The sequence below is a fragment of the Trachemys scripta genome, chromosome 4, assembly GCF_013100865.1.
Source record: "Trachemys scripta elegans isolate TJP31775 chromosome 4, CAS_Tse_1.0, whole genome shotgun sequence".
NCBI lineage: Eukaryota > Metazoa > Chordata > Testudines > Emydidae > Trachemys > Trachemys scripta.
Window position 1 is genome coordinate 129,272,455 of NC_048301.1, and position 69,765 is coordinate 129,342,219.

General features: G+C 50.5%; 3 protein-coding genes and 1 long non-coding RNA gene across 4 annotated transcripts in view; 1 reads left to right on the forward strand and 3 right to left on the reverse strand.

The window, feature by feature from the left end:
• Positions 1-1,341: 1,341 nt before the first annotated feature.
• Positions 1,342-25,200, reverse strand: FGD2 (FYVE, RhoGEF and PH domain containing 2). The gene is made up of 16 exons (XM_034767508.1): positions 24,937-25,200; positions 19,917-20,286; positions 18,289-18,369; positions 15,924-16,072; positions 14,595-14,751; positions 14,247-14,385; positions 11,973-12,031; positions 9,997-10,143; positions 9,182-9,274; positions 7,605-7,684; positions 7,489-7,519; positions 6,848-6,940; positions 6,301-6,432; positions 5,823-5,969; positions 2,951-3,094; positions 1,342-2,770 (listed from the first exon to the last, which is right to left on the reverse strand). Exons 1-16 carry the CDS (start codon positions 24,999-25,001, stop codon positions 2,528-2,530), a joined length of 2,130 nt encoding a protein of 709 aa, XP_034623399.1. The 5' UTR covers positions 25,002-25,200; the 3' UTR covers positions 1,342-2,527.
• Positions 25,201-34,954: 9,754 nt separating this feature from the next.
• Positions 34,955-55,785, forward strand: MTCH1 (mitochondrial carrier 1). Its single transcript, XM_034767510.1, has 12 exons — positions 34,955-35,207; positions 36,404-36,488; positions 38,628-38,734; positions 39,473-39,550; positions 40,352-40,409; positions 41,825-41,876; positions 44,272-44,331; positions 49,080-49,173; positions 50,214-50,261; positions 51,057-51,124; positions 51,956-52,031; positions 53,358-55,785. Exons 1-12 carry the CDS (start codon positions 35,034-35,036, stop codon positions 53,427-53,429), a joined length of 972 nt encoding a protein of 323 aa, XP_034623401.1. The 5' UTR covers positions 34,955-35,033; the 3' UTR covers positions 53,430-55,785.
• LOC117875914 lies at positions 45,028-49,081 on the reverse strand. Its single transcript, XR_004645387.1, has 2 exons — positions 48,975-49,081; positions 45,028-45,931 (listed from the first exon to the last, which is right to left on the reverse strand). It is a non-coding gene; the product is annotated as an uncharacterized LOC117875914 (long non-coding RNA).
• Positions 55,786-59,500: 3,715 nt separating the features above from the next.
• LOC117876543 overlaps positions 59,501-69,765 on the reverse strand; it is a 15,076-nt gene continuing 4,811 nt past the window's right edge. The window contains exons 2-3 of the mRNA XM_034768802.1: positions 61,642-61,986; positions 59,501-60,316 (exon numbers count right to left, since the gene is read on the reverse strand). Coding sequence (XP_034624693.1) covers positions 60,018-60,316; positions 61,642-61,986 — 644 coding nt within the window. The 3' untranslated portion in view covers positions 59,501-60,017. The remainder of the gene's footprint in view (positions 60,317-61,641; positions 61,987-69,765) is intronic.

Here is a 69,765-nt window from a genome sequence, read left to right on the forward strand (position 1 = left end):
ACCTCGCATAGTGGGGTCCTGAGCACAACCCCTAGCTGCTACCATAATACGCAGACTAATGACCTTACCTTTGTCTTGAAAGAAAAGCAATGCTTTGCTCTCCCCGGCCCCTCTCCCACAGTCTGGCTGGCCCAGCGAGTTAGCACCATCCCTACCTGCTCAGCTTGGCATAGCTGAGCGGGTTCATATCCCAAGCTTGTCACCCAAATGGCAGCAGCTGCTTGCCCTGACTCCAGGTCCCAGGAGAGGTCTGGTGCAGTTGGCTGGCTGGGATTGAGGGAGAAACAGGACTACAATCCCAGAGGGCGTTAGGGTGACCAGACAGCAAGTGTGAAAAATCAGGATGGGGGTGGGGGGACATCTGGTCACCCTAGAGGGCATGGAAGGGCAGGAGAGAAGTGCAAGGGGTGCCGCAGGTCAGGATTGAGGGGCACTTGTAAAGCTGTGTGGGGTCCCAGGCGTGGAAAAGCATGTGGGCTGCAGATTGGGCGTGACTCAACAAAACCCTAGGAGGTCCCAGGAATGGAATAGCATGCTGCAGTTCAGGATCAAGGGGGACTGTGGGAGATATTTGGGGGTCCCAGGACTGCTGCAAGTCAGAATTAGGGTGCATTGACAGAGCAAGGTGGGGAGCCTAAGACAGAAATTGCAGGAGTAGTTAGTCAGGAATAAAGTGTGTTGGCCGAGCTGTGGGGTCCCAGAACTGGACTAGCAAAGAGTGCTGCAACTCTGGCCCAGAGGAGATGCACTGGCTGGGGTGTGTGAGGTCCCAGGCCAGGGACAGTTGCAGGTTCTGTTGGCATGCACTGGCAGAGCCCTACCTTGGTATATGCACAGCCCTTTCCCCCATGCTACGGACATGGAGAGCGGTACCAGAATCTCCATCACACCAGCCCAGGAAACTCACCAAGAAAGTAAGACAAAGTAAAGGCTTGAATGAAACTGCACTTCATCACCCTTGAGGTTTGTCACCACTATTACTCCCTTTGCGGCGGTGCTAGAAAAGTTTAAGATCTCCTCCCCCAGAGTAAGGTGAATAGAAGTCACATCTATTAGATACTCCTAGCACAGCCAAGTACAGCAGAGCAGTTAGGTTTTACTGCTCTCTGGTGGCAACTGGTGGAATGACGGATCACCCATTAGAACTGCAATTCTACCAGTTCTCTCACTGGAAGATGGGAGGACGAACTGGTTGGGAATTTTCCAGTGAAACGTTTTTCACTAGAAAACGCCAATTTGTCGAAACCAAAACTTCTCCCGGGAAAGGGGCAGTTTCCACGACTTTTTCAACTCGAAGAAAAAAAAAAAGGAAAACAGTTTCAAAGCTGTCACCGCATTTCATTTGGACATTTTCAAAACCAAAAGTTCTGGTTTGAAGCAGCTTTTCGTTTGAAATGCAAGCTAATGATAGTAAAATAAAGATAAGAAGATGAAAAATTGTCCAAAGTGGAACAAAACATTGATTGACCTGAACCGATTGCTTTTGGAGGGAGGCGGGGGCGGTTGGGTATTTTTTCCCCCCTCCACATTTTTGGTTTACAACATTTTTCAAGATTTCAACTTTTCATCCCAATTCAGGGCGGGAAAATGTTTTGATCGCTTGAAAAATTGTCACAGGACGGGAAACCTGGTTCCCACCCAGCTGGAGTGGCTGGGTTAAGCTAATCATGGGAGGAACCTCCTGCCATGGCCCCCCCCCCCATCCCCATCCCATCTCTTCCCACTTCTATTTGGTCATCCAATCCCTCCCCTCCATGACTCCAGCAGCACCTCCCTCATCTCAGCCTCCTTCCTTGTCTGTTTCCCCAGCATCCTCCAGCCCATTCCCCTCCTCCCACGAAGAGGCGGATGGCTAATTAGCCAAGAGGACTGCCCACTGGGTCCTAGGGCATTTGTCAGATCCTCTAGAAAGGCTCTGCTCACGGATCCAAATCCCACCCTCCTGTCACATCTGAATTTTGCAGATGGCTCCTTCTCCGCGGGATCCAAACTCTGCAGCTTGAGCCATCTTTGCCTGAGGCAGAGGCTTACTGGCCTCCACACCTAGCTATCCTGCCCATCTAGCTAGCACGGCTTACAATAGCCATGTAGACACGGTGGCATGGGCTAGCAACCCGTGTATAAGTCTGCCAGGGAGCCTGGCTATGTACTTGGATTGCTCGCCCATGGTGCCAAACGACATTACTTTTTACTACTTGCTCCAATCACGCCTTCCTCTGCAGTGTGGTCTGGGCAATGGGAACAGTAAGGGCTATGCTGCCCTGCCTTGATAAACCTCAAAGCAATTTACAAAGGTTAGTAAGTACCATCATCCCCACTGCAGAGATGGGGGAACTGAGGCACAAAAAAAAGTCCAGTGACTCGCCCAAGTTGACAGCAAGTGAGCAACAGAACTGGGGATAGGATCCCAGGTCTCCTGAGTCCCTGTCACTTTGCTGTGACCACTAGATCTTGCTGTGTGAGCTCTCCGACATGAAGGATTGGAGTCATCTATAGACAGCCTAGAAGAAGTTGCCGAGAGCCCCAATCACTCCAGGTCATCGAATGAGTCATCGTCGTCCTCCTCCTCCTCTTCTCCAGAGAGAGGAGCATTGCCCCTGGCTGACTGCTCCATGATCTTCATCCAGCGCTGCTTCAGCTCCTCCGTCTCCGCCACAAATGTGTAGGTCTGCTTGGACTGGACCAGCTGGAAGAGGTGACGGGGGTCACTCTGGGGCGGCTCCTTCACCTGGTAGCCCAGCAGGGGGATGGAGGTGTGAGCCTTGACATCCTGGAGGGAGGGAAGGACAGACAGGGGCTCAGGCTTGTTAGCGTCAGTATTTGCTCCCTCCCTCCAGTGGAGACAGCCAGCACCAGCTTTACGCTGCACAACTCAGACGAATTGCCAGGCTGCTGCGACTCGAGCAGGGTCTCAATACAAATGCAATAGGAGAACCAAGCCCTCGCCTACCTGGGGTGCCGCATACATGTACAGCACCAGGGGGTCGTCCTGTGGGATCACGAACCAGCCCCGCGTTCCCCCTTTCCCGTTCTTATCCAACAGCTGCAGGAAACTGCACATCAGGCTCTGCCCCGAGATTTCCGCTGATTCTTTCTGCCAAGGAACCAAGAACCCCCCTTTATAATCCTTCCACACGCTCATGGATTCAGGCTTACCCTGAGGCTTCCTAGTGAGCTAATACAAAGGCAGAGGGAAGGTTTGACCTGTGGAACTCACTGCCACATGATATCACAGAGGCAAAAAGCTTAATAGGTTTCCAAAGAGAGCTAGGCATTTGTGTCTACCCACAGTACAAAGGGTAATGTTTTAGAAGGATTATAAACCCTCCTGCTTCAGGGCACAAGCCAGCCATTGCCTCAGGTCAGGAAGAAGCATCCCTCATAGGCACTTTAGTGCAGAAGCAAAAGTGTCCACTATAAATTTTTTTCCATCTTTCTCTGAAACCTCTGGTTCTGGCCATTGTCAGAGATGGGACAGAGGGTCTGATCCAGTCTGGCAAATCCTATGTTCTCACAGTTTGTCTTTATAAAACACCTTTTATCCTCTAGGGTCCTAAAGCACCTGGCAAACCGATGTACAGAGTCCATAGGGACTGTTTCACCCATGGCTGAAATGCACCCATCTCTGGGGTGGAAAGCAGCAGCTGTTTAACATGGCATGGCAATGTGAGAGCTTTGTACAAGTTGTGAAAAATCCCATTTTCGGTTGGAACAGGGAGGGGATCGAAAGGCTGGTGGAATGTAACAGTCCCTGCTGGAATATGGCCTGGATGCTGGGTCTAACATCCCACCTGTTAAACACTGCCTGAGAGTTTTAATGACCATGATCAAGCAGCACCTTGGATTGATGTTTTTCATCCAAATTCTGGAACCTGGACATCTCAGTGCCCCCTAGTGCCACACTGGTGCACTACATTCAGTACTGACTAGGAGAGTAGAGTGCCACCTAGTGAAGCAGCAGCCCATTACTGGACACTCCCATCCAAGCACCCGGCCAGCTTGACGCGTTTTAGCTCCTGGGACGCACAGTACACAGGGGGACCGTGGACAATCATGACCCCGGGGTTCCAGGGAGGTTGCTGCACCGGAGAGTGGCTGAAATCACTGCCCTTGCTTCTCAGCCATGCTGTGTCCCCCAGGCTTCAGATCCAAATTCGGCGGGTGGGTGGGTGGGTGGGTTTGTATCTGTTACCATGTCAAAGAGGGCTCTGAATGAATCAAGAAGAGCAAGCCCAGGCTGTTTTGAGGAACATGGAGAGGGCAAGTGCCCAGATCTGACCACCTCACTGGGAACTAGTCTGGAATGGATCCTAAGGTGAAAGGCACCTTATTCTGTTGGAGCGGGTCTGAGCCTATCCCATTAGCCGTGGGACAACCGCTGCATCCACATTTGTGTGTCCATGTGCGCACACACGTCTATGTATCTGTGTTTGCCTATGCATGGATATCCACGGATGGGTGCAGTCGTGTGTCTGCAGGTGCACATGTGTGTATATTTCTGTGTTCAAATGCACGTGCGTACACGTGTCTGTGGGTACATACCTTGAAATACGTGGTCACTTCTTATGCTAAACAAGCCATTCCCTCTTGTCTCGAGCTGTGACACTCTGAGCCAGTTTCCCAAACCGGAAGCAGAGCTCTGTGTGGTTCGAAAGTGTGTATCCCTCACCAACAGAAGCTGGTCCAATAAGATATCGCCTTCCCCACCTTGTCTCCGCACACCTGGGTCCATCAATGGGTGTGAACAGTCCTGTGTGGCCATGTCAATGCAGGCGCACATGGGGATGAGGGTCTGCGTGTGAGCAGTGGTGTCTCTGTGTGTGTCAGTGTCTCTGCGTGGGTCTGTTTGCGTGGAGATTTGTGGTTGTAGAGGTGGATTTTTCTGCGCCAGCCTCAGTTCAGCACCATGGACAGAGCACTCTCCTTTCCCCTGGGAAGTCACAGCCAAGGTATGGTAGCCAGGAGAGGCTTGTGGAGTTCGCGACCCACCCCAGGGCTAAGACAGCTCCAAAATGTGAAACACTGGGTCACAGCACTCGCCACGCAACCTTAACTCCAGCCCAAGCAGCCGCAGGAGGGAGTGCACACCACGGGCCAGCGAAATCCAGTCATCCAGGAGGGACAGAACCAGCTGCCCCTTCTCCCCATCAGGAGCTCGCAAGCCTCACAAACCCCGATGTGCAGTAGGTCGATATTCCTGCCCTCCCCTTATAACTGGGGAATCTGGGGCACCCAGAGGTGAATGGCTGAATGTATAGAGATGGGGAAACTGAGGCACGGAGAGGCGCTTGGCCTGATTCCTAGAGGTGCTGAGCACCCCAGACTCCCACTGACTTAAATGTGGCTGGCGATGAGCACCAGCAGCTCACAGGTGACGTGCCCAAGGCCAGTGGCAGAGGCAGGAAGAAAGCCCAGGACTCCCGCCTGACAGGTCCCTGCTCTAATGATTAACCCATGCTGCACAGTGGGTGGGACAAGCAAGCACGATCCCTGCGTTTGTAATGCAGGGAACACAAAGGCAAAACGCCCGCCCCCCACAGATTGGTGGGCAGACGGGCCCAATGAAATCCCCCGCTCAGGGCTTCCCAGAGGCAAGGGGCAGCCTCACCAAAGCACCCCACTTGGTGACCGCCACAGCAATGTGGGAGTGCTGTGCCTGACATGAACCCAGCTGGGCTGACGTAGCCGCGGATTCCCCTGCAGGAGGGAAGGAGCAGGCCAGAGACCCAGGGGCAGGAAGCGGGCGGGGCTGGAAAGGGGCAGCCGCGGAAGAAACCAGAGACAGACTGCGGAGCAAGAGGCCTCCCCGGCTGCAGCCTCACCTCGAGGATCCCCTTGTGCTTCCCCTCTCGTTCCTCGGGCAGCAGATGCCCCGTCAGGAAGACGTAACACTCCAGGCAGACGCGGTTGGGCCGGTTCCTGTCGTACTGCAGCGGAGCTCTGTAATCAGAGCACCGGGCGCACACCACCTGCCCCACGAGAGAGACCCAGATCAGGGGCAGGGAGGGGGCTGAGCCAGGCACCGTGGGGCCCTGAGGGACAGCACCCACCTCTTTCCCCACGCCACCAGTAAACAGGCGATCCCCCAGCCCCTGGTGGGGAATCCCTGTGGGGAAGGGTTTTTCCTTCTCCTGGTGACCCTTAGCCGCCCCCACCCCATACCGAGGGGCTTTATTCTCCCTCCTCTGGCCCCTCCAAAGGGAACTGTGTGACCCCTTCCTGTGTGGGGGGCGGGAAATCGGACCCCTCGCTGGCCCCTCCAAAGGGCTCGGCCTACAAGGAGGCAGTGGGGTCACTCACGTAGCCACAGGCCCGACAGTGGTGCCTCCTGCGCGTGATGGCGTTGAAAGGCTCCTTGCAGCGCATGCACATGGTCACCAGCTTGTCCCGCACCCACTGCGGGGCCCGTCGTCCCAGCTCCTCCGACTTGAACTGCGCGGGGGAAAGGAGAGAGCACGGCTCAGTCACCTCGGCGGAGCAGAGCCGGGACGCGCCACAGGGGCTATGAAAGGGATTCTCTATTCAGGCGGCTGGACACAGGCAGATCCTGTGGGTTTTTCTAGCTCCCAGCCTGTGCCGCCTAGTGTCACCGCACGGGGTCTCCCGAAATCCTGGCCCAGATTCAGCCGTCATGAAAGGAACCTGATGACCATAATGCAACCTCTCTCCCCACTAGCCCACCCTTCCTCTGCATCCAGCCGTTCTCTGCTACTACCCCGCGGGGCAGGGGGAAGCTTGCCCGTCCCCACAGGACTCTCCCCAGTTCTTCAGGGCTTCCTGAGGGTAAAAGGATGCCTTAGCCCAGAGCAGCTAGTAGCCACAGGACCGTGGGTGGGGGGGAGCTTACAGCAAATTCCTGGACCTCCCCATCAGGCCCGTGAACTGCTGTCTTGAAGCTCTCGCTCTGCTTCTCTTTCTTGGCAATGGCGTCCTGGAATGCCTGAGGAACAAAGGGGGGTTAGGGCTGTCACAGCCCATCCCAACGGCAGCCCAATTCCGTGAGCAGCTGGTCTCAGGCCAGTTCCCCATGGGAGTGCAAATACCACCTCCACTTTTGGCACCAACTGGCTCCCTTGGAAGCTGCCACAGCAAAGACCACGGATTGTAGGGGCCACGGGTACTACATCTGATTAAGTGGGGCTTGGCCAGGGAACCAACGCAGGAATGGCGGGGGTGGACTCCTCCCCGAGAGAGCAACACACCAGTGCAGAAAGCCACCACACACCCCCAAACCACCCCTTTGCACTGCCACGCAGGAGACCAGCCTGGAGCACGGCCCCACAGCACCCCACGGATGCAGATCCCCGCACAGCCCCTCCGCCGCCTGTCCTGCCCGTTGCAAGCTGGAACCTGCGCGCAAGGAACTCTTCCCACCTGCAGAGGCAGAGCACGGATTGGGACCCACAGGAGGCGAGTCTGTATCTCCATATTTAAAATCACATGACTCCCCCCCGGCCAGGGACCAGGGGCTGCGGTGCGCAGTCGTACCTTTATCCAGGCGTTCATCTCCTCGTGCGACCTGTGCCAAAGGGGAGACAGTGGTTAGAGCATGTCCCTGGGCTCCTCAGCTGGGGCTGGAGAAGGAGGGCCCCTCGCTCCCTTACCTGGCTTGCAGTTCCAGCGACCGCTGCTTCCCCGAGACCAGGAAGGAGTGAGGGAATTCCACATCCTTCAGTATCCGCACCTGGAATCCCGGGGGGCGGGGGACAGGGACATTAGAACTAGAGCCAGAGCCCGCCAGCCCCATGGAAGGTCCAGTCTGGGTCTCCCTCTCAGCTGTACAGACACCCGGTGGCTGCGAGGGCTCTAAGTGTGTATGGTCTATGCCATGGCTCTAAGTCCATGGATTCAGAGCCCAAGCACAGATTGAACATGACCCTATGGACACTGCTGACTGTGGCTCCTAAGAACTCTCTTTGCCTGCTCTCTGGACGTAGCTCCAGGAACGCCTGCTCCGAGGGCTTGGCTACACTTATGAGTTACAGCACAATAAAAGAGCCCCGGGCGCACTAGCTCACTCCCAGTCCACACTGGCAAGGCACGTAGAGCACTCTGACTCCACAGCTACAGCGCTGCTGGTACTCCACCTCGGCGAGAGGAATAATGTTTGCTGTGCCCCTTCTGGAGCGCCACGGTGCCAGTGTGAACGAGGTGTTGCATTACTGCGCTCTGATCGGCCTCTGGAAACGTCCCATAATCCCCTTAAGTGAAGTGGCCACTCTTGTCATTGTTTTGAACTCGCTATAGGAATGCGGATATGGTGTTTGAAAGCTCCGTTTCTGATAGCCGGCTGCTTATCTGCTCTGAGACAAAGCAACCATTAGTGTGGAATGCTGTGTGTGAGAGAGAGAGGCGGGGGGGAAGGAGGGTCTGCTGCTGTCTGAACTTACAAGACAGCATGCTGACATGCTCTCAGCCCACCAAAACCCACTCTCTCTCCCCGCACATACACACCACACACTCCCTGTCACACTCCACCCCTCCCCATTTGCAGTCACTTGCATGCTGGGATAGTTGCCCATAATGCACCGCTCCCAATGCCGCTGCAAGTGCCGCAAATGTGGCCACAAGTGCGCTTGAAGCTGTCAGTGTGGACAGACTGCAGCACTTTCCCTACTGCGCTCTACAAAGGCTGGTTTAACTCGAAGTGCTCTACATCTGCAAGTATAGCCATGCCCTGAGTCTGCAGGGAGCTGCTGTGTGCCATAACAGCGCAGGCTTTGATCTTAGATACCAGGAGCTAAGCAGGGTCACACCTGGCAGTATTTGCACGAGGGACGTGAAAGGGAGAAGAAAAACACCCCAAGTGCTCCAGAAAGTAGAGTGGGCAATGCAGCATGAGGCGCTCTTCCCTCTGTGTCAGCAGTGCATGTCGTGCTACTGGGGAGGTGCTCGTTCAGGAGAGGTGGAAATTCAAGGCCCTGGTCGCTTGGAAATGTTTTCCCAAGCATTAGACCAGCTGCCCTGGCCAAATCACATTCTGCTTCCTTCAACCCTTTCCTATAGTTTCCACTGGACACAGAGTTGTTCTTCACTTCCTGTCATACAGTGTTGCTGTGCCCTATTAATCATCAGCCATGTTCCGCCCCAGAGGTGGCTGCCTTTCAGTGGTGCTCTGGGGCGGGGGAAAGCCGCTCCCTGTATAAATGTAGGTGATAATAACGTGTAAGGGTTGTCTGACCTTCATGCCCTCCACATCGATCCGCCAGCGCACCTGGAACTCCGCCCCCACCTGGATGACCTTTGGCACGCAGAACAGCAGCATGTTGTTGAACTGAGTGAGGAAGCAGATGTGAGCTGCTGGAGGGGACCATGCAGCAATGGTACACTGAGCATGGGCGGGGCAGGACCGGGCCACCATCCTCTGGCAGCGCCAGTCAGGATCTCCAGGTGCCCAGGGCAAATGTCCAACAAAACAGCATTTGGCAGCACATGCTCTGGATCTATAGGTACCAATGCTTGGGGTTGGGTGCGGGGGTTCAAAGGAGCCTATGGAGTTAGGGGCCGAAATCCCAATGGAATTGGAATTGAGTGCTGAACTCAAATGGCTCGTCTGCCCTCCTCCCCCCAACACCCCCCCACACTCCCCCCAAAGACGAGGAATTTCCAAAGCACTGTCTGAGCAACCGAAGGGTTCCCTTGTGTGGGGGATCAGAGGCTTTGGAAGCAAAGGGCCCGGACCTCCATGCTTTGCCCCTTATGGTACCATTTACACCTGGGCACGATGGGTGTCCAACACTCCCAGATCTGTACAGTCCATGCACCCGGGCTGCCCTGGACACTGGGACCAAAGCAGCGGGGACATCAGGCTCACAGTCTCCAGCCCGGCCAAGCCTGCGAGCGGTCAGGGTTTTCTGTTCTCTCTCTCCCCTCAACCCTGTCCTCTTCCATCGATCCTCCGCCCAGAAACGGCCTTCCGCTTCGTAGTGCTGCTGACCCTCTCCTTTCCTTCCCTGCCCTCCCACCCGGCCTCGGCTGGCCCAGCCGCCCTCCTACCAGGAAGAGATACTTCTCCGACGTGGTGTTGTTGCGGAAGGAGATTTTCTGAATGGGGCCCTCCTTAATGAGCTCGTTGGAAGGGTCGACGATATCATCTTCCAGCCCCAGCCTTTGATACACCTCCCAGAGGTTCTGCAAACGCTCCTGGGGAGCCAAGAAAACAGAGGGGGGTGAGGGAGGAAAAACACCAGGGGGGCTGATGCTGCAAGATGCTGAGCACCCTCAGCAGCCACTGACCTTGGCCTCCATCCTAGAGGTGCTGAGTGCCACGACTTCCTTTGTTTGTCCTAGGAGTCAGCAGTGCTCAGCCCTGTGCAGGAGGCACTGAGAACTCGGCAGGATTGGGCCAATGGAGAAGAGGAGGAAAAGGATCCGGTGATGGGGAGAGGGAGAAAAAACACCCCAAATCTACCACCTTGGCTTTCAACGTCTCCTCCCCTCGCAGGAGGGTCTCTAAGGAAGAGGTCGGACACCCCAGAACCAGGGCAGGCTGGGTTTCTCCTTCACTTCGGCCAGGGAACTACAGCCCACCCCTGATCTGGCAAGGCAGGATGTCTCCCTCCTCTTCTGGCCACATGGAGCTGGCCACTCACTCCAGACGGATGGGATGGGTTGGATCTTTCTGGACCAGCACATCTGTTTCAGACCCCAGCACAAGCAGGGTTCTCTTTCCCTAGGCACAGGCGGCTCGTGCTTACCTCAGAACGCAGGGGTTCCATGTCTTAGCACACGGCCTGCACAGGCTGGGCTGGGACTGATTTCTCCTTAACCCGTTCTGAGAGCAGCTTCCAATACTGTCTACACAGAAATCTGGGGCCAGATCCTCAGCTGGTGTATATCGACCTAGCTCCACTGAATTACACCGTCTGAGGGCCTGAGAATACAAGGATGCCCCAGATGCAGGCTAATGAGCCTTGCAATGTGGCTACCCACCCACTCCCTATCACTGCAGTGTAAAGGCTCATCCGCTGCCGGTTTTCTGAGCCACAAGCAACCGCTATTCACCTACGGGCAGAGACAAGTGTTTGCAGTGTTGCTGCAGTGGCGCTGGTCCCAGGACATTAGAGAGACAAGGTCTTGCGACCTGAAGAAGAGCTCTAGGTAAGCTTGAAAGCATGTCCCTCTCAGCAACAGAAGCGGGTCCAATCAAAGATACCATCTCACCCGCCTTGTCTCTCAGAGACCAGTGTGACATTTGCATACCAACTGGGAACAGCACGAGGGCTGCTGGGAAATAATAGACTTCAAGGCCAGACAGAATCATTCTGGTCTAATCTGATCTCCTGCATAGCACAGGCCAGAGAACATCATCCAGTGATTTCTGCACTGAGCCCGGCACTTCCCTGTTGCCTTCCATCCGAGGATCTCAAAGAACTTTAACCACCATTAATGAATCAAACCTCACAACCTCAGGAGACGCAGTTAAGGGATCATCACCTTCTTTGACATATAAAGAAACTGAGGCACACAGAGGTGGAGCGAGGTCACACAGCAGGTCACAAATAGAATCTCTCTCTCCTGACCCCGGTTCTGCTTTAACCGCTACATCATGTATTCCCCAATTGCCTGCCTGGCCTCCTGGGACACTAGCTTGGGACACAGAGGATCAGGACAATTCCATGCTCTGCCACAGACTCACTGTGTGACCTTGGGCAAATCCCTTAGTCTCTCTGTGCCTCGATTACCTATCTGTACAATAGGGATAACAGCCCTGCCCTGCCTCCCAGAGGGGTCGTGAGGAGAATGATCAGGAGGTGCTCAGATATTGCAGTGGTGGAGGGCAGCAGCCCTGTACCTGTGAGACCCTCCCTGTTCCAGCACAGGTGCTTGGGAATGGAATATGGTCAGGGTGCTCTCTGTTACATATATATACAGCGTCTAGCACAGTGGGGTCCTGGCCTCTGGCTGGGGGGAAACCAGGAGCTAGCACGATACAAATCATAATTAAGAGCAGCGTGAGGGCTGGTACTCACCATTTCTGCAATGGCCGCGTTTGAGTGTTTGGCTGCAGAGAAAATCATTTCCAGGGCTTCTGCAATGAGACCAGAAGAGAAACAAAGGCTTAGAATCCCCAAAGTACAGTGCAGAGGCGAACAGCACAGAGGCGAATCATAGAATATCAGAGTTGGAAGAGACCTCAGGAGGTCATCTAGTCCAACCCCCTGCTCAAAGTAGGACCAATCCCTAACTAAATCATCCCAGACAGGACATTGTCAAGCCGGGCCTTAAAAACTTCTAAGGATGGAGATTCCACCATCTCCCCAGGGAACCCCTTCCAGTGCTTCACCACCCTCCTAGTGAAATAGTGTTTCCTAATATCCAACCTAGACCTCCCCCACTGCATCTTGAGACTATTACTCCTTGTTCTGTCATCTGCCACCACTGAGAACAGCCGAGCTTCATCCTCTTTGGAACCCCCCTTCAGGTAGTTGAAGGCTGCTATCAAATCCCCCTTCATTCTTCTCTTCTGCAGACTAAACAACCCCAGTTCCCTCAGCCTCTCCTCATTGTTGTCAGTAGCTACAGGTGTGGTGCTCTGCTCTTGTTCCATGATGATAACAGTCGGCTACGTGCGTGTTCCCTCTGTGTGCTGCCCCAGTTCTGCGCAGATAGTTGACACTGCAGACCCCAAGAGAACCCCCAAAGACCACAGACTCTAGTAAGGTACGAAGGCACCCGGCCAGGTGTATTGTCAAACGAAGCACAGTAATAGTTTCCTATATACTCTACAGAACATACTACGAATATGTGCCCCCTGGCAATGGACACAACTCAGTCAGTGGTGGGACACTCCACTGCCCCCTAGGCTGGACGACAATGTGTACTTCCAGACCTATTCTTATAAAGGTGCAGAACAGCTTACTCATCCCTCCTGACGTATTGAGGTGCAGCCCCTTTACTCATTAGGGTGCTGCTTCTCCCGTTACATGTTGGTTCAATCAAATCTATCCATCATGTTGTCCTTTCGACCCTGTCTTTAAGATGCACCTGCCTGTTCCTAGTTATCTCTGTGGAGTGTTCTGACGGCATCTTGGCACAAGTTCCTCTTATTAGCACTTATGTGTGGATGCACCTTCTTCTAGCAACCCTCTTCTCGCCAACTTCTGTGAGTGGGGCCTGCCTCTGGCTCACAGCCCAGCTTTTGCTTAGCAATGCCTGGAAGTACTTTGGTTCAGGCTTCAGGCCTCAGATTGGGCCTCTAACACAAGAGTTTATGTTTCAGGGCCTCATCTTACTACACTCGTAAGTCATGTGCCCCAGCCCCCTAATCATTTTCGTTGCCCTCCGCTGGACTCTCTCCAATTTGTCCACATCCCTCCTGTAGTGCGGGGACCAAAACTGGACACAGTGCTCCAGATGTGGCCTCACCAGTGCCGAATAGAGGGGAATAATCACTTCCCTCAATCTGCTGGCAACGCTCCTACTAATGCAGCCCAATTCTGCTGAGAATGTGGGTGTCTCACCACTGCCCTTTACTGGATGGAATCAGAACTGCTCAACTTTGTGGAGTGGTCGGGGTGTGCTGCACAGCGAAGTCCTGGGAGGCCACAGATTGGTAATATGAATGCTTTTGCCTCCAGGGCCATCAGGGATCGCTAAGGGGAACACAGCTTTTCTTATCCTGCTGACGGCCCCTCTGCTCCAACTGAAGTGGGAACCGCAGAGGCTCAGAACAATCTGACAATCAGATGCAAGGTGTCTCAAACCAGGCACCAAAAATCACAGCATCTTGCACATGCGGGCCTCAGCTCTCTAGCAACAGCCCTTCCACACCCTGAAGAAGACAGGCTGGAGTCAACACGCTCAAGTGACGCTACTGAAGACAACGTCGATCACTTGGGTGATTTGACTTTAAGGAGCTAAACGCTGGTCTCTGGTACTAGATGTCAGCTATGGGGGGTCCAGGAAGCAGGTTACACCTGCCGTCTGATTCTCCGTGTTCTTGCTACCAAATGGGCCAAGGAGAACATCACAAGACTTTTGGAATTGTGGTTAGCAGCGCCAGTTCTAAGGCATCCTAACTAGTGAACCCCTGGTCTGAGTCACTTCAGGTCTTCCAGAGACATCCGCTGGCGGGACTGTAGTTGTTCTGCCCCTTTATCTGAGGCTCTCAAAGTGCCTTGCAAAGGGGTATAAATGACACTACCCGCATTGTGGAGAGGGGCACTTGCAGGGCTGCCACTAGACCCCATGTCTCCTGACTCCCAGCCCCACAACTGGCCCATGCCCCCAGGGTGAGCTCTTACTCTCTGCGTCATGCCGGTCTGGTGACTCTGGAGGTAATTTCCGGACGTAATCCTTCAGCAGGAGTTCATAGCGTGGGATCCTCTGTACCGGCTCCAGCATGTGGTGCTGCAGGGTCAAGTTAGCACAGACTTCCCTCTTCTGGAAAGGGACAGCAGAGAACCAAAATTAGAGGGAGAGACACACCCACACAGTGGAAGTGCGGGCTCCTCGCACACACCCCGACCCGCCTCAGCCCGGCCTGGAGGAGCCAGTTTGGGAGAAGGGGCTCCACCAGGAAACATGCTGAGCATCAAAGCCAAGGAGGCCAGGTGGTTCTGAGCCTCTTTCCAGATCTAGTGGAGCGTCACCTGAATGTCCACAATGAGCTCCTGGAAGGGGGGGGACTTCTCCCACCAGGTGGTGATCAGCTCAACCGCCTTGTCGAAGTTCTTCACGTACTCGCCGTACATCTTGAGGAACGGGGCTAGCTTCTGGATGACATCCCCGATCCTGGGATTGGAGCTCCTGCCGGCAGAACCCGGGAGATAAGCACCCCTGCCAGGTCAGTGGAACGGGCCGCAGAAGCTGCCCAGAGAAACTGAATCGGCTTTTCACCTGCCACTGACATAGCAAGAGGCCGGGGAAGGGAGGGGGCCGGATTGGTTCGGGGAGGGGTTGCCTTAAGAGTCATTACACATTTCAGACAGTGTTTCAACGGATCTTCAGCTCTCATCCCTCTGTGTCAGACCCAACAGGGCTTCTGCAAGCACCCTACGAGGTTCTGGCTCAACCCAAGACTGAGGTAATGTGGCCTAGCAGGTAGAGCACAGGACTGAGACACAGGAGACCAGAGGTCAATTACTGACTCTGACGCTGAATTGGTGGCATCAGTTGGGTTTCTAGAGGGCAGGTGTCCATGGTACTAAAGTCCCATCACAACTGACCCTGGACAGGTCCTGAACTAGGCGTCATGAGATCTCCTAGCTCTGCCGCTGATCACTATATGGTCTTGGGGAAGTCACTCCCCCTGTGCCTCAGTGTCTCCATCATTTTTGGTTGAAAGTCTCAGCAGAGAGGCCAAGGGTGAAAGGGTCATGGAGACTGAACACCCTTCTCATGCCCAGGGTTGTATATACAGCGCAGGGTTGAGAGAGAGACAGTGTGTCTCTGTAAAAACAACAAGGAGTCTGGTGGCACCTTAAAGACTAATAGATTTATTTGGGCATAAGCTTTCGTGGGTAAACACCTGTGTCTCTGTGTGTGTACATAAAGCTGACACTACTACTCTCCATGTTCGGGGAGATTTTGGCAGCCCTGGGGAAATAATCTGGCACTTCCTACAGCGTTACCAAAAAAATTAACCCACATCAGATTTGCTAACTGTGTATGGAGGCCAAAATGTCAAGCAGGCTTCAAGCACCTGCAAATGAAAATAATAATGGGCAGGAATCCAGTTCCCTTACTCACACTGAGTAGCACTTGACTCCATGAGTCAATGAAATAAGGTCACACTCAGCATGAAGAAGAGTATCAGCATCTGGCTCAAATGGTCTTGAGAAAGTGCTTTCCAGCACACTGGCTTGCAGAGCAGACCGGGTAAACATTCAGGTTTGATCGTAAGCCCCAATTCACAAGTGCTCCCCTCCCGCCTTCATTCTAGGAATAGAACCCAGGCGTCCTGGCTCCCCCTAACTCACCAATCCTCCATGCGTTTCTGCAGCTCTGGCAGGAAAAACAGGGCGTGGAACTGGTAAATGGAGGAGATATTGGAGAAGATCATTTTCACCACATCCTCCGGGATGCTCTTCCCGCTTCTGGCTTCCTTCATCAGCTCTGCAAAAAACACCTGGAAAGACACATTCCCAACCGTACAGTAATAGGAAGGGGCAGTGAGTGTTTCTGCTGCTCCTCAGCATCCTGAGTGGGGAGCCTTCACTTCACTGAGGAAGGGAACTCAGAGGCTCCTTTAGAGACAAGCAAGCAGCCTGGGGACCATGTGGCTCCAGGTGGAATAGTGTCTAGGGTGGAAGGACACTCACAGCTGGTCCTAGATACAAAAGGGCTGGGAAGGGAGGAACGGACTGAGAGGTGATAGAATGTTCCAGGGAGAAATGCACGGATGTGTCAGGGACTAATGGGGACAAAGGCACTTCCTGAAGGGTGATGCTATCAAAGGGGCGTGGGGCTATCAGGGATACACTGCAGGGATGAATATAGGTCAGCGGCGTAGGCGTTTCTCTAACGAGCGAAGGAGCTGTGCTCCCTTAGGAGGTAATCAGATGAGCTGGCCTAGGAGCAGAGATGTCCTGGGGGCAAGTTAGCATGTTCCAGGGGTGACAGCGCTGAATGGTTTGGAGCAAAGGAGGCTATGTTTAGTTTTGAGAACAGAACACTGAGGGAGGGGGTCTGGTAACAGTCTTCAAATATGTGAAGGACTGTTGGAAAGCGGATGGGGATCAGTTGTTCTCCATGTCCACTGAAGGTAAGACAAGAAGTAATGGGCTTCATCTGCAGCAAGGGAGACTTAGGTTGGATATTAGGAAAAACTTTCTAACTATATCAGGATAGTTATGCTCTGGAACAGGCTTCCAAGGGAGGTTGTGGAATCCCCATCGTTGGTGGTTTTTAAGAACAGGTTGGACAAACCCCTGTCAGGGATGCTCTAGGTTTACTTGGTCCTATCTCAGCGCAGGGAGCAGGACTAGATGATCTCTCGAGGTCCCTTCTAGCCCTGCATTTCTGTGATCCTATCCCCATACACACCCATGCATCTGTAAAGTAACTGCTCTGGACCTGGGATGTAGTAGATTCCTTTTGGTTGCCCAGCCTGGGGTGCAGAGACAACTTGAACAGTAACCAAGGCATGTGAGATAGGGGTGCAAAGACTCTTTCTGGGGGTGATGGAATGAGATGAAGAGGCGGCCTCGAGGAATAGGCTCACAGGCCTTAGGTGCGTAACAGATAGTCCCATCAGATCTTTGTGCCTTAGTGTTAAGACAAGTGGCCTCTAGGCCAGTGGTTTTCAAACTGCAGGTCATGACCCAGTACTGGGTTGCGGAATGGAAGGCACTGGGTCGCGGCAGCTCTGGTCAGCTCCGCCGACCGGGCCGTTAAAAGTCCTGTCAGGGGTGCTGCCTGGCTGAGGCAGGTTAGTCCCTACCTGTTCTGACACTGCGCTGTGCCCCGGAAGCGGACAGCAGCAGGTCTGGCTCCTGGGGGGGGGGGGGGCACCGGGCTCCGTGTGCTGCCCCAGCCCCAAGCACTGGCTCCCCACTCCCATTGGCTGGGAACTGCGGCCATTGGAAGCTGGAGGGAGAGGGGGCAGTGCCTGCGTGCGAGAGCTGCGCAGAGCCACTTGCATGCCTCTGCCTAGGAGCTGCACCTGCTGCTGGCCGCTTCCAGGGCACAGCATGGTCTGCGGTGCCAGGACAGGCAGGAAGCCTGCCTTAGCACTCCCGCTGTGCCGCTGACCGGGAGCTGCCCGAGGTAAGCCTGTAACCCAATCCTGCACCCTGATCCCCTGCCCCAGCCCTGAGCCCCCCCCAAACCTGGAGCCCCTTCCTGCACCCCAAACCCTTCATCCAGGCCCCACCCCAGAGCCTGCACCCCCAGCCCAGAGCCCTGACCCCCTCCTGCACCCCAAACCCCTGCCTCAACCCTGAGTCCTCCCCAAACCCAAAGCCCCCTCCTGCACCCCAAACACCTCATCCCCATCCCCATCCCGGAGCCTGCACCCCCAACCCAGAGTCCTGCCCCTCCCACACCCCAACCCCCTGCCCCAGACCTGAGCCCCCCACCGCAGCCAAACCCCTCATCTCCAGCCCCACCACACAGCCCTCACCCCCACACCTCAACCCTCTGCTCCAGCCCTGATCCCCCCCACACCCCAAACCCCTCATCCCCAGCCCCGTTGTGTCGCGGGCATCAACAATTTTCTTCAACTAGATCGCCAAAAAAAACCGTTTGAAAACCACTGCTCTAGGCCATTGGGTTCTTACTCTCCAGCCCTGTATGGAACTGTTTGGGTCAGATGGCATTAGAGACTGGCTGCTACTTCCTGACCTGGTCCAGAAGGTGAAGTCGATTGACATAGGCTTGCTCTGTTTCCAACAGCTCCAATGCAATTTTCTTTTCTTCGGGATCCTGCGTGTACGGCAGAGGGAAAAATGGGTTTGGTCAGGCAGGTAGGAACAATGGGTGACCTGACAGAGGGCCAAATCCAGCCTGAGTGTAAGTCAGTGGAGTTTTTCCAGATCAGCTTAGGGATGAATTTGTCCCAATGGGTCTAAGGCAATTCCCCTTGGCATTCCATAGGCCATATATGTGGCATGAAATCAGGGCAGTCCTATATTCATTAACACATCAGAGAGAGAGAGAGAGAAGAGGAGAGGGACTGGTGTAGCGTGGCTAAAGGGTCTAAGCATCTACCCCTGGGCTCCCTGCAGACAAGTCCAAATGCCAGCTGGGCTGATTCAACACTCTCAGGGAGACAAGCTGGGACCCCTTTCCGCTTTGTTTTCAGGGGGGAAAGGTCTTTTGGCTAAAACTTTAAAAAGCAGCATCCTGCCTGCTCTCCATGGATATTAAAGAGATCATGGTCTTTTTAGTAAGAGCAGCTGGCTGATTTCAGTGGGAATTAGACATCTAAATCACTTTGAAGTTCAGGGACCAGGTCTCTCCCCAACCTGCCATGCTCAAGGCCACGCTAGCAGGCTTCCATTCTGATTTCTCTCCGGCCCAGGGACAGCTGTTTTACACAGTGGTTTTCATGCCATTATTCTAGGCACTAGGCTGACCTCATTATTATCAGCTGAGTGGAACATGGAGGGATCTTAACAAACTCATGAAGCAAAAGTGTCTCAGCTTATACAAGATCCGTGCGCCTGTAGTAGTTTATATCTGTTATAACAGTGATACAGAAGCTGCCCCAGGGCAGACACCAAGCTGCGGGGGGGGGGAGGTGCTCTAAGGGTTAACTCACTGTGGTCTGGAAAGTGCGTTGAGATATCTAGATGGGAATAACTATAGAAATGCAGGGCCAGATCCTCAGCTGGTGAAAAGCACCGTAGCACCATAGAAGTCAATGGCACTAGGTTGATTTACATCGGGCCCGCAGAGTATTACTGTCTTATACCTAGGGTTAATAAGACTTTGCTTTTTTGCAGCACCAGTCATCCAAGAGCTTCCCATACTCTACAAGCCCTCACCAAGAATTAAGACTCACAGCTCCCTTTGATGCAGCGGGTAAAGTATTCTCCCCATTTAAGCTGCCGCAGAGCTCCCCAGCAATCGTTTGAAAATCTGGCCACTTCTCAGAGTAGCCTCTGTCTGGATTTTTGAAAAGGTCAGCCTTCCTGGGGAGGAAACTGGGACACAGAGGGGTGAGGTGACTTGCCCGGGGTCATACAGAGAGTCAGTGGCAGAGTTAGGATTTGAAACCTGCAGTTCTGCCTCTCCAAGGTCTCTGCTCTAACCACACACCCTGGGCTGAGCCTCAGGCTTCAGTGCTTCACAGCAGTTCATTACCAAGCTATGACTTGTAGCTTCAATGCTATTCTGTTTGGGATCGGGGCCATGTGCACCGATGGCCCTCTATGAACAATAACCATCTGTACTGGGGGCTAATAGTGTATCTCCTCAGTTACCCTCCAGCATTTAAATACCCCCCAGGGAAAGAGGCATTGAATGACCTGGTTCCTGCTGCCTCCAGGGCTTAACTCGCTGCCTGGCTGGGAATCCACTGACTGCTGACTCCGCCAGTTGCTGCTGTTGATTTTGCTCTTGAAGGAACTGAGACACTTGACGGTGAGCCCTCTCCGACCCTGCGGCGGGTTCTCCTCCGGCTCCTGACGCTGGGGCGGCTGGATTGTCCTCAGGGGAGGCTGGTGCCCTTCATGCTGGTTCTCCGGCTCTGCTCTGTCCTCTCTGGCCTTGCTCGGAGCTTTGCTGCCTACTGTGGGTGGGAGCAATGCGGATGCTGGGGAGTTCGGTGCTGCTGGCTTGGTCTTGGTCGGGGGCTGGCTTGATTCCTTGCGAGGACTCCGGCAGGGTTTTTCTGCCCTAGGATCATGGAAACAGCACAGCATTCTTATTCCTCTGGTCATGGTCCAGTGCCAGCCTCGACGCCCTGTGCAGCCCAATGCAAAGTCATACAGGCCAGACCCCATCCCACTCCCCGCAACCTCTGCCTACCTACCTGTGATCACCTTCCACGTGGCTCAGCCAGGGCTGGCTTTAGCAAGAGCGGGGCCCGATTCCTGGGGGCGGGGCTTGCTGCAAGGAAGGAATCGAGCCGCACTCCGGCCATGTTCGCCAGGCTTGGGTCCGGCCCAGAGCCCCTTGGCGGCCGGAGCCGAGCCGCGCCATGGGGGCCGGGCCGGGGGGCCAGAGCTGCGCTGCAGGGGCCGGGCCGGGGGGCTGCAGCTGAAGCCGCGCCGCGGGGGCCGGGCCGGGCGGCCGCAGCTGAAGCCACGCCGCGGGGGCCGGGCCAGGCCGGGGGACCAGAACCGAAGCCTCACCGCGGGGGCCAGGCCGGGCTGGGGGGCCGGAGCCGAAGCCGCGCCATGGGGGCCGGGCCGGGGGCCAGAGCCGAAGCCGCACCGCGGGGGCCGGGCCGGGCCGGGGGGCCAGAGCCGAAACCGCGGGTTGGGCCAGAGCCGCGCTGCGGGCCAGCGCACTCGACCAGAACCGGGGCTGGACTAGGCCGTGCCTCTCCGGAGCCCTTCTCGCGCCCCCCACCACCCCGGGTTATCTGGTGCTGCCTGCCTGCCCCTGCTTCTTTTCAGACTTCCCGCGAACCTCTGATTCGCGGAAAGCAGGGGAGGGGGAGGAGCAGGAGGCGGAGCATTCAGGGGAGGGGAGGAGGGGGAAGTGAGCTGGGGGCAGGGTGGAGAGCTGCGGCGCGGGGCCCTCTTAGCGGGGGGCCCAATTCAGCCGAATCGGCTGAATCGGCCTAAAGCCGGCCCTGGGCTCAGCAACCCCTCCTTGTCTGTGAACCGCTGCAGCCACCAGTGATATCACCTACATGGGGCCGGGGGCAAAGGGGTCGCTGACTGGTGCAGGGCACCTGTCACGTCTGCTCTGCCAGGGGACGCGGAGACAACTAGTGCAGCCCAAAAATGTGGGCAGTACTGGCCAGGGAGGGCATGAGGCCTGGCTGCTGGTTCATCACATGCCCAGAGCATGGGCTGCTTTGGCCTGCATCTAGGGCATCCTGACCCTTCCCCAGCAGAACCCAGAGGGCAGAGCAGCAATGGAAAGGTTTCCCCGGAGTGTGGTTCGCTTATAAAGTTTGTGGCTGATACCAAGCCGGGAGGGGTGGCAAGTGCTTTGGAGGATAGGATGAAAATTTAAAATGATCTGAACAAACTGGAGAAATGGTCTGAAGTAAATAAGTTGAAATTCAATAAGGACAAATGCAAAGTACTCCACTTAGGAAGGAACAATCAGTTGCATGCATACAAAATGGGAAATGACTGCCTAGGGAGAAGTACTGCAGAAAGGGATCTGGGGGTCAGAGTGGATCACAAGCTAAATATTATATGAGTCAACAGTGTGACACTGTAGCAAAAAAAGCAACATCATTCTGGGATGTATTAGCAGGAGTACTGTAAGCAAGACACGATAAGTAATTCTTCCACTCTACTCCACGCTCATTAGGCCTCCACTGGAGTGCTGTGTCCAGTTCTGGGTGCTACATTTCAGGAAGGATGTGGACAAATTGGAGAAAGTTCAGAGAAGAGCAACAAAAATGATTAAAGGTCTAGAAAACATGATCTATGCGGGAAGATTGAAAAAAATGGGGTTTGTTTAGTCTGGAGAAGAGAAGACTGAGAGGGGACATGATAACAGTTTTCAAGTACATAAAAGGTTGTTACAAGGAGGAGGGAGAAAAATTATTCTTGTTAACCTCCGAGGATAGAACAAGAAGCAATGGGCTTAAATTGCAGCAAGGGTGGTTTAGGTTGGACATTGGGAAAAACTTCCTAACTATCAGGGTGAATAGGCACTGGAACAAATTGCCCAGGGAAGTTGTGGAATCTCCATCATTGGGGATTTTTAAGAGCAGTTTGGACAAACACCTGTCAGGGATGGTATAGATAATACTTAGTCCCGCCATGAGTGCAAGGGCTGGACTAGATGACCTCTTAAGGTCCCTTCCAGTCCTATGATTCTATGATTTTAGGCCCAGAGACACCCTCCAGCAGGCCAGGACCCACTCACATCCCTCCCTGTAGACCATCCTCCCTCCCCCCAGTTATATAAGTTCTTCTAACTCGCTCATTGCCAATGCACCCACTGTGCGTGCACACATCTCCCACAAGCACACACGTTCATCCACACACTCAGGAATGCACACACCCTCCCACGTGCACACATCCCTAATGTGTGTGTGTGGGAATACAGTCCCCTTAGACACATACTCACCCTCATGCATGCACATCCTTGTACACACAGCCTAATGCACAAACTCATATATGCACACACCTTTGCACATGCAAACAAAACCATGTACACAACCCCATACATGCACACGCTTTCATGGCAACCCCTTATGCACACCCTTCACACATGCATACACAATGCCTTCACAAGGGTACATCAGGAGCATGCCTGTCTTTCTTTCTAAAGCTGCTGGGTCTTCTGAGGGTCCTTCCTTCAGACCTTTATTCTAGAGAACATGTGTACACCTAGTACTGTGCGCCGGTGGGAAACTTCTCCATTTCTGTGTGCATTCTCAGTTGTGCTGATCCTGGCTAAACTCTTTTCTCTGTTCCACAATTGGCATTTGCATTTTGTTTCCAGCTTCCCCATCTCCCAAACAAACCACAAACCCCACTTTTATTTCCTCTTACAAAGTGTAGCTGGAGATCAACAAAAATTTGCCACGGCAGCAAATCTGATGAAAAGATCAAGCAATGAAAGTAATCAAGCCCCAGCCACATCACAGACCAAATCTGGATCTCAGGAATAGCTGCACGCGGCCGAGATCATGCAGATCACAACACTCAGGACAAAGCATGTGAGAGCTGGAGACAAAGCACTCTCATTTGAGGGGATCTTGCTATAGAACAAACTTCCTGAGCACACTGGGTGAATCTGGAGTCTTCCTTTCTTTAGGAAGCTGGAAAAACTTTCCTCTCTGAAAGAGTCTTTCCGCCATAAGAATGGTACTCACAGCCCTTGACAACCTCTTCTACCTCTAAACCCCACCCCTGATGCCTCCTCCTATTTCTACAGTCCTGCCAAGCAAAGAGAGAAATTTAATCTAAAAAACTCTAACCCCAAGCAGAGTATTGACCTTGAAATAGGAACTGTGCCAGCCTCCATGAAATCCATTAGGTATTTGGCTGTTGTTACTGTTTTTACCTGGAAGGTTCCCAGATACTATGGTGATGGGCAGCAGGATAAAGCTCTAAAATAAATAGAAAAATACAAAGCCAGGCATGAGCTGTGCTAAGTACCAAACTTTCCTCTACACCTACTTATGTCACTTATGTGGCATAAAGCCATAGAGATCACAGTAAGTCAACACAGGGAAATGAATCAGTTCAGAAAAGACCTGCAGAAAACTGCAAACCCATCTCAACAAGATAATTGAAAACATTCAACAGCTGTACCTGGGCAAAAGATTCTCCTCTGCCATTATATTCTGACTGATCTGTAGTGAAACCGAGTTCAAGGACACTGAACCGTGATATGTGAGTGAGATGCAGAATCTTTTTGTTCAGTGTCTGTACAGCATCTAACACAATGGGGTCCTGGTTCATGACTGGAACTCCTAGGCATTACAGTAATACATATTAATCACCACCATCATCATTAACTCTTATATAGACTTTTTCATCCACAGATCTTAAAGCATTTTATAGAAAAGGGTAAGTATCAATATCCCCATTTAAAAGATGGCAAAACTGAGGCACAAGGAGAGGAGGTGATGAGGTCTCCTGACTTCTCGTTCAGTGCACTATCCATTGGACTGCACTACCTTTCTGTCTTCCATTTATTCTGACCTGTCACATTATTTTACCAGGCAATGTTGCAAACTGATAGGGTATCAAAAAATGAACATAATCTCTCCTCTAATTGAATATATTCTGTTCCCGTTCTTGGCGTAGGTTTCTTAGGCACATGTGCAAACATACCTGGGAATCAGATCACTGCAAATAACAAACTGGACTATGGTCTTAGTAAAGTTCTGAGTGGCCAAGTGTCCGCATCGAATGACAATTAGCTCCTGCCATGACTATTAGTTCCTATACTGGCTGTCTCAGCGGAGAGCCTGCGGACTAAAAGCCACAATTACTGAACTCCCTCTGAGCCACTGGCCTGGTCCCCCCAGGGCATGGTGGAGGCATGTTGGCAGGACTGTTTGGGGAAAACAGGCACTGCATTACCCTGGTCCTTCCGTGATTGAATGGAGAACTTTTGCGAAGCTGCAGCGTTGTGGGGCTGCAAATCTGGCACCAGCGCTAAAATAGATATTAAATGAGCAATAATAAATCAGGGTAACCCTGGAGGTCCTGTGAAGAGCAGACTATACCCAGAACTCACTGTGGGGAGAGGGAGAATGGGGACTGAATTGAGTTCTAATGATCAGCAAATTGACAGACTTCCCTTCAGCCCCTGTTCTCCTTGAACCTGTCTCCATCCATCTCCTGCTCGCTGAGTCCTGATTTGCACTTAGCAGTCAGGAAACTTTCTCCTTACCTGGGATCCTCAAACACAGCCACGAGATTAAACACGGTCATTCGATTGCCTCGTTCCCCCTCCATGAGGCTGGCTCTTGTGACTCAGAATTGGTCCCTGTAAGCCAGGTAAGAAAGAGCTGCAGAGAGACCAAGACAGCTCCCAGATACGTCTTCTGAGCCCACCTCTCTCTTTCTGTCTTTAGATGTTTCCGGGATATGCAAATGTACTTGGCTGGGGAGATTTGTGAGAAGTGAAGACAACCTGCAGTTCTTGTCGTCCGGGGAGTGAGAGCGTCTTGCAAATATTATATGGGTTGGCCTCAAAAGGAAAAGTAAAGAGGAAGTAATGCAGGCTGCAGCAGGGAGAAACTGTGAAAACTACTGTGCACTGAAATAGGTCCAGCGCAGACATGACTTCAATGTACGTCTAAATTAAACCAGCTGGACGGGTGACCTTAATGAAGCAGTGCCAAGCCAGTGTTTGCAAATCTGTAAGGGAACATACAGTAATAAACCAGTTTGCCCCTGGTGTGTAAGGCCCTAAAAACATGCTAGTATGTGCAGGTTATCAGAGACCCAATGATATATGCCAGTGTGTGCATGGCAGTGGAAGATCCTACAGTAACAAGCTACTGTGTGAATGCTCTGGGAGACCCTGTCATAAAACACTTGAAAGTACATGTTATCAAATGCTCTACAATGACTACTTAGTACTGTGTGCATGGCTATACAGAGACCCTATAATATCCCACTGCGTGCGCATTATGAGAGAAGCATGAGTATGTGTTATGAGAAACCCAGCAATAATATGCCAGGGGTCTGCATGCTACAGGAGACTCTCCTATAACATACCGGTGTATGTATAGTTTGTAATGTGTGTGCTGCCATAACATGCCGGTGCACCCTGCAGGCACATGTTATGGTGGAGAATATATAATCATAGAATCATAGAAGTCTAGGATTGGAAAGGACATCGAGAGGTCTTCTAGTCCAGTCCTCTGCATTCATGGCAGGACTAAGTATTACCTAGACCATCCTGACAGGTGTTTGTCTAACTTACTCTTAAAAACCTCCAATGACAGAGATTCCACAACCTCCCTAGGCCAGGGGTTCTCAAACTGGGAGTCGGGACCCCTCAGGGGCTCACGAGCTGTCAGCCTCCACCCTAAACCCCGCTTTGCCTCCAGCATTTATAATGGTGTTAAATATATAAAAAGTGTTTTAAATTTATAAGGGGGGTTGCACTCAGAGGCTTGCTATGTGAAAGGGGTCACCAGCACAAAAGTTTGAGAACTACTGCCCTAGGCAATTTATTCCAGTGCTCAACTATCCTGACAGTTAGAAAGTTTGTCCCAGTGTCCAACCTAAATCTCCCTTGGTGCAATTTAAGGTCACTGCTTCTTGTCCTATCCTCAGAGGTTAACAAGAACAAATTTCTCCCTCCTCCTTGTAACAACCTTTTATGTACCTGAAAACTATCATGTCCCCCCTAAGTTTTCTCTTCTCCAGACTAAACAAATACAGTTTTTTCAAACTTTCCTCATAGATCATGTTTTCTAGACCAGTGGTTCACAACCAGGGGTACATGTACCCCTGGGAGTACACAGAGGTCTTCCGGGGGGACATCAACTCATCTAGATAGTTGCCTAGTTTTACAACAGGCTACATAAAAAGCACTAGCAAAGTCAGTACAGACTAAAATTTCATTCAGACAATGACTTGTTTATACTGCTCTATATACTATACACTGAAATGTAAGTACAATATTTATATTCCAATTGATTTAGTTTATAATTATATGGTAAAAATGAGAAAGTCAGCAATTTTTCAGTAATAGCGTGCTGTGACATTTTTGTATTTTTGTGTGTGATTTGTAAGCAAGTAGTTTTTAAGTGAGATATAACTTGGGCGTACGCAAGACAAAATCAGACTCCTGAAAGGGGTACAGTAGTTTGGAAAGGTTGAGAGCCACTGTTCTAGACTTTTAATCATTTTTGTTGCTCACCTCTGGACTTTCTCCAATTTGTCTACATCTTTCCTAAAATGTGGCACTCAAAACTGGACTCAATACTCCAGTTGAGGCCTTATCAGTGCAGAGTAGAGCGGAAGAATTACTTCTTGTGTCTTGCTTACAACACTCCTGCTAATACATCCCAGAATGATGTTCGCTTTTTTTGCAACAGTGTCACACTGTTGACTCACATTTAGCTTGAGATCCACTATGATCCTTAGATCCTTTTCCGCAGTACTCCTCCCTAGGCAGTCATTTCCTATTTTGTATGTGTGCAACTGATTGTTCCTTCCTAAGTGGAGTACTCTGCATTTGTCCTTATTGAATTTCATCTTATTTTCTTCAGACCATTTCTCCAGTTTGTCCAGATCATTTTGAGTTTTAATCCTATCCTCCAAAGCACTTGCAACCCCTCCCAGTTTGGTATCGTCCGCAACTTTATACGTGTACTCTCTATGCCATTACCCAAATCACTGATGAAGATTTTGAACAGATGTGGACCCAGAACTGATCCCTATGGGACCCCATTCGTTATGCCCTTCCAGCATGACTGTGAATCACTGATAACTACTCTCTGGGAACAGTTTTCCAACCAGTTATGCACCCACCTTATAGTACCTCCATCTAGGTTGTATTTCCCTAGTTTGTTTATGAGGTGGTCATGTGAGACAGTATCAAAAGCCTTACTAAAGTCAAGACAGACCACATCTACTGCTTCCCCCCATCTACAAGGCTTGTTACCCTGTCAAAGAAAGCTATTAGGTTGGTTTGACATGATTTGTTTTTGACAAATCCATGCTGACTGTTATTTATCACCTTATTATCTTCTAAGTGTTTGCAAATTGCTTGCTTGATTATTTGTTCCATTATTTTTCCAGGTACTGAAGTTAAGTTGACTGGTCTGTAATTCCCCGGGTTGTCCTTATTCCCCTTTTTATAGATGGGCACTATATTTGCCATTTTCCATTCTTCTAGAATATCTCCGGTCTTCCATGAGTTTTTGGCTCAGATATCTCCTCAGTCAGCTCCTTAAGTATTCTAGGATGTATTTCATCAGGCCCTGATGACTTGAAGACATATCACTTGTCTAAGTAATTTTTAACTTGTTCTTTCCCTATTTTAGCCTCCGATCTGACCTCATTTTTCACTGGCATTCACTATGTTAGACGTCCAGTCGCTACTAAACTTTTTGGTGAAAACTGAAACAAAGAAGTCATTTAGCACTTCTGCCATTTCCACATTTTCTGCTCTTGTGCCCTTAATAATATCTCTTTGAAAAATTGCCAACACTCTTGAACTGTTTTTCCCTTTAGACTTGCTTCCCATGGGATTTCACCTACAAACTCCCTGAGTTTGCTAAAGTCGGCCTTCTTGAAATCCATTATCTTTATTGTGCTATTTTCCCTCCTACCATTTGTTAGAATCAAGAACTTTCTCATTTCATGATCACTCTCATGCAAGCTGTTTTCCACTTTCAGATTCTCAGCCAGTTCTTCCCTATTTGTCAAAATCAAATCTAGAAGAGCCTCTTCCCCTAGTAGCTTTCTCTACCTTCAGAAATAAAAAAATTTCTCCTATACATCCCAAGAACTTGTTGGATAATCTGTGCCTTGCTGTGTTATTTTCCCAACAGATGTCTGGATAGTTGCAGGCCCCCATCACCACCAAGTCCTGTGCTTTGGATGATTTTGTTAGTTATTTAAAAAAGCCTCATCCACCTCTTCTTCCTGGATAGATGGTCTGTAGTAGACCCCTACCATGACATCACCCTTGTTTTTTACCCTTTTTATCCTTACGCAGAGACTTTTCACAAGTCTGTCTTCTATTGCCATCTCAACCTCAGTCCAGATATATACATCTTTGATATATAAGGCAACATCTCCTCCCAATAACAAGGCAGTAAAGTAAATAACAAGGGTAAAGGTTATGGAAGGACCTACAATAACACACGGGTGGGGGCATGGTATGGGAGGGTACTACAATAACAAGGCAGTGGGTAAAGGTTCTGGGAGGACCTACAATAATACACCGGTGGGGACATGATATGGGAGGACACTAGAGTTGCCAGGCATCTGGTTTTGGACCAGAACGCCCAGTTGAAAAGGGACCCTGGCAGCTCTGGTCAGTACAGCCGACCGGGCCGTTAAAAGTCTGGTTGGCAGCGCTGTGGGGGCCTGGGGCTAAGGCAGGCTCTCGGCATACCCTAGCTCGGCGCAGCTCCCGGAACTGGCCACCAGGTCCCTGCAGCCCCTAGAAGCATGGGCAGCCAGGGAGGCGCCACGTGCTGCTCTCACCCCGAGGGCCAGCTCCGCAGCTCCCATTGGCCAGGAACCCTTCCATCTGCCAATCCCTTCCCCATCTGCCAAACCGGGGTGTAGCTCATTGGGAAACCGGAGTGGGTCAGATGGAGAGAGGGCGCTTCCTCCCGCTGGCCACGGGGTGGTGCCCTTATGCCCCAAACAGCACGGCTGGAGCAGGGCCCCAGTTTGTTCAAGCCTGGAGGTTCTGGGATTGGGTCTGGAGCCAGCCTGTCCCTGCTAGTCTCTGACTCCACAGGGGATGGGGCAGCGTGTGCCATGCAGCAGCCTGGACTCTGTTTGCTTCGGGATCTTGCCTGGATGGGGCACAGGGGCCACCCACAGCTCTCACGGGAGGGTGAGGGGGTGGCTCATCTGTGCCAGCAGTGAGATGGCCAGGGGGAGAAGCCCGTTTCCTTTCCAAGCCCCAGCCCCAAGCCAAGGCAGGGTCTGCACGAGTCTCTGAGCCCTTAGCACCAATGGGGTGTGACCTGCCCCCAGGGGGCCTGTCTGGGGAGCAGGCTGCCCCACAGCCTCTGTCTGTGGTTTGCTTTGCTCCGGAGCCCCATTAGCAGGCCCTGGCAGCCTCGCGGGGCGGGATCTGGCTTCATCCTGGGTCACCCAGCCAGCGCCCTCCTGCTGACGCCCTTGCTCTCTCTCTCCCACGGAAGGGGCCTCATTAACCCCGTGGGCGGTGCCAGGAGTGCCCGGACGGCCCCGCTGCAGTGCATCTCCGTAGCAGAAGGACACTCCAAGCCCGTTCTCTGCATGGACGCCACCGACGAGCTGCTGTTCTCCGGATCCAAAAGTCTGCGCCTCGGGGGCGAGCCGGCTGCTGAGCTCTGGGTGTGATCACTGGGGAGTGAGCCTGTTACCCAGGGGAGGGGCTGAGCCACCCTGAACTGTGGGGACAGGACAGGAGCCTCCTGCTCGGACAGCACCAGCCTGCCTGAGAGCCCCAAATGCCACAATGGGCCGGTACAGTTCTGGGTCCCCCCAGCAGAGGGCAGCAATGCTGCACGAGTCCTTAGGCTGAACAGTTGTGTGGTGACATCCATGAAGCGAGTTGTTGGGGCCTCTGCCCGGTCCCTAGTGGCCGGATGTTCACCTTGCACCTGGCACTAATAGCCCCTCCCCCCATCGGCAGGTCCGGCGCAGGTGCCAGGGGCTGGATGAGCCACGGGGACTGAGCTCCCCTCTCGCCCCTGGGGCACTCGTGGGAGCAGGGGGAGGCAGTGGCGGGGGGGGGGGGGGGAGAGCCGTGGGGTTCCTCTGCTGAGGACGGGAAAGGCCCTGCAGCGTCACATGCTCCCGCCTCCTCCCGCAGATCGGAGCTGCAAAATGTGGAACCTGGTGACGGGCCAGGAAATCACCTCACTGAAGGGCCACCCCAGTAATGTGATATTCATCAAGTACTGCAGCCACTCGGGGATGGTGTTCACCGTCTCCACCTCCTTCATCAAGGTGTGGGACATCCGGGACTCGGCCAAGTGCGTCCACACCCTCCCGTAGGTACCTGGCGCCCTGAGGCTGCCCTGTGGGCCTGGCCAAACTCGACGCACTGCCCTGCCAGTGTCCTGCACCCAGGGCAGCATTGCAAAGACCAGGTGGCCGGCCCGGTCTGCAGGGCTGAGTCTAGGAATGCTGCAATGCTGGTCGCTCTAGCCTGGCCTGGCTCGCGGAGGCTCCGTGGCTTGGTGCTCTGCCAGGGCAGTTGCTTCTCTCGTCTGTTTCGGGGGGCACCGTGCACCCTACAGTTGCTTTGATCGGGGATGGGTAATGACCCATCTGCAGCTGCCGCACCGTTTCCAGACTCCAGCAAATCAGCCCCTCTCTCTGGTGCCCAGCCACAGACTGAGACGTCTCTTTGCCTGCAGTCCCTCCCCAGGCCTAAAATCTGACTGGCGGGAATGTGCCTGGGCTGCCTGTCAACATCAACTCCAGGCCAGGGGTGGGGTTTGTGTCGCTCCGCCCTGGGCGTGGAGCTGGCATGCCGGCTGGTATGGGTCTGGCTGGCTGCTCGACAAGGCACCTCCCTTGGGGACGCCCCAAAAGCTGCTGCCTGGGTCACCCTTGCTGTGCCGTTGCTCCTGGCTTGAGGGGACATGGGGCTGAGAGGAGGTCTCATCCTGGCACCACTGGCACTGCATGTGGCCAAGAAGTGGTGTTGCTTCACCCTCTACCTAGATGACTGGGGACAGACGCTCTCCAGCCTTCTAATCAGTCCACAATGGACTAGATCTTCCATTCCACACAATGTAAATTACCCACCCCCTTCCCCGAGGGTCTCTGTCTTGAGGCTCACCTGTTTCTGTCTCTTTGGCTTAGCTCTTCAGGTCAGGTGATCTCTGGGGACACCTATGCCGAGACCACCACCCGCACCATCGCCAGCATGCAGGGCGAGCCCCAGATCAACCAGACTGTGCTCAACCCCGCCGGCACCATGCTCTACGCCACCGCCGGGAACTCCGTCCGCATCTGGGAGCTCAACAGGTCCAGGCGGGGCTAGTTCGGGCTCCCAGGCGAGGGCAGCTCTTGTGGGGAGGGAGATGGGTGCTGCGTAGGCAGAGGGAGCAGCCATTCTGGGCTGGGCCCTGCTCCCTCCCGTCTGGAAGCTGTGTTATTGAGGCAGGGGTGGATTTGGCCTGGGACTATTGGCCTCAGCGCCAAGGCTCTTCAAAGGGACCCCAGAGCCAGAATCCCGGTGGAGGGGGAGCAGGAGGGTGGCCCCCAGCATAGACAGGGTGAAGGGCCACAGCCAGGACTGGCACCAGGGGCAGCTGCCCTGGCACAAACCCCGAGCAGCTTAGTCTGTCTGCTCTAGGGCTTCGCACTACAGCAGCTGCTGGGGCAGGTCTCCGGGGTAGATGATCAGGCCCAAGGATGGGTGAAAGCAGGACCCAGCGCTGCAGCTCTTGGGGTGACTGGCTGGTGCACTGAGCCCCTCCGACACTGCTCCTGAACCCAGCTCTCCGCCCCTAGCTCAAGGCCAGGATCGTAGCCGATGGTGCCCAGGGACAGGGTATCCCCAGGGCATTCCGTGCTTAGTGCCCCAGAGTCGGAGCTCCCAATTCGAGGGGGTGATGGAGAGGGGCCTAGGGCTGGAAGGGTCCCTGCTGGGAGCCTTGGAGACTGGGCCAGTGAAGGGCCTGCAGGAACAAGCGCCTCCTGCTGAGCACGCCCCAGACTCCAATGGCCCCAGCTCCTGCTTGTAGGTTGCAGCCTATCGGCAAGCTGACCGGCCACATAAGGCCTGTGATGTGTCTCACTGTGAACCAGACCGCGAGCAACCATGACCTGGTCGTCACCGGCTCCAAGGATCACTACGTCAAGGTACCCGGGGACCCTCCCCCCTCCCACTCATGGGCAGCAGCACAATAGGCCTTTGAGCCCTGGGCCCGCTGCTTGTGCCAACCCTCCCCACCCCCATGCATAGCCTGTATGTGCCAGCTACAGGGGCTCGCTGTCCACCAAAGGCCTGGGGAGGAGGGGACGCGCTGGGTGGGGTTGTCCAGAGCGCCCAGCGTCGGCCTAACTCTGCTCCCATGACGGGCAGGAGGGAGCCGTTCTGTTGACCTCAGCGGGAGCAGAAGGAGGCCAGTGCTGAGCACATCTGCAAATGCCACCCAGGGTCTGAGAAATGCCATGAGCCCCCCAGGACTCGTGGCCTGTAGCCTTAGTGATGGGCCGCTCGCCGCTGTGGAGACCGGAATTCCTGGTGCCCAGCCCAGGCCTCCCCTCCGCATCCCCGGCCAATGTGCCTCATGCGAAGGTGGAACCGGCCTCCTCCTGCCCTCTGTGGCCTCTGCTGAAACTAACGCCCAGGAGGCTATTTTGTCTTTGGTCCCCTGCCAGTCAGGCGCTGAGCTGCACCCACACGTCGGCCGCTAAACCACTGGAGGAGGTGGAGATTTCCAGTCCTAGCTGAGATGGGCGAGGTTCAAAACAGCAACCTGTATCTCAGCAATGAGCCATCATGTCCCCACGTGGCCTCCCCAAGGATCCCGGCCTGGCGTAAGCCGGCAGAACCCCGCTGCTGCCAATCCATCCCTGTCTCATTTGCGGGGAGCAAATACTTGATAATGGGCTCTTCAGTCTAACAGACAAACGTCTAACACAATCCAATGGTTAGCAGTTGAAGTTAAGACAATCTGCAGAGATCTCCAGGCCAATCACTAAACCCGCCAAGTAACACAGCCCCAGTGCGTGTTTTACTCACCGCTATCTTCTCCACAAGGACGGCTTTGCTAGCATTGAGGTTTCTCTCTGGACTCCTGGCCAGATGGCTCTGCTGAGGGTGCTGATGCAATCCAAAAACTTCAGTTTCTGGGCCTCGTCCTACACCCCACAGAGATTAGACACAAACAGGAAGGTTAGAGTGGAAAGGAGCTGCTAGTGGGAGAGATGTCACAAAGCTTCCCCCCAGTGCTGCTCAGGTTTTGATATGCCGAATGGCAGAAGGCCATTCATCTGGTAACAGGAGTGACTATCTGGGGAGGGCAGGGCAGCTCTGTATGAAACCGGACCAGAGAGGGAGCAGATCTCACGGGGTAGGTGTCCAAAGAGGAACTGCAACATGGGGGTTAAGCAGCCAGTCAGTCTTACTGGGGGCTTGATAGAGTGGGAGGAACAGCTGGGTGGGACACCCTGACACCCCAATATTCGCCACTGTCATGTCATTAGGATATGTTTTGTACAAAGTACTGTATGTCTTGTAAGGTATCATTCTAAACATCTTTATCTGCTAGACATTAATGTCTTGTTGGACTGTATGTGCTATTGTTGTATGTGAAGTTATGAGTTCAGCTATGTATGTTACTGAAACACATGAGGTTCAAAACAGCCTTTTCAGGTACAACAATTAAAATTAAATTCCTCAATGGCTTATTGAGGAAATGCACACAAGCACCGGGGTTACCCCAGGAACTATATGCAATAGAAATCTCTCCAAGATAACACTACCCAATGGAAGCAGGGGCAGGACAGCTAGCACAATGGTTTGAGCATTGGCCTACTTAAACCCAGGGTTGTGAGTTCAATCCGGGGGGGGCACTTAGGGATCTAGGGCAAAATCAGTACTTGGTCCTGCTAGTGAAGGCAGGGGGCTAGACTCAATGACCTTTCAAGGTCCCTTCCAGTTCTAGGAGATAGGATATCTCCATTAATTTATTTATTTTTATTAACTGTTGGACCCAGGTCACCGCAAGAGTTTTCCAGCAAGTGGGAAGAGGAGATAAAAGGGGGACAATGACATGGGGGGGGGGGCCTCACTCTCACCTGGAAACACCTGAGGGACAAAGATTGAACTATGAGAAGTGATGGTGCCAGGCTGGAGAGAGATTCCTAGCCTGTGTAAGAAAACCTGGGAAATCCAAGCTGCAAAGCCAAGGCCGCGTGTGCCCGTAACAATCTGCCCACCTGTTTGTCACTCAGGGTGAGAATTTGCTCATGTAGATCCTGCCTATCTAGTGTGTAACGCTTAGTTTGCGTGTTGCATTTATTTACTCAAGCAACCGGCTCTGCCCTGGGCCCGGCCGCCCCAGCTAGAGGCAGCCGCGGGCTCGTGCGGCGACCAGGGCGAAGGCAGAGAGCTGCGACCCCGGCGCGCGAGAACCCCAAGGGGGCAGCACACTCCCTGCGCAGGGGCCCTAGGCCACGCCCTCTCCGGCGCGCGACGCAGGGCGACGTCACGACGTTATGCTGCTGCCCCCGCCTTTGCCTAGTCACGTGCCTACGTGCCCCAGCCCCCTGACCCGGAAGTGCGCGCCGGTGGCCCCAGCTGGCCTCCCCGCCGTTGTTGCCGTGGGGATGGCAGCTGCCGCCGCCGCCGCTCTGCCTGGGGGCCTCCGGGCCCCCCCCGCCGGCCTTGGGGCGGGAGGCAGGCCGGAGCCGGCGGAAGGATCCGAGTCCCTCTTCGTGGTGCTGGGGGCCGGCTTCACGGCGCTGAGCCACCCGCTGCTCTACGTCAAGCTGCTGATCCAGGTCCGGGGCGCCCCGAGATGGGCCCGGGGGGGGGACGCCGTGGGGGGAGCCCGGGCAGGGGAGGCCCGGGGGCGGGTGGCAGCACTGGTAGTGTCACTGAGACACTCCCTGTGTATCCAGGGGGAGCTAGGCGTGTTGATGGCGGGGGGCTGAGGGGATTCTGGGGCGGGGGCTGCTGGTAGGTGCGTATGACGGACGTGAGTGACCTTGGGCTGGGAGAGGTGGGCAGCTCTGGGGATAGTGGTGCAGGGGATCCAGGGCATTGCAGGAGACCTTTGTGCACAGGGGTGGGCCTGGGGCATTTTGTAGGAGTGCTGGGGGTGTGTGGAGGATTCAGGAGCATGGTCTGTCTGTCATGGGGATATCTAGGGGCTTGGGCTACCGAAGGAGAAACAGGCACTTTGGGGACTACATGATTATGTGAGATCAGGGGTGTCGGGCTGTTCTGGGGTGTGTGCGAAGAGTGAGAGTTGATAGTGCTTGCACTGGGGCTGTGCAGGGCCCTATGGGAGTCTTGGAGAACTGGAAGGTATGGGGGGAATAGTCTTAGAGTTCAGAAAAAAGAACAGGAGTACTTGTGGCACCTTAGAGACTAACAAATTTATTTGAGCATAAGCTTTCGTGGGTTACAGTCCATTTCATCGGATGCATAGAATGGAATAGAGTTCAGAGTGACTCCAGAATTTGGTACATGCCATGTACAAATATGAGACGGCTGGAACATGCAAACGTTTCAGAGCCTGCTGCATGCTCGGGTTTCTACATGTATGTTTGTGGGACACTGGTATGTCTGGGAGGGACCACGGCATGTGTTTGAGCTAAGTAAGGGTGAACTCATTGTTATGTGCTATGTGGAAGGGGTAATAGAAGAGTTGGGCAGTCTGTGAAACATAAGGAAAAGAGTGGGTCTTTCCCATTGGGTTGTACTGGATATGGGTGGAGTCTAATGCCTGGGCTATATATCAGAAATACTGCTTATTCAGGAATGTTTGTAACACTAATACTGGTGTTTTGGCTTGCCAGGGTGCCTATATTAATGGGGTTCTTTGAGAAAAGGTTTGGTATAGATTGGAGACATGGAAGAATACAGCTCTGCTATAACATATAATACAGATGCTCACATTCTTGTGATCCAATGGCTTTGGGGGGAGTCCTTGTAAGAAGCGGATAGTAGCTGACTGGTGTTTCTTTTGAAGGTCGGGCATGAACCTCTACCTCCAACCATTGGGAGAAATGTGCTGGGGAAAAAAGTATTGTACCTACCTGGCTTTTTCACATATGGTGAGTATATCTTAGTAATAGCTTGAGACCATATTCTGAAGGGGAAGGTGTGAGAACTGCCCATTTAGGACCTATTTAAATCCGCTAAAGTGCCCTCATTCTCAGTCCCAGTTACAATACAGTAATGTCCTAATACAGTTCTGTCTTGTCTCTGATGCATACTCCAGGTTTCTGTCTCTCACGCTTTGGCAACACTCACACAGTTTATTTTTCTTGCTAATGATACTATTGAGTTCAACTGCAAGCAGAGATGGGACCTGAAATGTTTTGGCTGATTGCTGTCTCAATATTTTAGTCAAAGCTTTTGGGTAGATCTATGTAACAATTGTTGCAAGGAAGAAAAAAATAGTTGTTGGGAAGAGCTAAATCTTAAGCACACCATTGCAGTTTACTAAACTGTCAGATGTTTGTAATTTTACTAACGAGGTGGGGTTGAGATTATTATGGGGGTGGCTTTACATTAAGGTCTACTCTACACATTTAACCATGTCACCTAACTCTGCTATTCCCTGGCCCAGTTATCACACTGGTTTGTAGTGTAGGTGGTGAATGTAAATGTGGCTTATAGTTTGCGATGAAGGATTTAGCCTGGTTTAAGGGACAGTTAAGCTCCTCTTTACACTACAAAATATGGACGTGTTGTAACTTGATCCTCTGACGTGCTTGTTTGTAGTGTAGATGGGGCTTTAAAGGGACAGAAATACGCAAAAAAGGAGTAAAGAAGCAGGGGAGGGGAAGATATTTGGAAGAAAAATACATTTTAATTTCTCTTTAGAAGTGTATCCGCATGAGAGAGATGTGGGAGTCATACACTCATGAATCCTGCTCCTGGTGCTGACAGTGAATTTCTCTGACCTTGGGCACATTGCTTTGCCTCTTTTTTTTTTAAATGGTCATAATACTTGAAGGGCAGGGAGTGACGAGAGTCTCTGTAAAGCTCTTTTAAAATGAGAAGGCAGAAATGGATAGGATCCTGAAACCTGGCTTGAAATATCTGTTAACTGATGAGGGAAGGAATACAAAATGCAGTAGCAATCCAAGTCAGTAAATTGAAAACCCGTTCTTATGGCTCTGGAGATGTTAGGCAGTGGGAGTTCTACAGTGTCTCCCCTTGTTGTCAGATGGTCTATTTTCATAATATGTTTGCAGTGATGGGGGGGGGGGGGGGGGGGGGGGGGGTGTCTTGTGATTTAAGGAATCCATGCCGTGTGCCACTAAGGAACAAACAGCCTTGTAGAAAGCAAAGAGTGGGTGAGCAGGAATAATCTGTTTTAGTGCTCAGCAGATATTGGGTCTAATTCACCTCAGCTGTAATTCCACTGAAATCAATGCTGTTACACCAGGGATAAATTCAATGCACTTGTTTTTCTTCTCTTCCTAGCAGTCAGCTGTTCTGTGTAATGACTGAAGTTTTATACAGCATCTTATTCAAAGATCTTAAAGAACTGAATAAATTATCATTCCTGAAATCTATTTTAGGTACTTATTTGGCCCCCATTATCTGAGTGCTTCACAAGTTTGAATGTATTTATCCTCACAACACGCTTGTGAGAGGGAAGTACTATTATCCTCATCTTACAGCTGGGAAACTGAGGCACAGACTAAATGATGTGCCCAAGGTCACGTAGGAAGTCTGTTGCAGAGCAGTGAATTGAACCTGGGTCTCCTCTCTTCCATGCTAGCACCCTAGCCATTCGTCCTCTCAAACTAAGCCCTCTGGGCTGGAAGGAGGAAGAAACCCTATGCAACAGATAAGGGATTCTTCTCTCCCTGTCCTAATCCAATTAAAATGCCTTGACTCTTTTAGTTAGGCAGAACATAATCAAGAGGTTTATTAGTCCAAGACATCAGAGGTAATGCTCCATCTGTAGCCAAGGTGTGTGTGGGGGGGAATGCTAAAGTTTCTTTGGCAACTAGAAGCAGCCCAGAGCTCTTTCACATCCCATCTGAAGCTTCTGTGGGTCTTTATGATAAATCACTTGAGGTGCTATACTACATCATTTCAAGTAGATGCCATAACGTGCTTGAGTCTTAGTGCTGTTTAGATTGGAAATTGGAGATTCTGCAAACTGTTGTGTTTGATTCCCTGCTAACAGGCTGATTCGTGAAATGACACCAGTATAATGTTTTCTTACCTAGCTAGACACATTGTGGAAGTGGATGGGAAAATGGGCCTCTTCCGCGGCCTTGCTCCTCGAATCCTCTCTAGCACTTTATCCACTGTCACCCGAGGGACTGTGAAGAAGGTAAAAGGGCAAGTTTATTTTTTCATAAGGGGCCTACTGGATCTAACACTACATCATTTCACAGTGTTGTTGGAACAGAATTAAGTAGCATGTACATGTGGTTATTGCCTCATCTGTATGTGGAGCATTAAATTCACCTCTTTGTGTGTGTGCTTTGCTGAGAACCAGTGAGTTCTAGTCAGCTCTAAAAATTGCTTGGAAGCAAGGTGGAAACAGCTTCAGCCTCCAGTGAATTCTCTCTAGACGTGCCCATCATTAAATTGGTGATTCTTCAGCTGTTTATTGTGTGGATGATTTTGTGAGAAGAAAGTTTTGTGCACCGCCTCCGCTCCCTCTTCTTTCAATCCTCCTGATTATCCCTCCAGTGTTCTCGGTCCATGTGGCTTTATGGACCACTGCAAATGGTCCATAAAGCTATATGTGTTGGTGATTCTCCTGGACCATATTTTGAGAACAGCTTATTAAGTTATGAACAAGTTGCTTTAAAAATGTCTGCATGCTCAAATTTTAGCCAGTAGGAGCTTGTCTGCAGTTAAGGATCAGTGGTGTATGAAAGGCTGACCCCAGTAACCTTAAAGTTCCGTATCAGGCCTGTTAGTCTTATCGTTAGGGGAAGTTCTTCTAAATTTGACTGAGACGTTGTTGGTTTCACTGTCAGCCCCGAGCACAGACCAGTGATTGTTCACATCTGTCTTCAGCTGCTGTGAATTTCATTTATTTTTAATCCTCCCACCCCAGGTCTTTCCTGTGGAGGACATGGAGCATGTTTCTAACAAGGATGATGTGAAGACTTCTCTCCAAAAAGTGGTGAAAGAGGTTAGGAGCATTTTTTCCTCATTAAACCTTTATCAAATGCAGGCTCTGAGAGCAATCTCAGTGTATGAATATTGCATGTTAATGAATAATCTAGAGAGCTCACAGTGGAGACAAATACCCTAGAGGCTGAAAACACTGGGGCAAAGCATACACGGCTGCTATGGGTGAAATTGCTCGGAAAAATATATATTGAGTACCAAGGTATTGACACTAAACAGGAGTGCACCCTAGGGCCTGGCTATCAAATGTTTCATACAAATATTGTTGAGAAGTTTACCATGAGCAGCTTAATGTCGATTAAGTACTGTGAGTCTTTTAAACTTGTTACTTTTAATAAGAGAAAAGAGAAAAGATGTGAGTGCCAGTTTTTCACTCAATATCCAGGCCTTCCGCATTCAGGAACCAAGGAGTGAAAGAGATGACAGATGGAAAAGTAGATCAGGAATGACAGTGACCTAGACACAACCTAGGAGATGACCAGGCTTTGAATGTTTTGGGTCACTGTACTAACACCCTGTGGTAGGGACATGCTGTGATGTTTATGTTCTTTATAAACCTCTTTTGGGCCCACTCCTCTGGCTTCAGAACATATTATGTAATTCAGCAATATTCAAATTGGCATAGGAGTCGTGTGTGAGAAACAAATCAGTTAATTTAGCCCTCTGAAAACATTTTCTCGTGGCGGTAGCTGATCTCTTATAGCTAGGTGATGATTGTAGAGTCAGTTGCAGTGAATAGGCCTGTTCCTTGTAACACGATTAGCTTCTTTGCAGCTTTTAATGTGATATGTTTTTTTTCCAGACCTCTCATGAGATGCTGATGCAGTGTATGTCCCGGGTTATCTCACATCCCCTGCATGGTGAGTCCTGTTCTTCTGACCTGTTGCCTGCTCTTGATTTAAAAGCTTAGTCCCCTTGCCTGCCCTGAGATATGCTGGATAGCCAGTCCTCGTCACTGAATTCATTGTGCTTGTTTCTGATTAAAAAAAAATTATTCAGCTTCGCAGGACTGGAATGGACCTCGAGAGATCTTCTAATCCAATCCCCTGCTCTCATGGCAGGACGAAGTAGTATCTAGACCACCCCTGACAGGTGTTTGTCTAACCTGCTCTTATAAATTTCCAGTGATGGAGATTCCACAACCTCTCTAGGCAATTTATTCCAGTGCTTAACCACCCTGACAGGAAGTTTTTCCTAATGTCCAACCTTAACCTCTCGTGCTGCAATTTAAGCCCATTGTGATTCCTAGCATCTGAATCCATTAGAAGAGCATGAGCTATAAACTGACACTAGGAAAGGATAATACTCAGCATCCTAGTGATGGGATATTCAGAGCTTGGAGATGAGGCTGTCTCTTACAGCTCATTTGGTAGCTTATACTAGGAGTTTTACAAATATAAAAGTATAATTTAGGCAGGCCAAAAAAGAATTTGAAGAACAACTAGCAAAAGACACAAAAACTAACAACAAAATTTTGTTTTAAGTACATCAAAAGCAGGAAGCCTGCAAGGCACTTGGATGATCAAGGTGCTAAATGAGCACTCACGAAAGATGAGGCCGATGCAGAGAAGCTAAGTGAATTCTTTGCATCGGTCTTCGCTGAAGAGGATGTGAGGGAGATTCCCACACCCGAGCCATTCTTTGTAGGTGACGAATCTGAGGAACTGTCCCAGATGGAGATGTCAGTAGATGAGTTTTTGGAATAAATTAAACGGTAATTAATAGTCACCAGGACCAGATAGTTTTGACCCAAGAGTTCTGAAGAAACTCAGATATGAAATTGCAGAACTACTAATTGTGGTATGTAACCTATTGCTTAAATCAGCCTCTGTACCAGATGACTAGAGGATGCTAATGTAATGCCAATTTTTAAAAAAGGCAGTTACAGGCCAGTTAACCCAATTTCAAGTTTAGGCAAATTGGTTGAAACTGTAGTAAAAAACAGAATTATCAGATGCATAGATGAACAAGATTTTTGGGGGAAGAGTCAATATGGGTTTTGTAGAGGGAAATCAGTCTATTAGAGTTCTTTGAGGGGGTCAACAAACAATTGGATAAGGGTGATCCAGTTCTTATGAGTTCTCCTGCTATTGGACAATGACATGGAATCCATCACTGCTATTAGTGGGTGGTTGGGGAGGACTAGTTGTTCACTATTCTCAGGATGATGATGGGACGCTGTGGCTGATGGTGTCATTTCCACCTCCCAGATCAGATGCCTATCCATTTAAAAAGTCGTTGAGCTTAATTTACTGCCTTGTTTCTTTTCTTACAGTAATCTCGATGCGCTGCATGGTCCAGTTTGTAGGTCGGGAAGTCAAATACAGGTAAGCAGCTCTGGCATTTGTGTTGGATGTTTAAAGCACAGGACTTGGAGTCAGGATGTAGGAGCTGAAATAATAATGCACGAGGTCATACCATGATTGCACAGCCAGGAATATAACTGAAATCTGTGTTTTGTCTAGGGGATGACTGGCCTTGTGGCAAGCAGTGTTGTGCAGAGAGTAGGTGTCACAGACTCACAGATCGTGTCCACTCTTGGCCCCGTGCGGTCCGTGGGGGGTGCCCCTTTTAGTGAGACAGCCCTTCTCGGGGGTCCACTCTCTCTCGGGGTCAGCCCCCTCCACCTCCTGGATCCGCACCTCTCTGAGCCTTAGCACGTCTGTCTCTGCCGTGGGCCCGCTCAGGGAGTCCACTCACTCTGGACCCCAGGGGCCTCCACCCCCGAAGGGGTTGATGCAACCCTGTTCTCTAGACCGGAGTGACTCTCAGCCAGCATGAAACAGGAGGGTTTATTGAGAGTTGAACACAGCACAGGAAGCTCTCTGACCCTCAGGCCTGGCCTCCCTCAGCACAGCACGTCCCAGTCTCTCTGCAATCAGGTGGGCTCTGCCTGCTTCCCCTCTCCAGCCCCGAGCCCCCCTGCTCGCAGCTGGACATCTGAGATCCCAGGCCCAGCCTCTGTCCGTTGTCTTCTCTCCAGGTAAACAGGGTCGTAGACCGGGGCCTCCGCTCCTTCTTCTCTCCTCTGGCTGGAACCGGCTGGTTAGGTCACTGGCTCCTCACTCTGCAGCCCATTGTCCTCCCACTGGTTAGGTCACTGGCTCCTCACTCTGCAGCCCATTGTCCTCCCACTGGCCAGAACCGGCTGCATCTCCTCAGCTGGGCCTCTGGGTCGCCAGGTCACTGGTCGCTGGGGTATCCATCCTCCCGGCCATTGGCTGGGTCCCCACGTCCTCTCTCCGGTCCTCTGCAAAACACACTCCCTCTCCCATCACCTCGTTAAACCAGTAACACCCAGGGAAACTGAGTCCCACCCCCTCCGCATGCAAACCATTGAAACTCCACAGAAAACAAGAAACCCCCCCACTTCATCACAGTAGGGAAGGCTGGGTTCTGTTCTGTTCGCTGAGTCTATTAAGTCCAGTATCCTGTCTTTGGCTTTCGCCAACTGTTGTAATACGTCTACCTGATTACGCAGGTCTGTTCATAGGTGCACTCCAATTACTTTGAATTTTTCCTTGGATCACTGTCCTGACCAGACTTTGAAAACAGCAAGGAGGTGAATTGGGCTGAAGGGTGTATAGTTCATAACATGCTGCTCCTGCTGTTTGTCTGGAGACACTTTTCCACAAGCCTGTCACAGCAGGACCATAGTAGAGTATTGGCTCCATTGTGACGATTGTAACTTTGCAAGAGCCATCTAGGATGGTCTAGTGGTTAGGGCAGTAGCCTAGGAGTTGGGAGACCCTGGTTCAATTCTTGGCTCCACAACAGGCTTCCGTTGTGACCTTGGGCAAATAGTTTAGTCTCTCTGTACCTCGGTTCCCCAGTTTTACAATGGGATAATAGCACTGCCATGCCTCATAGGGGTGTGTAAGGGTAAATACACCTCTACCCAGATATTACGCTGTCCTCGGGAGCCAAGAAATCTTATCGCATTATAGGGGAAACCGCATGATATCGAACTTGCTTTGATCTGCCGGAGTGCACAGCCCTCCCCCTCCCCGCCCCCCCCGCCCCCTGGAGTGCAGCTTTACCGCATTATATCCGAATTCGTGTTATATCGGGTCGCGTTATATCGGGGTAGAGGTGTACATTAAAGATTGTGACACACTTTAAGATCTACTGCTGAAAAGTGCTATATAAGAGCTAGGTGGTGGCGATATTACATTTTCATCCCAAAAATGTAATGGGCTCTGAGTACTGGGCGCTACATCTGTGTTTAAATAGTGATTTCTAGCATGCCTTCCCGCAGTTCCTCTCCTGAGAATCATGCTAGGCGGAGCATGCTAAAGACATACCATAGCACAGTTACAACATGGGTTTCAGAGGGAAAAAAAGTCTTCATGCTTGTGTTGGACAGCAGACTAGAGCCCTCCGATCCACAGTGTTTAAACACAGTTGTAATTAGCACAGTTCTGATCCCAGTGTGGACAGAGCTCTGGATTGAACATGAACCGGTGGACAGTTGCAGAATTGATGGCTTTCTTTTGTACACCTCCCCTCCCACCCACCCACCCACCCCCTAACCCAAGTCAGGATTATCCCAGGAAGGTGGTGGTCCCAGCTGTGCATGCAATAGAATTATTCCCAGGGAATGGTGGCGGTTCTCTCTGGTGCCGGAAGATATCAGTGGCCTTTGCAAGGATGCTATTGCCCAGAGATCGTGAGCGGGGTTATGCACTCCACTTGGTTATAACTGTTTTCCTCTCTCAACAGTGGTGTGTTTAGCTCCATTGGCAGGATTTTTAAAGAAGAAGGGATCTTGGGATTCTTTGTGTACGTGAGTCTGTTTAATTTTTGTATTTTCTTCCTTAATCGCAAAGCGTTAGGGAAAGCAGTCAAAAATCAAAAAGCCTGTCTCAAGTCCCCTCTTATCTGAAACCTCATTGCCCAAGTGACTTCCCTGTCACTGGAGGCATGAGGATTGAGTCTTTCCTTTGTGTGAGCACCAGTTTGGCCTGTAGGTTTAGGGGAGTGTGCATACGATTCTGACAGTTTATTCAATCAAAATTTCAGTGTGCAAGGGAAAACCCTCTTTTATACATTTATTTGATGTTGGGTCCCAGTTATGTGAAGGGGCATTTAAAGCACTTGCTTGTACAACAGATACTAGTGATAGATCAAGTGCAAAAATGAAGGAGGTGCACTATTGAAATAAAATAGTTAAAACATGGTAAGAGGCAGATTTCAAATGCCTGACGCACTCTGGGTTGGAATTAGCAGTGCTTCATACTGTGAGTAGGTTTGACTTCGCTATGGCGATGTAGAATTCTAAAGACAATGCTGTCGAAATCAAACAGCAGTAAAGCTCAAAGGCACTTCTGACCTTGTTATGAAGCAGGATGAATTGACAATGTAACTAAAGAGGAAGTCTGGCAGATAATTAAGGGTTTAAGCCAAAATTTCACATTCCTCTCCTTTTGCCATCTAATAAAACACCTGCTGCTTTTATTAGCAACAGTTGGATAAGTCTTTTTTTTTTTTTTTTTTTTATTACATCAATAATAGTGAAATAGTCTCTGATTGAAACTGCATGAGGGGATTTTGGTCAGGGGGATTTTGGTGTGGGAATTGTCTGCCTTGGGAAAGTTAGCCAGCACATTGTGGTTAAGATGTACTATCTGATCGTAAATGAGCACAGGTTGGCATGACTGTGTTTCTCAACCAATCGTTACATGCTGGTAATAGTCTGAATTCACAAGTGAAAATGGTCTGATGCTGGGAAAGGTCTACTCAGTTGGATGCTGGGTCAGGAAAGCACTGAAGCACATGCTGAACTTCTGGAAGACAATAGGACTTTAATCACGTGCTTAAGACACGTTGAAGCATACACTTAAACACTATCCTGAATAGAGATGCTTTCCTGAATCAAGGATTTGGTCCCAGCTGTGTATTGTGTGGCATCCAGGTTTCAGTTTAAACAGCTTTTGGGCTTGTCACATGGCCACTTGTCTCCTCTAGGAACTTTCCCATGCTTCTGCTGTCTTGTTGCATTCTTGCTCAACAGTTCAGCATCCTGGTGTGTGTGTGTGTGTGTGTGTGTGTGTGTGAACTTCCCCCTTGCAGTTTTTATGCCTCCTTCCTTGCTCACAAATTGCAGGTTTCTCCTCTGCCTTGAGTCCACAGTCCTCTTGCTTTTGGCGGCTAACATAGAACAACATGAGGAGGAGGAGGAAGCTCATCAGTTCTGCTTGCCATTGGGATGGGTCTTGAGGTCACATGGTGATGCAGCATTGCATGTTGTAGGACATGATAAGAGGAAGGGGAAGAAATATTTGAAAGGAGCTTCAATCACTTAGCAGGGCCATAGCCATCCATGCAGAAAAAAGTGCGCAGCAGTATCTCCCTGATGCTCTCTGCGACCACGATGGGGAAGCTGTGTCAAAGCACAAACAAAAATGTGGGGTTATGGCAGGTGTTTCCTGGCAAATGTTGGACTACTCCATCAAATGTTCTGCACTTGAGACTATTTAAAGACAGTTTAGAGGAGTTCATGCAAAATCTGTGTTCTCTGCTGCCCCCTGGTGAGGGGAAGGGCTCTTGTAGCTGGGTCTCTTACACCTACTTCTCTTGGAAGGGAGGGACAGATGTTTTTGGTAAAGGCGACTGTGAATAGAGGACACCTAGCTGGACTCCTCTGCCTGATTGCGAAGGCTGGAAGTCCCAGAAATTCTTCAGCTAAACACCAATTCCTCCCACTGCTCCCTCTTTAGATTATCTGGCTGGTGAATCGGAACCACATTGAGCCAAAGAGGGTGGTGGTATTGGGGACCCCAAGCCCAGAAGAGGGAGCTGTGCTTCCCTTTAGCCTCTGCTCATGTTCTCCTTTCGTTAGAACCTGTACAGAGAGATGGAGGCACTAAGAAATGCTGTATGAAGAAGCTGACCGTGCTCCCTTCCCCATATAAAATAAACTCTCTTGGTAACCCATTTAAACTTAATAGCTCACAGGAAGTGTGTCAGTGCAAATCCAATAGCACTAAATTCATCAAACTCAACTGGCTATGGGTTGCATTTGATGGTTCCATGGAGGCAGAATTCCATGTCCTCCTTATTCTGCTTCTCTCATGTCAGTAGCACCCTGCCTGCCAGTGTGACAGGGTAATCATTTGATCTCTTCTCTGAAATGAAGTCCTTAAGCTGTTGAGTGAAAACTTCTTTCTCAGGCCCTGTTTGGAAAGCTATACCTGATTCTCTCTTAGGGCAGTAGGAATTCCAATGCTAGCCCTTGCATAATAGATATGTCGTTGGATTTTGATACGTCATGCACATTTTTCTTTTCCATCTCTGACTGAGTAAGGATAGTAACGCATTATGGTTCTTACCATAAATGTAACCCTAGAGATCCAGCTCCGTACAAAGAAAATGGGGGAAAGGTCTATTTACAGAAGCAGAGACCCAGTAAACACTACTTCCAGACTAGTAACAATGTCGAGAATCCTCCCTCCTTCATTAGCATTAAGCACAGCTGCATTGTATTTGCAATTATTCAGGGCACTGCCTTCCAAATGTTTCTTGTGAATTACTGTAGAGAGAAAATATTTTTACACTATATGAATATTTTAAAATTATAAATTAAAACCAAACTATCTGAAAAATTAGAACCTTCACTTTCTCTGTCATATCTCTTGCTCATGCGTGCGTGTGAATTACTTCGCTATATAGCTAATCCTCAGTTATATATCCCTGCTTGTATTGTTCCTCTGGCAACATTAACTGCAGTCTTCAAAGCTGTTCAGCCATTCACAGCACAGGATTCATTAAAAAATATAAAAGCAAACCATTAATGTAATCAAGATGGACCAAACCATGCTGTTCTGTTTAAGTTTGTCTTGCTTCAACAAATGGAACAGTATATGTGTTTGTTTCCTAGCCAAAAAAGGCAATCTGTTTGGGGTGGGTGGGTAGAAGGGGAATGAACTTCTGTGAATGAAATTGTCAGAGGAGGCTCTGAAAGCCCCCATGTTTCATTTACCATAAATGTTCTAATTTTGGGAGGAATATTCTGAATATCTACTTTGGTTACTGAGATAACATCCAAAGCCTTTGTCACTGAGAAATTAAAATACATGAGCAATAGCTGTGTGTAGGACCTAGGCTAAAGCAACGGGCTTGTGCTCTGTTTCTGCAGAGGAAGCATAAACTAATTAAGTGGCTGTTGTGGCGGAGGCACTAATGTAGTTGAGGCTGGTGCACAAATAAGGAAATTAATCTCCCAAAAGCCTCATTAATTTTTAAGTGCCATTAAAAATGGGGGCAGTGGAGTTCTGCTATTAGGGTACCATGAGCACTGGCCTGCTCAGTAAAATGAGAGACAAAGGTAAAACCAATGAGTCTACCTGCATCCCAATTCTTCACCATTGGCTTAAGTGGAATGCTACCAGCTGCACGGTCCATGCAGGACCAGCTGGCTGTGCTCCAGACTGTGTAGGGAACATTCCATTCTGGGGCTTCAAAGCAGCAGAACTTCGATGATGGTGCCCCCACAAAACTGAGCAAAGCTGGCTGTGACCATTTTCAAAAAAGCCTTTAACAAACCTCTGCAGATAAAAAGGGCTGCAAACTGCTCATCTTAAAATGGTGCTAGTGGCAGGAAAGTAGTTCCCCAAATGGTAAAAGGGACAGAGAACTCTGAAGAGGAAATAGTTTTTCCCACCTTCTAAGAGGTCCTTGTGAAAAGGCTGAGGAATTGCAGCCAGAAACAAATTTACCAACAGGAAATTATCAAGCAAAGAATCTTGCTGAGACTTCAAAATAGAGATTAACCAATGAGATGGCGCTTAAGGAAGAACAAGGGGGATGGGCTGATTGTGGGATTTGAAGCCTTTTACTTATAGATCACTTGTTCAGATCCACCTTAGGTTGGTAGTGGCCAAAAGGCATTGCGCAGCAACTGTTTAGTGGGCTGAGATGACTTGGTAGATCTTAGTCCAGTTCATAGCTATGGAAGGGGCCTCCAATTCTAACATCTGTTAGAGCATCTCAGTCTGTCTCCCTGCAGTTGGAGTCCGTTCCTAGCGTGAAGGTGTCAAGGGCTTTGTCTTCGCTGCCAAAAGTGTTTGTTTATTATGGGATTACTAACGGGTGTAAGTTATACTGCTGTAAACAAAACCTCTTCTGCAATGCAGAGAGCCCATGTTTCAGAACCAACCTCTGCAACTGATACCTTATTGTCACTCTCAGCAGGGAGACCAAGGAGCAAATATGTGGGAAGAATGAATTCTCCACCCCTTGTAGAGATGTCCTTGGCTGTCAGGGTTGAGGCCCATTTGTGTGGGTTAGTGGGGGAGAGGAAGGGGAAAGTTTTCATTGCCACTATCTGAGCTGTACCTGAATAAGCAGGATTTCTGTTTTCAGGGGTGTCAGTTTGGCATATTTAATCAGCAATACATGACTTAAATATTCAATCAAGAACAAACCCAGTTTCCAAAGCCCTTCTGGGTGTTTTCTCCCATCCCAGTTGTGGGATGCAGACGGTAGCCCAGGAGACTTTCTGCCTTATGTTCATGTTCTTATTCTTTCAGTGGTTTAGTCCCTCACATCCTGGGAGACGTGGTCTTCTTGTGGTGCTGTAACATCCTGGCTCATTTCATCAACACCTATGCAGTGGATGACAATGTAAGTGGTGATTCTTTTGAACTGTAGCCGCAGAGGGTTTTGATGCCTTCGCTCCAGCATCAGGTGGTTTGTAGTCAGACCTTAAAATAGAGGGGTTAATGGAAAGTAGGGTGCGTAGAAATCAGTGGGCTTCGGATCAGGCCCTAAAAGAGGGATGAAGATGTTATGTTCAAATCGGGGTCCAGTTTAGGTTGAGATTTGGAGGGAAAGAGGACAGGCTCAAGCATGAATTGGGGCTGGAGTTTGGGTTCAGACTCTGCCGTTCCAAGTCTTCAGCCTAAAATGGTGTGAACATCACAAGCTCAGCTGTATCTAAACTAGAAAATGGTCCCTTTTCATTTTGGTCTAAAACCATTGGGCTGTGTTAGATCTATTGACTCAAATGCTTGGCCTCCACTCTTACCCCCTCCCTCCCCCAGATATCCTAATGGAAACAGACTTACAAGAGGTTTCAATAGTTTCTTAGGCTACGTTATAACTATGCAAAGCAGCCAGGTTTCAGGGTACAAGACAGGTAGGAAAGTATGATGAAACTGCCAATCATTAGAAACTGTGAATACATAGAAAGTAGAACCAGTGGATTGAACTGTTCATTTTTTCCTCCTGTACTCTTTACATTGCTGATGTGGCATATAGAATCTTTCTCCCCTAGGTTACTGGATCAAACGTAAGTCAAGTTGTGAGTAACCAAAAGTTACTCCCATGTAACCAATGACTGGTGGCCTGGATAAAATTAGGAAAGGGGCAGCTTATGTCTTAGTAAAAAGATGTCTTCACACAAGCTACTGCTGTGGTTGGCACGAAGGGTGCCCTTGTCCATCTGTTAACTCCACACTCCTTTCTTGGGTGTTCCATGTATATGCCATATGGTGGCCACCTCTGATTTTCTGCCATTTACTTTACTTTCTCTTGTTCAATACACTGAAACCTTGTGCTAAGCTTTTGTGTGAGATGGGTTTAACTTAAGGACAAAATGAGATGCTGACATCAGCTGCCTTTTCCATGACCCCACTGGTTTCTTCCTTTCCTCTCCATTGCAGTTCAGCCAGGCATCTGTGATCCGGAGCTATACGAAGTTTGTGATGGGGGTATGTAGACGGTCGGCACACTACTTCTCCTCCTCCCCATGCCCCGCATTCTCTGGTGTGAGCGCTCATGCATAGATGTTCCCAGGCTACAGGCATGTGTGTGCGCACTGTGTATGGGTGCTGCTGTGGCTGTGGGTGCGCCTCCTTTCCTGTTTGTAGGTAAACTGATGTAAGCTTATGTCTAGTCTCCATGTACCATGGGACTGAGTATCAGAAACGCATAGGTCCCATTGACTTACAGTTGGAGTTGTGGGTGCTCATCATTTCTGTAAATTGGTTCCAGTGTGTGTCTTTCCCAAAACAATCCAAATCAGAATGGGTGTGTTTAAACTTAAAGATCAGAGTAACTTCACTAACACCCAAAATGTTACAGTTTTGATGTTCTGAGTAACAGGGAGACACTACCCCTCTTCTTTGACTTACTCAGTGTGACATGCAGCACCACTAAGCTTTCCTATTCTTGTATAACACATTCAAACCAATAATGTGGCAGCTCTGTGGGTGGAAGGAGCACAGGAGATGCTTCTTTGAGGAAAGTCATCTCCCAGCCTGAATAAATACTCGCAGGGAGATACTACAAAACTTTCTTTAACCAATAGCCTTTGTCACAGCAGAGATTAGAAATTGCCTGATGGTTTGTTGTTTATTTTTTTACAGCACCCAAAGTGTGCTAGACACTTCCAACCTGTCCTATTGTTGCATGAAGCCTTCCTGCTTGACCTTATTGTTTCCTGCTGCTTTTAGAGTTGAGTAGTGCAGAAGGGAGCGGCTCAGTTTGGTGATTCTTGGTTTCAGATTGCTGTGAGCATGCTGACGTATCCCTTCCTTCTAGTGGGAGATCTCATGGCCGTGAACAATTGCGGGTATGTCTATTGTTCTCAGACCTAATGTTTTGTTCTCCATTCTGTGAGACCTTTTTTCTTTTGACAGAGATCGACAGTCAGTACTTTTCAATAATAGTCTTAACACTTTCAAATGGAACCATAAATTATATAGTCCCTTACACGGTGTAAAATGCATTCTCTGTCCCAAAGACTCTTCGATCAGAAGGCACGGACAAGACGTGGGACAATAATTAAAGGGGGATGCACAGATTATCAATGATGTGGTCTGATAGGAATGAGAATAGAGAGGGTATTAGGGAGATAGGATCAGAGACTGCTCTAGCACAGGGGGCAGCGCCCCAAAGGGGGCAAGAGGGCCAGACGATCAAGAGGCAAATTCAAGCAAGGAGGTTGGGCGTTGGGAAGAAATGAGAACAAGTGAAGCTGTTTTCTCCAGCTCAGCCAGCCTTGCCACCCCCAAACACACACACTCTCTTCACGTTGAGTTCTCAGATGTGGCAGATTGGGAATGGAGGGAAACCTAAAGGGAATGGGAGCTGAACCTTTGCTATAGCATTTTCTGGGTAACAGCTGGTTCCTTAGTGTGCAGATGGAGCTGGGGATCCAGGTTTATAGTGCCACGTTTTGAATGTGTCCCGGTAACTCAATATTTGCACACATCAGTTGTAATTGACTGACGCAGTATGTCATGGTGTGAATTATTTATCAGTAACTTGGCCTTTAGCCTGATGCTGACACTTTCAGTATTCCCACTTACACCTAGTCCTGTGTGCTGTCTGATGCTCTCTCTCCCTGCATAGTGCAGCTTGTGTCCATTCTCCTCCTTGATCCTCTCTCTTTGCCATGCAGGTTACGTGCCGGCCTCCCTCCGTACTCTCCTGTGTTTATATCCTGGGTTCAGTGTTGGAGACACCTCAGTGCTCAGGTGAGGGCTGCAGCGGGCAGTTTTACTTAGTTGAAGTCGTAGCCAACAGCAGGATTTCCCTGGCCGTGTGGGATTGGCCATGTTCATACTTAGGCTGTAAAGGTCTCCAAGGCCTGCCTAGGAGAAGCCCAACACCAGGTGCCAGCAGCCTGTCTTGTCTAATCTGCTTTGTAGCCTGTTGTTCAACACTTTCCATTGCCGTCGTTCTGTCTCTCTAAGGTACTTGTATGGCTCCCATTACTCCCTCACAAACTTTAATGTTATCTTCACAGTACCCGGATGAGACAGGGCAATGCTACTATCCCTGTCGCACAGATGGGAAAACAAGGCACAGAGGCAGACTTGCCCAAGGTCTCACAGGAAGTGGAGCAGGGACTCAAACCTAGGTCTCTTCAGTCCTAGGCTGTTGTCCTCTAACCACTGGATTATCCTTCCTGTTCCTCATTCTGACCCTTTATCACCTCAAGGAAGAGGCCACTTGTGCAGGGCAATTTTGGAAACTCTTGTGTTATGTTCCCACCTGATCTTGCAAGCTATGCTGGGGTTTGACTAACTCAGCCTGGATGGGAGACTTCCATGGAACTTGCATCATTCAAAATAAAAATTCCATGATACTGCTTGGAATGGTAGGGGAGCATCCTGCCAGATCCTAACTTATCTTACATTCAGCCTAAACAAGCTTATCCTTCCTGTCGTATAGCAAGGTGTGTGTGTGTGTGTGTGTGTGTGTGTGACCGACCCCTTGGCTTCAATAGATATAGATATATATCCTTTACCTAGCTCCTGGGGTGTAACGGGGCTTTGAGATCCTCAGTTGAAAAGTCCTATGGAAGGGCAAATTATTAAGCACAAAAGAATGAAAACTTGCAGGCTTGGAATCCTGAGGCTGAAGGAGTGATCAGGCCAGAAGATGAGCAGGGGTCACTGATGTTATAAATCAGGACTGCGAGGGCTACATTGGTAACTTGCAAGAAGCGTGAGGTTTGTGCCCTGTTTGCATATCTACAGAGTGTAGCAATTGCATGGTACACGCCCATGTTTGTTTCTGCTTCTCTTGTCCGTTGGACAGAAGTTGCTTGAGCTCTCTAGCAATTAAAAAGATGAAGTTCAGCTGAATCCTCACCCTTCAGTCATACAGAGGCACTGTAGTACTACAGTGGTGGGTGCTAGGAGTCAATCCCTGCTGTACAGTTCAGGGCTTAATCTTACAGCTCCCTGTTCCTGATTGCCAAACGCAGCACTGCCACTTCTCAGCAGCCAGTCAGGCAGCTGTGCCGAGGACTCTCCGTCTACCTCCCCTAACCCCTCTGCTCTTCTCTCTCCTAGGGGCAGTTGTTCCGAGGGTCCAGCCTGCTTTTCCGCAGGGTGTCTGCAGCAGCAAGGTTCCCCATTGACTAATTCTGCTTTCACTTTATTAACTCATTACCTCGTCTGGGAGAAAGGGACAAACATGGACTCTTTGTAAGGAACCCGTAAAGCCTCTTTTGATATTTTTCTTTTACATCTGAAGACCAAGGTGCAGGAACAAGCCGCCTCCTGTCCAGTGAGGCCGGAAATGAATCAGCCTGTGGAGAGCTGGCTTCTGAACTGCAGCTGGGTTGAATTCCCTTTCTGATGGTTGGTTTGACCATGACGTACCAGTCAGAGCAGAAGGGTGTTGGCTCTTTGGCTCAGCTTGCAGTTCTTGAGTCAGAAGGGACAGTTTGTTTGTTTAAAAGTGGATAATACCCAGGTGTTTAAACAGCCCAGCCCAGAGAGACTATCAGGGATCCAGGTGCAGGGACAAGAAGCGGCTTTAGGCAGCACATACTTGGGAGATGTTAACTGGAAAGCAGCAACGTCTGAATTTGCCCTGCTGACCGGATCACGCCAAACCCTGGCCATCCCTTTTTGTGCCGCATAGTGATGCAATAAGCGAGCCTAAGCTTCTTAGCGCTCTCGTCTCCAGCCTTCGCCTTAGTGAACATCCTCTTTGTAAGTTCTTGGTCTACTGAAGCACCTTCCATCTTGACATGAATGTGAGTCGTCAGAGCCAGAAAGGGTTAAAGGAGGCAGAGACCAGGCTGGGATGAGGATCTTAAGTCCCATTCCTGGTAAAGTACCACCTCCAGATAACCAGTAATATATCCTTCGCTCTGGAGGACATTTCATCAGCCAGAAACCTGCCAAGCAGCTCCATCCTGGCTTTGAATACCCCATGTCTCCCACGTTCAAGCTATTGAAGGGTATATGAACACCAAGGAACAAGATGCTTTCCAAGGGGGTGTTATGGGAAATAATCTTATTAAATTAAAAGGAAACTGAGACTGAGACAAGAACAAGAAGTCACAGTGAGATTAATAAGACTGGAAGTGTCTCTCAGGGGAAGTGTTTGGGCTTGAACTAGAATGAGCAGAGCACTTTGGGGAGGATTATGCAGCTAGTGCATGGCTAGGGGTGTGAGAAGAAAGGCCTGACTCTAATTGTGAACCTGCTGCAACAGGGATTTAAGAATATAATCTATGGGACTCACTGCTAAACTCCCAACTAAACTTGACACGCAAGTGTGCACAAAAAGAATAGTCCCTGGCTGCTGTGTGAGATAGGATATGGGATTAGATGGACCACTAGTCTGAGCTGGCATGTGTCTATTCCTGTACTGGCCACAGAGAGTCACAGTGGTGACTCAAAGCCAACCAGGACCAAACTCAGACAACAGCTTCAATTGCTGCCTCTGGCAGATCGAAGCACCGATACTTGATACAGCTAGACCAGAAATGTGCCATCTTACTTCCGAGGTGCCAATGAACAGCATTTTTTTTTTATATTCAATTTGCTAATAGGTAAGGTTGCTACAAAATGAATCGGCTTAACTTTAAATGTGAACATTAAGTCTGTTTATTAGTCGCTGACTAGAGTAATGGAACAAACTTAAAGCAGGAAGAGTGAAGAGAATATCGGACAGTGAATTTCATTGAGTCTCTGTGCACTTCAGAGACACTAAGGTGCATGTGTTGGTGTTTTGGGGCCTCATGTAGCAGAGCTTACCTGGTCGCGGAGTGGGATTTATCTACAGTTTCTGAGACAGAGGTTTTATCTGCATTCTGTGCTGCTACTAAGGCCAGGCAACTTTCCCCTCCATTTTAATCCCTGTCTTGCTCGTACTGCGAAGCAGTCCTTTACATCCATTCCAAACATGCGTGCTTTCATCTTCCTTAAGTAGGCCCCAGAAGAGCTTTCCAGGTCCACGAACAAATGCATTAGTGATTGTCGCAATTTTCCTAACGCACAATGAAGTGAGAGACCGAGACGGCCGCCCTGTGGTGCTTTCCTGCATAGTCTGCCCCCAGGGTGGCCAGAGAAAGCTCTGTCTGGATTGACGTGGTTCCTGGAATATGCAGGGATTCATTTGGTGAATGGGACAACCAGCATCTTCCATACCTAGGGCCTCAGGGTCCTGATCTGTCATTACTGGGGTGCTTCACTGGTACAAATGGGCTTGTTTCACACTTCCAAGGCCTGACCGCAGGGTATGTTTTGAGTGAGATGTGTAACTGAAAGGCTTTGCAGCCTTTGGAATCACAGCTACTTCAAGCAAGAACCTCACTTCCCACCAGTGTTATGGGATCAGGCCTAGCCTCCCTTTACCCCTCCCCCCATCATCCCTTTGATATGGTTTGTTAAAGAGGAACAAGAAATGCATGGCCATATTCTGTAACTGTGAGATTAGTTCCAGAGGATTTGACTGTACTCTAAAATAAAACTAAGAACAACCTCTTGGGCTTTGGGAGTTTCATCATTATCTTTAATGTGGTGCATTCATTTATTATTAAACCCCAGGTCTGTCAGCTTTCCAGTCATCTAAAGGTTCCTTATTTAAGGTTAACCAGTGTTATTCCAAAGGGGAGTGACTGCTGGAAATTCAGATTCCTTCTGTTAAGCCTTTCAGCAACTGATGGGGGTGGTCTAGGTATACATGGTCTTGCTTTCAGTGCAGGGAGGTGGACTAGATGACCCCTCCAGGTCCCTTCCAGCCCCTGCATTTCTATGATTCTGGGCCAACTTTGCCCCATAGGAAACTGACTAGGCTGAGTACAGGTTGATCAAAAAGAATCTGATACACCTGAATCAAATTTAGGAGTCTAAAATACCTCTGGTGATCTGGGCTTGGGATCCCAAACACTGGAAGAGTTTAGGTGTCAGTCCATTCTGGAGAGGGCAGAGCCAGCTGCAAAGTGGGGATTGGAGGTGACGTATAGTTACATAAAGATGCCCAATTCCCCAGAGACATCAGTACAGAGAATAGGTACCTATGAGAATCTGTGTCAGTTTGTTCTCTCCCACCTAGTGGGCAAATGAGCAGCTAGTGTTTGAATAGTGACTCTCTTCTCTCACCTTTTACCTGGAATCTGAAGGGTGGGGCTCGCCCGCTCTCTGTTGCTGCTCAGCTGTTATCAAAAGCCTTTAGCTGGGAAGAGATTGGGTTTATCAGCTCTCAAGTGTCTAGGAAGGAGAGAGGCCAGAAACAGGGCTTCATGACTGAGATCACACACATGGTAAGAAAAAGCAAAAGGTGGATCAGGGTTGCGCCTAATTTTCTTCTGGCAACGGAATCCTTGTAGCTAACTACCCTTCAAATTTGTTTTGGTTTGCAAATTCAGCATGAAAGGGTTGCTCAAGAAGAAAGAATAACGCACTGGCTGGTGTCTAGGCACTGCTGGATGGAGTCAGCCCTGCCCAACCATGTGTCATGGGCTTTGAACTGCTAACAGGGATTTTCCTAAGTGGTAAGGGCCTCTGGCTTTTGCAGTGGGAGGCTGAGTTCTCTCCCTGTGACGCTCTGCATGGCTGCCATAAAGTCCTAGGTGATCATGGCTTTGTTGCACTAGTTACAAGGAAGCTCCGATGAGCCTCTCTGAGCTGGGCTTCTGTTAGTGTGGCTTCCTCTTCACCGCGGTGGTGTCAAACCAGCCCGAGGTTTTCATTTAAGCGCAGGGAAGCTATGAAAGCCCCATGCATAATGGCTGGTGTTTCATTCCAGCCCTACCACAATTGGCCTGGCTTCACTTCCTTTTCCCTTCCCGCAGCCCTGCTCCCTTGTGGCCTGTCACAGCCTCCTTTCTGCTAAGAGAGTCCGAGAAGATTCTCTCACACACACAGAGGCTGCGTGAAAGGAAATGGAAGTGGTTCTGGTGGGCCCAGTGCAGTGGTGTCGAAGTGCCCGTGGACAAAGGAAGACGCTGCAACACCCCATGCATGGAGGGTTCTCGTGGGTCCCCAGCTAGCTGCAGAGCCATTCCTACTGCAGGCCCCAGGCGTGTTCCTGCAGAGTATGCCCTTAACGAGGATAGGAATGTTTGCTTTCTCCCCTCCCACACAAGCTGCATGTAGGCAAAGAGCAGCTGATTCCTGCTTTTGAGGAGGTGGAGTCACCAGGCTTTCATCCTTCCTGCTTTGGAACAACAGCGGGGGCTTGGCTGTGTCTAGCGCTGTTACAGCACCTGGCTGGGCAAGATGGTTTGTTAGGGATGAGGAGCCCTGAGAGCTCCTCTTCTGCTCTAACGGTGACTTAGGACACTGTGCCTTGGGGAGGAGGGTGGAGCTCAGGCAGCAGTGAGTGATCCTGGTCAGTTTGTGCTTGACCTAGTGTTAAGGTGAGCTGTTCTAGCTCACTGCGAGCCTGGGACACTGCGAAGCCCCTGATTCGATAGACCAGGCTGCGATGGACAATTTCAGCTGCTCGCCTTGCCTGTTACGATTCCAGCAGCTCCCAGAGAGCGCACTGTAGGGTGACCAGACAGCAAGTGTGAAAAATCAGGACGGGGGTGGGGGGTAATAGGCATCTATATAAGAAAAAGTCCCAAATATCGGGACTGTCCCTATAAAAATCGGGACATCTGGTCACCCTGGGGCATTGTAAGGTGCTGTTTATAAAGGGGAAGCAAAGGCAGGTATGAGTCAGCAGCATTTTGGGTGCTCGTGTTGGAAAGAAAATCCGCAGCGGAGGGGCTGGGAAGTGATGATGAAACTGGATCTCACTGCTACCTTTGTAGTTGGGCAGAATGGCTGGATCCTGGGGCATAACTGGGTATGTATATGGGTATCCGATTCAGTATCTGATGGGGACAGAGGCCTAGATCCTTGATGTTGTTTAGGCACATAACTTCTATTGAAAATGGGATTTAGGCATCTAAATACCTTTGAGGATCTGAGCCAGAATCTCACCCTGGCTATGGGGAAGGGCAGCTGGTAGACTAGAAGGTGCTTGGAACCTAGGAGGAGGGAGTGGGGAAAGTGATGGAAGGGCCTAGACAGGAGTGGCAGACAGCTTGGGTGGATGAGAGAGAAGTAGAGAGGACATTTTTTTGAGCATCCAGGCCCAGGGCTTTTTTCAGGCACTGAATCCTATCAAGGTGATCTTGCCAAATCACATATAATTCATCTTCCCCTTGGGGCCACCTCGCTCCCGACCCAAAGCGCAACAAAGCGTGAAGTGGGCGCCATCTCAAGGAGCTTGTAGTCCAGCACAGCAAAGTCACCGAGTTGAGAGGAGATGAATCCCCTCTCGACACATAAGTGTGCAAAACCCTGGTTCGCTGGGGCTTATGCCATTGGATGTACAGGTATAATCGTACTGCTACCATCAGCAGAGTGAGGAGAGGCCTCCCCAAGAGAGTACCCTCAGGTGGCAGTGGGATGTTGACAAGATGGGGCCACGCCGTAAGCGCTCCTTGTGATCAGAAGGGTATGTGGCTTTCCTTGGATGGCTACGGCTGTTGGAGGAGACTTTGAAGAGGCCTGAAGTGCTAATTTACAGCTTAATTCCTCCGTTGTCCCTCCTGTTTGAGGCCAGCAGCCTAGGTTCTGATCCCCTCTATGCCAGGAAGTTTGGTTGACTCATTGCTGAGACCCTTCCGCCTCGTTGGAATTCCCTTGAAAACCCGGGGATGTACTAACCCCCATGACGTTGCAGTCACTGGTTATGAGCTTCTGAGTACCCTGACTTCCCATTGGCTCTGCTGTGAGTTCTAGGTGCTTAGCATCTTGCAAGAGTGGGCTGTGCTTATATAGCACAATGAGGAGAGTAAATAAGACTGGGACTTTTCAGCTTGGGAAAGGGATGACTAAGAGGGGATACGGTAGTGTAAAATCATTCAAGTGTGGAGAAAATAAATAAGGAGGTGTTATTTACTCCTCAGAACACAAGAACTAGGGGTCACCCAGTTAAATTAATAGGCACAGGTTTAAGAGAAACAAAAGGAAGTGTTTCTTCACACAACACACAGTCAACCTGTGGAACTCCTTGCCAGAGGCCGTTGTGAAGGCTAAGACTATAATACAGTTCAATAAATTCATGGAGGATAGGTCCATCCAGGGCTATTAGCCAGGATGGGCAGGGATGGTGTCCCTAGCCTCTGTTTGCCAGAAGCTGGGAATGGCCAACGGGAGGAGTCACTTGATTCCCTGTTCTGTTCATTTCCTCTGAAGCACCTGGCATTGACCACTGTCGGAAGACAGGATACTGGGCTAGATGGACTCAGTAGGGCCGTTCTTATGTTCTTAACAAGATCTGTCTTAAGCACCCGCCCAAGTGGTCAGTCATCTAGAAGAGACTGATCTTCTAAATGACACATCCACAACTTGGTCAACGTAAGGTTCCTTGTGTTGACTTAACGGTGTAGTGTAGAGCAGGCCTAAAGCTCATACGAAATACTACTGGAAACCTGGGATTCTGTTGCTTAAGCCTGGTGGTGTCTGTTGGAGCTGGGGAACAGCTCAGGTGTCCTGGAGGGAGGGTGGCTGGTTTCTCTGTCAGGGTTGGCAAGTCCAGCTTAGGAATCGGGGCAAAATACGTCCCCATGGTAGCGTTGGAGGGAAACTACCCAAAACAAGTAACACCAAGCCAGGTGGTTCCTGTTAGACTTACCCAGTCCCATTGTTCCTCCTGAGAAAGACCAGCTTTGAAATGGCAAAGAGTTTAGGATTTTGAGAAGGTTTAATGGATGATTATAAGGAGCCAGCCCTTTTAATCGTCACTTTTGTCGTCTGTGAAAGCGGCGATGAATCCGCTCTGCAGTGTGGGAAGGGGGAGCCGGGATGTGGAGGAGAAGCAAAGGCAGCCGCATCTTCCCAGATGTGAAGCTCACTGAGGTTTGTACATGTGCTGGGCAGTGTGTTTGTCTGTCCCTGCCGCTCTGGAGATGGAAATGTCCCATGAGAGTTTTGTACAGGTTGCAGGATTCCACAAGAGATGGTGAAGACCTTGCAAATGTGATGCTTGCTCCGCGGCCTCTCTTCACAGCAGCCTAAAGGAGGGGGGCGGGAGGAGGGAAAAATGACGAGCTTGGAACTGTTAAATACGTCTTTCCTGATTCTGCTTCAAAGCCCCCCCCCCACCACCACCTCCTCAAACACTCCTGCCACAGCCTTTTGTGAAGGCCGCTCATGTTGATCCAGATGCAATGAGCAGTTTTCCCTCCCCAACCTCTCTCTCTCCCTTGATTAAAACATCATAATTCTTTAATCTTTCTGAATCGAGTTTCTTCCTTAAAAGCTGCCTGTTCTCTTTGATACACCAAAGCGGTTCTTGTCACGCTGCCAAAGGAGGCTGGGTGGAGTGTCACATGGCTCAAACTTTTACAAGCTGAGAGAGCTGTCTTAGAGCAGGAAAACAAGCGAGCGAGACAGACGCAGAGAAATCTTCTCCCGGTTTGGCTTTTGCAAGAACGAAGGGAGATGGGTTTTTTTGTTCATTTTTTGAGTGGGGGAGGAGGGAGAATAATTTTTAATGCAACAAAGTAACGAATTTCCCCAGCTGAGTTGACGATCCACCTCTGGGAAACTTGGAGGAGGAAAAAGGGGGGGAAAATGACGTCACTGCAGCCGGGGGTGCCTGCCGCGCTGCCTGTCAGATCCGAATGAAAAGAACAGGGCAATAAAACAACGGCTGCCTCTGTCTCCCTCGTTAAACACGGCGCTAATTGGATGTTAATTTCTCCTTGCTCTTCTCGCTGTTCGATTGTGAGAACTCCCTCTCTTTCCTGCTGGCAGCCTCAAGAGAGAGCCTGTACTGTAAACTCCTTCCCGCTTGTGGACTGGAATAATGCAGGCGCTGGGAATATTAAAAAAGACGAAGGGGGGGTGTGAATGGATTGGGGGGGGAAGCTGGGAGGGAGGGTTGTGATCTGGGAGTTGTACTAATCTCCACCTTCCCTTCTGATTGTCTTGGACAGAGTCGGGGCTGTAAATTTTTTTTTCTCCCTTCCTCTCGTGTTTGGACCAGTCTGCCAAGCACAAAAAAACCCAAAACAAACCCCCCCAAAACCTCCCATCCCGACCCACCCAACCCAACCCTCGTGTCAAAACAGGCGTTTAGGGGAGCCAGCTGCTTTCTCTGTGCTGCCTGGGTCACCCTTAAGGGGTGTGTGCGTGTGCGTGTTTCTTGGCTGGTGCTCTGAAGGGCATTGAACGTGTCTGGTCGCTAGCATGCCCCGCGCCGGTGCAGCCGAGGGGGGGACTAAGTTAAGAATGGGGGGGGGGATTTGCCAAGGAATAGGGTGGGTGGAGGAGGGGAGGGGAGAGAAAGACGCGGGAGGCGGGCGGGGGGGGGGATGTGGGAGTAAAGTCCTACCTGGGATCGGTGCCAACTTCCTGCACAGGGTTGCAGACCCGAGGCTGAGAGAGCCCACCAGAGGCGACGCTTCTCTCTTGTCACGGTTCCAAGGCGAGATGAAGGCAGCGGGAACAGGTACAGCAGATGCTGAGCGGCCTTGTTTGCCAGGGTGCTGCTGGCTCGGGTGGTGGTTTGTATTTAAATCCTGTGCTTGTTTGTTTGCTTGACTTGCCGGCGTGGCCAGCTCTGTTTCTCCAGGGCTCCTGCCTTCCGAACTGTGCGCAGGGCCCACCGGGGCTTGGGCTGGAAAGGAGTGGCCGGTGCCGGGGTGGCAGGGGAGCCGGTGGATTTTGCTCTCTCCTCCTCACCCCTTGGATTAACATGCAGAAGATGCGCCTGTCACTTAGCCTGCCGTCAGCGCCTGTTCAGGGATGGGTGACGGCTTTGTTCCGCGCTGCCTGGGAAGCCGTGCCAACTCTCCGACTTGGCAGTCGAGCCAGAGTGGGCAGGGTGAAGGCAAGGAAGGGAGAGAATTATTGCCGAGGCTTCCAAAGTGGCTGTAGGCCCGTTTCCGAGCACAGCAGCTTTTTCACTGTGCATCTCTCGCTCGCTCTCTGTCGCAGGCTGGTGCAGACAAAACGAAAACGTGTTTTGTTCTGCTTTTTTTGGCATCTGCCCAGCTGCGTTACCAGCCCCATCTGCCCCTCCGCCCCCTACCCCCACTACTTAACCCCCTTTTATTATCGGCACAGCCCCAGGTACTTAAAGGCAGCAAAAAACGATTCTTCCTCTGCGGTAAGGTTTTTCGCTATCGATCTCTCTTTTTGGGTGTGTCTCGCTCTCTCTCCTGCTAAAGGACCCCGCCACCTCCTGAAAACCAGGAAGGATTTATTTTTACGCGGACGTGGGGCTGGCATGCTGGGGAGGTCGGGGTGGGGGGCGGGGGTAAAAACTGGCCTTTTGTTTAACCTGTGTTGATCTAAAGGAAGTTTTTGTCCTTTGGGTTGTTTTCGATTGGGCTTGGGTAACTTTTCTGAGCATGGCTCTCGGAAGAGCAGCCAGAACGGGTTTTTTTGTATTATTATTATTTTTGTTTTTGTTTTTTTTTAAATCCAAGCTATGTAACAAAGAGGGATTGTCCCATGGGCACAAGGAAAGGCAGCCCCTGAGTGCTGGAATTCCTGCCAGCGTCCCTTTGTGCCAGCCTCTGCTCGGCCTTTGGCGTCTCGTTTGGATGAAGCCTGGCATGCAGGCACCGCCCATTTCTTAGCGCCGAGCTGTTAGGAGAAGGAAAGGGGAGAGAGAGAGGAGGGGGGGGGGGAAAAGCTGCCTTCCTCAAACTGGCCTTTCTCGAAAAAGGATCCTTCCCCGATGATTGTCCGGAAAAGCGGAGCTAAATCCAGTGGCTACTTCAACAACCAAACTATTCTCCTCCACGGTGCGTCTCTCTCGCTGGCTTGGTACGAAATCAAACCTAGCTCTTACATTTATTGTATTTTTTTTTTTAATCTTAAATAACGTTTCATTTGTCCAAATGCTCAGTTGCTTTATTGTTGCTGCAACCCTCACCCCTCCTCTTCCTTTTGCTCCTTCGGTCCTTGGGGCTAAAACATCTGCCTTTAAAAAAAACATATATTTGAAACAGGATTCGATGATCATTTTTTTCTTTGGCCTCTCCTTCCCCTCCACCTGCAGATTGGGCCATTTGCAGCTCTTAAGAGGTGCTTGGGGCTGGGTGTGTGGTTTTTTTCGCCACCCTATGCAACGCAGAGGGAAAATGTTGAATCATGTCGGATTTGCCATTCAACATGGCAGCCGCAGCTAACGTGGTAGAAGCTTACAATGCGGAGCAGACCCTTGGGCGCGTGCTCCTTTTCCATCGTGCAGGGACGGGGTGGGGTGGGAGGGAATCCAGCACAGGCTGGGGCAGAGGGGGAGAATATTTTGGGGGGAATTTAATCTGGAGTGAGGGAGAAGGAGGGAAATAAGATGGCTGGATCCTCTCTCTTCATTTTGTGATGCGTTAACTGTTTAGAAGCTGGCTCGTTTTTCATCCCTTTGGCTTGCTTGGCGGAGATTCGGGGGGGCCTACCGGGGCGCGAGGTCTCAGCGGGGTGGGATGTGCCTGGGGATCTTTCTCTGGTTTGCCCAGTTGTGTCGCCCGGAGGTGGCTCAGGAATTGTTAAGGTGCCAAGAGAAGGCGCGAGGGAGAGAGCGAGGCATGCAGGAGGGATGGTTTCTGGAGCGCGGTGGTGGCCTTCGGAGAAGGACCTGGATGGGGCTTTATTGAGCGGAATCTGCCCAGATTACAGAGGCATCTGGGAATGCTGGGCAGGATTACAGAGCGCACTTCGCAGAGCACACACTTTGTCTCCCGCTGGAGAGCTCCTCCCTTTGTGGGGCTAGACCCTGTCCTCCCTGGCAATCGGTGTAAATCCAGAGCAATTCCACTCCAGACTCTGGCATAACGCAGCTCAGGATTTTGGCCCGGCCTCTAAAAATCTGGCCTCTTTATGTCAAACTTAATTTAGGCCTGTTTCGTACACAACAAAAGCAGATTGTTTCAGTGAGAGCAACAGATTTCCCCCACACACACACACCCACTGCGCCTCCCTCCCTCCTGAACTCTTTCTGGAAATGTTTGTAAGCAGTAAGGATATCCCTCTTCTTCCCCCCCCCCCGCACCCCAAAATACATCCCCCAGAAAGCCCCTGCCGTGTGTGACGCACGGATATACAGTGAGATCTTAAAATTGGCCTCTGTTTTTTCTTTTAAGGACCATGCATGCTGAATACTAAGCACCTGGGCCTGGGTTCCCCAGCACTGCTGCTCTCTTAACCAGTGCTGCGTGCAGGTGCTCAGATACTATGGTGTTGAGGTGATAGAAGAACCTGAACAGAACAGAGTGAAATGCACTGAGGATCCCTTTTAAGCACCGGCAAACTAGGCCTTTCGTTGAACATAAATAGAGGCTCCCCTAGGTTTTGTCTCCCCTTCTGCATTCCTACAGAGACATAAACTGGGCTCTGAAAATCCCCTTTTTCACTTCCGGATTGTCACCCGCTCCCGGCAGAACGCTCACCACCTGCTCCCGCATGGGAAGTGAGTGTGAAACGATCCCCCTCTCCACCTTCGGCCCGCCCTGGCAAAATGTGTAAGAAAGTCAAACCCCTTCTTTAAGGTAGCATTAAAATATCCAACTGAGGAAGGAAAGAGAAATGCTTTTCTGGTCTCCTTGGATGTGAACCAGTTAGGAAGCCATTGGGGACTAGTAGAATAAGGTGACTGGGTGCCAGGACTCCTGGGTTCCTCGCCTGGTAATGTATTATTTTTATTACAGTAGCAAAGTCGGGACTGCATTGTGCCAAGTACTGCATGATTGTAGATAAGTCACGTAAGGCCAAATATTTAAAGATATTTAGGCCCCTGAAGATGCAGAGAGCTGCCTAGTTAGATTTTCAAAAACATCAAGGTGGCTAAGTCCCATTAAGTCAATCTGGCCCATAAGCCATATTCTGTACAGTGCTGAGCATACAACAGACAATTAGTACATCATAAGTTTTCAAAGCCTCAGTTTCCCCATTTGTTCAATGATCTGAAGGGACACAGGATGGACCATTTTGCTTTTTGAGATGCCCGCCAATGAGAGTCCTTTTAGAAGTGCTGTGGGTGGTGACTTGAGTGCTGATGATGACCATGTAAACGGGACCCTAGAAATAATGCATTTGACTCAAAGGACGATAGTCCAGTCCCAAGGCCTGATTTGCATAAGCATTGAGTGCCCATAAGTCCAGCTGAAGGCAATGAAAGCTGCAGATGCCCAGCACCTCTGAAAACAGGCCACTGGGTTTCACCTCAGATACATTTGGCAGTCAAGGCTTGATGCTAACTTGAGCGGGAGCTAGGGCTGCTCAGGAGTTCTCAGGATCGGGCCCCAAACTGGACTTCTGGTGCCAGCTGAAGACCTGGTCTAAATCAGCCTAGTTCAGGGCTTGTCTACACTTGAAATGCTACAGTAGCACGTCACTGTAGACACAGCCTACGCCAACGGGAGGGGTTCTCCTGTCGGCATAGTTAATCCACCTCCCAGAGAGGCAGGAGCTAGGTTGACAGAAGAATTCTTCCATTGACGGAGCACTGTCTGCACCGGCAGTTAAGTCGGCTTAATTACGTCACTTGGGGTGTGGACTTTTCCCATCCCTGAGCAACGTGGCTGGGTTGACCTAACTTTTTAGTGTAGACCAGGCCTCATTTGAAGTCAATGGCCAGTTTACACCATCAGAAGATCTGACTCTTTAATGATAATGAGAAGGGGACTCTTTAGCGTCTCTATTCTCCCCAGCAGATTATTGTTACAAATACAGCCTAGGGGCAGGGACATGAATTTCCCAAGCTGCATGAAATGCTACTCCTCCCTTTTTCTTCTTAATAAGAAGTCATGAGACCTCATCCAAAGCCCACTGAAGTCAATGGGAAGATGCCCATTGACTCCAGTGGGCTTTGGATCAGGCCCTTAGGGCGAGGCGCGAGATCTGAGCTGGAGCAAGAAATTTCTGACGTGTCCTAAGCAAAACATCTGGCACCCCTGCAAGCGCCCTTCAGGGCTCTGCCAAGGGACGCAGCTGTTGTGTTCTTTACGGCGAGCAGCAAAATAAGACTTGAGCTCCCAGACCGTGGCTAAACGATAATAATAAATTCTTTAAATTAAGAGGGAATTTGCAATTGGATCATTGGGTCTTTTACTGGCCTTAAGTTGGAACTTGCTCAAAAAGACCTTTGTGGTGGTGGTGATAGTGTTGTATTGTAACATGAGTAGGGAGTGGGGCCCAGATGGCTGAAGGTCTTTAGGCACCTAACTCAGTGGGAGGACCAGCACCTTTGGAGGTCCCCATGCTATTGCTGCTTCATGACTGGTTCTGCTCTGCTGCTCACTATCAGGTTCCCCTTCTCCTCACTGCTCTACGTTTGGGCAGTGAAAAATGCATTGATCCTTAAGGAGAGGCTCCCAGGATTCTCTGCACAGCAGCACAGCCCTGTCCCTTCGGCTTGTCTGAGTGAACGGTTCTTGCCTGGTAGATTGCTCCACATGGACCTTCAGCCTCCCCCACAATTCTAGGGTTGGGGCACTAGAGCATGGGGGCACCTCATTTCTGCTTTCTGCCTGATGGGCAGTGTCCAGGCTCGGCTCAGCCAAAACTGCCCTGGAGGCACGAGGGCTTTCCAGGTCATGGGGTCCTAATGGAACTTATGGGATGTTCTAAGGGCCAGGTGGTGAAGAGTGTGAGTGACTTCCGCTGGCCTGAGAACTCATGGGAATAACATGATCACCACCGAGTATTCGGGAAGGGCGGGGAGTGTCTCTCCTTTATCCCTGCCCTGGCTTGGGCTGGACCCCTATATCTCCATTGCATACAAGCTCTGGATACAATCCGTGCCAACTGGGGGCTGGAGGGGAGATAGGAGAGTTTGGGGCAGTGCATGGAATCTCAAGCTTTCAGCTACAGGGACCCAAGGAATGACTTTGGGGGAGTGTGTTTATGGGGGCAGGGAGGGGAATTAGCTTGTCCCAACCCTGCAGCAGGCATCTACGGGGCATTTTAAAGGGACTCTCTGGAGGAGGAGGGAGAACCCTGTGTGTGCAGTGGGAGGAGAGTCCCAGCAGCCCCATTGGAATGCAGGCTGGCTCCCATTCAAGCAGCTGGTCTCGAGCAGGCAGAGTTAATCATTGAGGGACAAATGCAAAAGAGGACTGTAGCTGCTGATTTAATGGCAACTATTTACACAGCGGAGTTCCCTGGAATCCACCTCAGCTTCCCCTTTGCGCCAGAGGTGCCCAGCTGGCCCACTAGCAAGGGAACAAACAAGCTAAACGGCAAAAATACATGCAGACAGAATCTTTGTTGCTCTTTGCAGCCAGCATTGCAGGCATGCTGGGCTCGTCTGTCTCATGAGCTAAGCCAGGTGGGGGCCGAGATGGTAGGTGGCTGCCAGAGGTGTGCAAAGGAAACCCAGATCGCTGCAAGGCTCGTGATTCAGCAGCTGGGTCTCTTCCCTCTGAGGCAGAACTGTACCAATGCACCAGTGCTGAGTGAGTTGTAAAACCCTTGCAACCAGTCATGTTCCCCTTGTATAGAGTAAGACTATTGCTTAGAGTACTGATGTTGGGTCTGGTCCATTATATTCCACCTACCCTTAGATTCCCTCTGAATTTTCAATACATTGAGGGGTTCTTGACTCCTTTACTGTGCAGGGTTGCTGTGCACTGTTCAACGCTTGCTATATTTCACCCCAGAGGTAGCTGCATTTCAGTAGAGGATGCAGCGCTTTCTGTGTCTTGCCCAAGGTACCTGGCTTACTCTGTACATTTGCAGAGCTATGTTGAACATATTAATTAACAGCACGGTCTGTAGCATTTTGACATTCTTCAGGGGTGACGGCCGGGGCAATAGAAACATCAGACTTGTTGTGGGAGCAGTTTTCCGCTCCTGAGTCCCATGGGATGCAGGAATCCTGCACGTTTCTTTGCTGAAGGAGTTGCTCCTGTGAATCCAGCCTGCTCCCCAGGCTTTAGGAGATGCAGGGAGGAAGGAAGAGCCATAACATGAGGCTGCAAAGTAAGGGAAGAACAGAGCATGGAGCATTTGAAACTGATGTTTGAGATAGGCCCCAAACCTTAGCCTGGATCCAAACGCCCCAGAACTCTGTGGGAGTTCCCATCCGGATCTCAGCTCTGCAGCACAGGGCCCGTCTTTGGGAATTATCTGAGATGGGGTTTCCAGGTGAAGGGGCCTAATGCCCAGAGACATGGAGGTGGACTTAGGAGGAAATCTTTCAGCTGGTGAGTCTGGAGTTCACAATCTCCCTGTGAAAGTGCCCGTCTGTTTGTCCTTACACATCAGCAGTGCTTCCCCAATCACAGGTAGAAGCCTTCTTTATACTCTGGGACATTTGACCAGCACAGCTTGACATCAATAGCCAGGACACCTTACCACACCTTGACCACCACCACTGTCCAATCCTCCCCTCCCAGCCGGCGATGCTGCTCAGCGATTCAGCAGGTCAGAAACGGCTTAATGAGAACTACGGCTAACTGAACGGCAGTGTCAGTCATAGTATGGCCGTTGTGAATTGCAGTAGTGACCCAGGTAAATGCCCTCTCTACCCATGGAAGAGCAGATATCCCATTCGGGGGGGATCAGAATCTGCGTTATGATCCCTGAGTTGTCTTTGGGGTGCCCTTTCTAAGACAGTTGTAGGCTCTGAGCTTTCCAGCTAGTAGCTCCTCAACTTCTCTCTGAGAAGTTCAAGGTGGATGATGTCATCATGTTCATTCCCCCCAGGCCAGTGCAAACTTGCTGATCATCACCAAGCTTTTTAAAAAGGGGGCCTAAAGTTAGGTTCCAAAGTCCTTATACTGTACAGGGGTCTAAATAAGGGGCCTGCTTTTCAAAAGCGGTGAGTACTCAGCAGCTCCCATCAGGCCTAAATAATGGAGTTTGGAGCATATCTTTATTTAGGACTCCAGGTTTTTTAAAAACTTGTCCTACCCTGATAATAAAAACTTGGCATTTATGTAGCACCTTGGCAAAAGTGCTTTACAACTGCTGGGCCAGTGTCTCAGCTGGTGTGAATTAAGTTAATGGAGGATCTGTCCCATTAATGCCATGAGGTACAGTAGGACAGTAACATGATGGCTTCTGAAAGGTCAGAGCAGTACCCAGTCCTTCTGTTTCCTACCCCTGTGCCCCATCCCCTTGATCAAAGAATCATAGAATATCAGGGTTGGAAGGGACCTCAGGAGGTCATCTAGTCCAACCCCCTGCTCAAAGCAGGACCAGTCCCCAGACAGATTTTTGCCCTGATCCCTAAATGGCCCCCTGAAGGATTGAGCTCACAACCCTGGGTTGAGTAGGCCAATGCTCAAACCACTGAGCTATGCTTCAGTGTGTGATTATTTATTATTTGCAGTGCAGTACATCCTAGCAGCCCCAAGTCCTGGACCAGGTCCCCGTTGTCCCAGGGGCTGTACAAACCCAGAACAAAAAGACCGTTCCTCCCCAAAGAGCCGACACTCTAGGCTCAGTGTCATTTTAAACGTCCCAAGTCGTCGAGCTTCTGACATTTCCTCACTGTTCCACAATT

Excerpts from the sequence above, each read along its gene's own strand:
- FGD2 (XM_034767508.1), bottom strand. The coding sequence starts at position 25,001 with ATGGAGGGGGAACGAGGCAATCGAATGACCGTGTTTAATCTCGTGGCT. Across the intron at positions 6,433-6,847 it reads GGGAGGTCCAGGAATTTGCT|TTCAAGTCGGAGGAGCTGGG; the intron begins GTAAGCTCCCCC and ends TCCCCCGCGCAG. Across the intron at positions 2,771-2,950 it reads ACATGTATGCGGCACCCCAG|GATGTCAAGGCTCACACCTC; the intron begins GTAGGCGAGGGC and ends CCCTCCCTCCAG.
- MTCH1 (XM_034767510.1), top strand. The coding sequence starts at position 35,034 with ATGGCAGCTGCCGCCGCCGCCGCTCTGCCTGGGGGCCTCCGGGCCCCC. Across the intron at positions 50,262-51,056 it reads ATACGAAGTTTGTGATGGGG|ATTGCTGTGAGCATGCTGAC; the intron begins GTATGTAGACGG and ends TCTTGGTTTCAG. Across the intron at positions 51,125-51,955 it reads ATGGCCGTGAACAATTGCGG|GTTACGTGCCGGCCTCCCTC; the intron begins GTATGTCTATTG and ends TTTGCCATGCAG.